This window comes from Macrobrachium nipponense, chromosome 15, assembly GCF_015104395.2.
Source record: "Macrobrachium nipponense isolate FS-2020 chromosome 15, ASM1510439v2, whole genome shotgun sequence".
Taxonomy (NCBI): domain Eukaryota; kingdom Metazoa; phylum Arthropoda; class Malacostraca; order Decapoda; family Palaemonidae; genus Macrobrachium; species Macrobrachium nipponense.
This window is the reverse complement of record NC_087208.1, coordinates 18,472,169-18,541,875: the sequence shown is the minus strand read 5'-3', so window position 1 is coordinate 18,541,875 and position 69,707 is coordinate 18,472,169. Positions and strand designations below refer to the sequence as shown.

At 38.8% G+C, this 69,707-nt stretch overlaps 1 protein-coding gene across 1 annotated transcript; it reads left to right on the top strand.

The window, feature by feature from the left end:
* Positions 1-33,265: 33,265 nt before the first annotated feature.
* On the top strand, positions 33,266-34,507 carry LOC135226633 (uncharacterized; the record flags this gene model as incomplete). Its single annotated transcript, XM_064266348.1, has 3 exons — positions 33,266-33,388; positions 34,126-34,230; positions 34,448-34,507. Coding segments are annotated over 3 exons (288 nt in total), but the record flags the coding sequence as incomplete, so codon positions are not given.
* Between the last annotated feature and the right edge of the window lie 35,200 nt (positions 34,508-69,707).

Sequence of the window (69,707 nt, the reverse complement as noted above, 5' to 3'; positions counted from 1 at the left end):
ATATTGGAATGTTGATCGAAGTCGTCATACTGTTGCAGGAAAGATTGTATCCGGGCGGGATTTTCCCGTTGTATCACCAGGCCATCCATTCTGGCTTTCTTACGAGCATTTCGACGATCGTTACCCACTAATAGGAGAGCTCCTCTTTCAGGCTCTTTCGTTGGCATCTCATAACGAAACATGACGTAGACGCCGCCTCATAATTCTGGTGCTTTAGTACGGCCATTATTCTGCTCGCGTCACTGGTTTTTGAGGGACATTTTCCCGATAAGCTTTTCGGGAAATACATGAACACACATACTATATGTAAATCATATACATATATTTATTTATGTATACATAGTACATATATAAATATATTTATGAATATATATTCATTCGTATATAAATATATTTATATGTGTGTATATATATATATATATATATAGATATATATATATATATATATATATATATATATATATATATATATATACAATATAGATATACAGATATAGATATATATATATATATATATATAGTATACATATATATATATATATATATATATATATATATAGTCATATATACTATTATTCATATGTATATATATATATATATATATATATATATATATATATATATATATATATATTATATATATTTATTATATGTATATATATATATATATATATATATATGTATATGTATATATGCATATATATATACTATTATATATATATCTTATATATCATATATACTATCTATGTATCTATATATATATAGATATAGATCATATATATACACACACACATATATATATACATATATATATATACTATATATATATATAATGTGTGTGTATGTGTCTGGCAGTCTGTCTGTCTGTATATATGTCTATCTGTATGTATGTATGTATGTATGTATGTGTGTGTGCGTTATATAGATAATGACTGCCAGTCACATTCCCTCTTTATTACATCATGCCTAGACTTTAATATGTTAATGAGGAGGGCTTCGTAATTAGTAATTAGCAATTAGACGCCTAAGCAGGAAATTACATTTCCCGGAATTGTATCCCAGACATTTGGAATAAACCTCTTATGGCATATTATTATATCAAAGACTAAAGTGAAATCACTTGGTAATCATGTAATGGAATGCCACAAAAGACCGATGTTATAATTGTCAATTGTCATGACGCATCTTTGGAAGATATTTCTGCAGAAATCAATAGACTTTGGATTATTTTTGTTTAAATCTTTTCATGGTCTTCATTTTAACCTTCTTCCGTTTCTCTTTTGAAGGCTGGTTTCGGAAGAACTATTCCAGGATCAATTCAGTCTGATAATCTTTTTTTTTTATTAGTTTTCTGTAAAAGGAAACTATTGAGATGGCTTTGACTGTCCGTCCGCACTTTAGTCTGTCCGCCCTCAGATCTTAGAAACCACAGAGGCTAGAGGGATGCAAATTGGTATGTTGTTCATCCATCCTCCAATCATCAAACAGTCCAAATTTCAGCTCTCTAGTCCCAGTAGTTTTTATGATTTTAAAGGTTACAATTAGCCGAAAAAGCACAGGCCACCACATCCCGGCTGAGAGTTTCATGGGCCGTGGCTGAGAGTTGCGTCGAAGAAACTTCGGCGAATATTTTACATGTTTTTATGGTATAAGATGAAAGGAGTCTTTTCGGGCGAAATGAACTGAAGATAATATCGCACTTAAGATGGCTTAAAGGATGTTATTATACTGAGTCTAACTTTTCGGTTTCCACACGGTTACAAATGCTACGCAATTACAAGAGGGAGTTATGATTTATGAATTCTGTTATAATAATAATAATAATAATAATAATAATAATAATAATAATAATAATAATAATAATTATTATTATTATTATTATTATTATTATTATTATTATTATTATTATTATTATTATTATTATCATTTTCGGTAATGAAAAAAATTATTTTTGTACCAAAGCGAATCGACTCCTCTTAAACACTTGTGTTTTGGTCGGGTAGTCCTCCTCTTTCAGGAGACCTCGTGACACCCGTCAGCTCACCTTTTCTCACTTTTTGTATGCGGAGATTTGTCAGTATCCCTTTACACAGTCCAGTGTCTTCTTTCCCTTTACTGCCTCAATCCAGGAATCTTCCCCTTCCTCCATATTTCCAGACTTTTATTACGGACTATGAGTCTTCGGGGCAGGACTAAACGAGGACGATAGAATGCGTGTTCCACTGGCTTTCGCTTTTCAAAGACATATGTAAACTTTCATATTCTTTAGGCGAATCATTGTATGCAAATCATTTGGCGTTACAATTACTAGGGTTACTGATATAGTTTCTGGCGATTAGCTTTTCTTTGGTTGAGGACATAATTTAAAATTTCATGACAATCCCCGTCCTCTCTCTCTCTCTCTCTCTCTCTCTCTCTCTCTCTCTCTCTCTCTCAGTCCTACCAGTAATTTTATTCTCCTCGAGTAAATACTTTTATAGCTATTTCATTAAAAACACCGAAACCAAATTGGACAACATGCATAACCTAACATGAGCGTTTAGTACGTTTAGTTGTTCAAGGTATGAAGTCTCAATGTTATGAAAGTATGTCTTCGGATCACTTTGTAACTAGATAATAATCGAAGATGTCAGAGAAGGAGAGGAATGAGTGAATCCCGAATGTGACCAGAATTAGAAATGAAAAAAACAGAAAAATGATAGAGTTGACTCAGAAGGAGACACCGACACTGAAATTACCACCAGGTTCGAGGCATTCTATTGGCGCTTAAGCGTTAAACCACTGTTTGCAGAGGGTTTAATAAGCGACACGAGACGCATCGAGGAGCGCGTCCGAGGATCTAGATCTAGATCTTGGAGCGTCCAACCATAATCATTCAGAGGCGGGATTACGGGCGAGATTCGAGGAATTATCTCACGCCAGATCATCAAGAGGTTGGCGAGAAGAGTCGTACGTAATTGGATTAAGTTGTCGCGGAGAGGGAGAGAGCTTCGAGTTAAAAAAGAAAATTCATTTTTCGTACATCACTTTCACCAGATGAGCCCTTTCTCTCTCTCTCTCTCTCTCTCTCTCTGAGCAAGCATCTTCACTACTCCTTCCGGTGACTGATCATTTCTGGCAGTATCACAAAATACAGCTGACCTATGAAGACAAACATATTTACAGAAAAATGCACATGTTGGAAGTTTGTGCGTACTTTCAGTATTTAATTCATTTCTCTCTCTCTCTCTCTCTTTCTCTCTCTCTCTCTCTCACATACATACAAACAGACAGACTCACATACACGCACGCACACACGCATATATATATATATATATATATATATATATATATATATATATATATATATATATATATATAGAGAGAGAGAGAGAGAGAGAGAGAGAGAGAGAGAGAGAGAGAGAGAGAGAGAGAGAGAGTAAAGAATCAGGAGATAAATGACAGGAAAAAATTCCAGTTCCACCGTGCTTGTGAATAAATCATTCGCAATAAAGTATGGCATTCAAGAGTAGAGTATTGATGATAACGGTCAATCACAGTTGCTTCATTAATTTCCTAAAAATTAGAATGTGCAGTCGCCTCGAAGTGAATTCCTCGAGATCAGTGACGCAAGAGGCCTCCAGGCCCTGATAAGCCTCTCGAGGCGCTGATGACCCTTAGCTTTGCGACGTGGTCGGAATACCAACATTCGACCCCGGAGAGGTGAAAAATACGAGTCACACTCCAGATCTCCTAATCAGGACCCCATGAATATTTGATGAGGTTAGTTAAGATTTCGGGTGAAAGAGCATGGGGGGGGAGACGCTCTCCAGTTTTACTTCAGATGAAACGGCCAGCCTCCGATTTTTGCTCTGTTACTCATAAACGAATACATTGACTTTTACAGATGCATCAGACATCTGGAAATGTAAACTATATAAATATTCCCAGAGTATTTTTTTCACTGCCTCTTGGTTTGCACTTTTCTAATTATGACGCTTTTAAATTCTACGGTATTGACGTGTGTCGAAATCTGGACGTGTAAAGGCAGACATTCTTGTAGTTGCCGCGGGGGAGGGATTAGGCCAATCATCGACTCGTACCTCCATCTGCTTGACGGCGAATAGTGAATGGCTCTGCAATATAAACTAAGATAATATTTCAATCTATGAAAATATTAATTGATCTCATATTCAAAGCACATTATGACGGATCCCTCAACCCTTCTTCCGTCTGTCGATACATTAAATAAGACGTAATTAAAAAAAAAAAAAAAAGCTGTCAGTTGTCGTCTAGCTGACGGAAAAATGCTGACGCAGATCTTTTTTCCAGCTTGAGGAAGCAGATTAATGGATGTTGACCTGAGGGACAAAAGAAATAGGGGAGCTCATAGGGGAAGGGGAAGTTGAAGAAGTGAGCAGCTTTATTGTCTTGCTACATTGAATAAAAATTGAGGGAACCAGATGACTGGCGATTTTCTCCAGCCATTAACGATATAAATGATTCTGATACTAAAATCAAAAGAGCATAAAAATACAGATAGACAGATAGATAGATGTGTCCGATGGTATAGTGGCTAGTGTCGTGGTATGTCACTCACATGTCGCAGGTCTGCGTCTCCCCCAGAACGATGAATGATCACTGGCTTTGTACCATGATCAGTTGTTGCTTCAGTGTGGCGTCTGCGGTGGGACGTTGAAACCAACATTCTTAAGAAGCTTGAATTTCCAGTCAATGGCGTTTGTGTGCTTATTCTATGAGAATAGCTATCATCCACTTGAATAATAATAATAATAATAATAATAATAATAATAATAATAATAATAATATCATCAAAACAATTTAACCAGACCATCGAGCTGAATATGGCTCTCATAGGCCTGAAATAATAATAATAATAAGTAGATAGATATAAGATTTCTACTCATAATTATTCAATCACATTATCGCTGATAAGACTCGTTTTCTATGGGTCCTGTCACTAGCCTACCAACCTGCGTGGGGCGGCAGCCTCGTAAACAGAGAGTCTCCGAAAGCTTGGAAAATGACGGTCATTATCATCTGGCCAAGGGAGGTCTCCGGGTTCGGGTTAAACCCTCTCTTATCCCGCCTCCCAATCTTTTTTTCTCTCTCTCTCTCTCTCTCTCTCTCTCTCTATCCTTTTTTTCATCGTTCTAATGGTGACATTTGTATGGTTGAAAACGTTCGGTTTCTTGAAGCATATAGCTGTCAACTTGGCTGTATTTTTCATCCTTTTATTACACAGATTTAAACAGAATTATTTTTACTTTTGAGAATGTTGACATTTATGTAAAGCAATTTCAAGTGAACAGATAATTGTTCTTGAAATTTAAACATAAATTCATTTCAATGATACGTTATAACAGAACTGAAATTGGAGGATACACACGCGCGCACACACACACACACACACACACACGCGCGTATTGCATCTAGTAAAGGGTGAGGTTTGCTAGACCTCACACTTTCCTTCATATATATATATATATATATTTTAAATATATATATATAGATATATATATATATATATGTGTGTGTATATATTATATATATATATATATATTATGTGTGTATAATATATATATATATATATATATATATATATATATGTATATATATATATATGTTTGTGATTGTGTGGGTATGTGTATGCAAGAGAGAGAGAGAGAGAGAGAGAGAGAGAGAGAGAGCCGGTGTAAAATACAGGGCAATACGATTAAAAAAAAAGGGGGGCAAGGCCGAAGCAGCAGGACATGCTTATGGGCGTCATATATTGGACAGCGCCTTCGCAGCGTTGAAAGCGGGTAAAAAAGTGCTCTGGCTTTTCTTGCTCATAACTAATTCGAAGATGCCTCCTCTCGTCTCATCGTAAATGAGATCAGATCTCTCTCTCTCTCTCTCTCTCTCTCTCTCTCTCTCTCTCTCTCTCGAGAGAGAGAGAGAGAGAGAGAGAGAGAGAGAGAGAGAGACGTGAGAGGATGAGAGAAATCATGATGATGCCGCTTCCGTTTATAGTTCCTTGCTTTTGTCGTTCCTTCATATTGTGTCCGTTTTGAATCACTTTTTACCTTCTAATATCTCAATGTTTTTGATAGTCTTCCGCTTTGGCTCTGAGTTTTAAATATTTACTGGATTCGTAAGCGAGTTATGCTCTTTCTTCCGTTTCGTTTGCCGCCTTTTTTGCTTTATCATTTTTGTAACTACTTCCGCCGACGATACATTTTTACAGCGGACGCTCTAGCGCTTCTTCAGTTTCGAAATCTTTAAACTTTTTCTGACTTACTCAGAGCTTTCTTTTCCTAGAGGTAATTTATTTTGGATATATTTATCACTATTACAGGTTTTTTTTTTTTTTCCTTGGGCTGATATTCAAATGCGAAATATTTCTGGCGTACTCCATTTTTAATTCAGTCCAAGGCCGACATTTTTATGTTCCCTTTCCTGTGGCATTTCTAAAAAACTGAATTGCTGACATAAACACACATTTCTTTCCATCCCTTCTGGTCATTTGCATACCTCACACGAGGTAGAGAGAGAGAGAGAGAGAGAGAGAGAGAGAGAGAGAGAGAGAGAGAGAGAGAGGTAAAAGAAACTGAAAAGATTAGAAAATACTGTATAAATGTTGAAACAAAATCTTACCAAGAAATGCTTCACTAAAAGGGATCTGTCAAAAGAGAAGGAGAGATCTTGAACAAACAAGCAGAGAGAGAGAGAGAGAGAGAGAGAGAGAGAGAGAGAGAGAGGTTAGATAAAGTGTTATTAGATTTTCCAGACAATAAAATTCTTGATTAGGTGACTCCAGGCTCTAACGGGATGTCTGGCCCTTTAAGAAAATCGCTGCTTAGAGCATAGAGAGATGTTTATGCCCTCAACTTCTTAACGGAGGAAGTAAGAAGAAGAAGAAGAAGAAGAGAAGAAGAAGAAGAAGAAGAGGAAACAGATTAATGGGATCTGATCTTTGGTTGGCTGCGATCTGCGAGAAAGCTACGACCGATATTTCCGCTCTCCCTCTCTCTCTCTCTCTCTCTCTCTCTCTCTCTCTCTCTCTCTCTCTCTCTCTCTCTCTCTCTCTCTCTCTCTCTCTCTCTCTCTCTCTCTCCTTTACCCATGTCATCAAACTGAATTTATTTGGGCGTTAAAAAACATGCAAATCATTTTCTAGACCATTAAGAGTCCTAAAAACACGCTACTAATATACGGACGTATACACAATGTAAACCCTTCAATGTGGTTAAACAGTCAGATCTCCATGTTAGCATATAACTTGAAAAGATACATTTTATTGTGCAACCATGCCTGTCAGAGTACACACACACACACACACACACACACACACACACACATACACACACACGTATAGTATATATGTATATATTTGTGTTTTGAATATGATCTGTACCTGGTAGACTAACACGTATAAATAAATATGGCTGCAACGTTCAAAATCCTGAAAACTTAAAACTCATTTGCGTAGCACTGGAATATAAATATATTTAATTATATATAACTGCCTGCTTTTGTCTTTGCCTTCTTTTGTTTGTTTGTCTGTCTGTTTGTCTTTCTTTGTGCATGTCTTCTGCCTGCGAGAGAGTTTCTCGCTTGCTCTTTCTGTCTCTCTCTGGACGCTCCATTCCTGATAGAGCGAGAGAAGAGAGAGAGAAGAGAGAGAGAGAGAGAGAGAGAGAAGGAAGAAGAGAGAGGAGAGAGAGAGAGAGAGAGAGAAGATTGTCCTTCAGAGGTGAAATTCTTATAGCACCTTTACGTCCCATGGTATGCTAGAAGTGAACTTTGTCCATTAAGTATATTATGAGAAACGAGATCGTTGAACAAGATTTCCCTCGGGCACAGAATTAAAGAACTTCTTCGATTATCATTGGCTCCGGAAAAGAAAATTTGAGAAACAAGACACAAACCCCTTTTTTCTTCATTCCCCCGAGAACCATTATTACGCTCCTCCTCCTCCTCCTCTCTCCCCGGCGTCGACGTAGCTTAATGATGCGCGTCTTTTTTTTCCAGTGAGTATGAAAAATATATTCCTATTACGCTTTGTCAGGGTTTTGCTCGATTTCCTCGGCTCTTACTAGGTAATCACGAGTTGCCCAAAAGATTTGGTACTCGACCTTGCCGTCAGCGGTCGGTTAAACAGAACCGAATCTTTGAATCTTTGGCTTCATCACAGTCTCAGCTGTATTTCTGTTTATATTCTCTTCACAGAAAAGAGGCAAGACTACGATAACAAATCATTTATTGACTGCTGAAGAATTCTTCTCTTCATTCACTGAAAATCTGACTCTCGATCCTAGACTCTTAGCTTTCTTATCAGAGAGTGAGTGCATATTTTGCAAGAAGGGAGGCAAGGTGGTTGCAGTATCAAAGTTATATGAGATAATGCCAAGTGATAGTTGTGTCGTTAATGGCTGCCTTGTGTTATCTTCAAAATACATTCTCAGTGTGATACAACGTTTTTTGGTCACGTTATTTGGGCACATTTTCCTAGTTCTTCTCTTGTGTTTCTAATAAGACGTCTTCTCATATGCTGAAAGCCAACTTTAAATAACACGTCCTTCAGTGAAATCAAATAGTTTTCTTCTCCCGGTGCCTTAGGCCGGAGTAGTAGTAGTAGTGTAGTAGTAGTAGTAGTAGTAGTAGTAGTAGTAGTAGTAGTAGTATGGATTTACCTTCGCAATCGCTTGTCTCAGCATCATATATATGATTGCAATGACACCTCATTTTCTTGTATTTTTTGTTCTTTTTATTTGATAATATTCATTTCTCTTCTTAGTGGTGCCCTCTCTAAACATTTTCCAACTACCTCACTTTTGTACTGTCCTGTATTTGGGAAAAATACAGGATTTTCACAGATATGACGGTGTTTGTTTGTGTGTTTAAGATCATTCATTGCCGTGTTTTTATTCTTGCTCTGAATAACAAGGTTATCGTTGTATTTTGTCTTTCCATTAAATTTACATTACTTATATATATATATATATCTTATTATATAGATATATATATATATAAAATATATATATATATATATATATATATAAAGCTAGATTTTCTTCGTTTTCTATCTCCTTTTATTGTTTTATCTCTCATGTCTCCTTAGGCCTTTCCTTTGCTTTCCTTATATTCGAATATAATCATTTCAGTGCTGATATCCATCATTGCTATATAATTACTCTTCATTGAAGGAAAGTGGAATCGGAGGAATTTATTTCTGGTGATTAGAAATTAATTTCTCCATACAATGGGGTTCGGATCCCACACTGGTTCCTAGCCACGTAAAATTAACTAATCCTTGGGGCCAGCCCCAGGAGAGCTGTTAATCAGCACAGTGTTCTGGTTAAAATAAGATATACTTATTAATATGTATTTGCCTATGGTAGCTATAAGCATTAAAAAGTGGAAAACTGTCGGTATTGCGGTGATAGCTACATTTATATTGAGTTCGACGCATGACGTCATACCAAAGCTGTCCTGAAATCATTCCGGACAAGGATCGTGAGATATCAGTAGAATTTAAGACTTCCTTCCGGGTTGACCCGAAAAGGCCATAACAATTAAACTGCCGTAGCATCGTCTTCAACCCCAACCCGACCCCCATCCGTAATTATCGGAAGCAAAGGCTTGAGCTGTGGCCCAAAGCAAGGTCTAGAGAATTCTTGAGACCTTGGAACAAAGGATACTAGTCTGAAGGCCAGACTGTATAAACTTGCTTGGTAGATAAAACAAGTGTGGCCAAGCAAAGCCTGTGAAAATATTAATTCTGATAGCTGTTGCGGGTAAACCGGCGTTTTCACATTTTGTTTTCAAGATCACAAACGTTACCGTATTGTCGTTTGTTAAAGCAAGATGGCAGATTTATTATCAGTAACTTCATAAAACATTTACGTCTTAATATTCGCTGCACGTGACAGATATACGCAATGAGTCGTTGTTCATGTATAGCGAAATATGAAATGAAACGTTTTTCACTTTTCGCGAAAAAAATTAAGATCTTTCTCAACTCCCGTCAACATAGAAAACGCAGATTATAAAAAAAACGGACTCTATGAAAAAAAAAAATAAGAGTTTAAAAATGAGCCTAAAAACTTTCAGGCGAAATCTTGGTGGGCCGGAGTTTCCAAAAGCGGTGAACCATGATGCATTTTAACAGTGAACATTTTTTTTTCTAATACGTGATTTGCAAAAGCAGAATGAAGACAGACAGGGCCTCCCTCCCCTTGCCCTCTCTTCCGGACGGGAGAAAGAAACCTCCAGACGCTTAAAAATGAAGACAAATTGGAAGCTGTGAAAGGTTGACAGTAAAAAGAATGCTTTGATGGAAGACGCGAAGGAAAGACTGGGGGTCAATCTGAGATAAGAGGAGCAGATTTAGAGGCAGATAGATAAATAAATAGATAGATAGAGGAGGGTGATAATCTTTTATCATTTCCACCTAAAGTTATGCATTTATAGTGTTATGTCCGTCTGCCTGTTAGCACACAAGGGATGTATAGTTTCCCTTTGGACGGGTGGATTTCGCGCTCGGCTACCAATCTGGTGGTCCGAGTTCGATTCTCGGCTCGGCCAACGCGAAATCAGAGGAATTCATTTCTCGATGTAATGTGGTTCGGATCCCACAATAAGCTGTAGGTCCCGTTGCTAGGTAATCAAATGGTTGGTTACCTAGCCAGGTAAAAATATCTAATCCTTGGGGCCAGCCCTAGGAGAGCTGTTAATCAGCTCAGTGGTCTGGTAAAACTAAAATATACTTACTTTTTCACACAAGGCATGTAAAAAAACCCACCGATCAACTTCAAAGCCATTATGTGCATGAGAGGGTTCCAGGTCATGAGGCTTGAATTTGATTTTATATGTCTCTGGTCAAGGATGAGAGAGAGAGATTAGATTAAGCCAGTTTTGTACTGGCACAGGCTCTTGCTTCTTAGCAGCCCGTAACTGGTGATGGATGAAGGATTTTTCGCTGCAACAAACCATTCGGCTCCAATTTAACAACTGGGTCAGAAAGGAAAGGTTTTAGTGACAAATAAAGTATATGGAAGCAAATCCCAGTAAGTAGGAGAGCTTGGGAAAGAAAGGATGAATTTAGAATTGAAGAAAAAGTTTGGGATTCAAAGTTCCCTCGAGATGTGATGAATGATGCAATGAATGGATGAATCTTACTTATACACAGGATGGCTGTGTGCCATCAGATATCCTCACTTGAGAGTGGCTAAGGTGTTTTGCTCTTCTCTGACTGCTCGTTAAGGTCTTGAGAAAAGGAACAGAAATGGGATGATTAAGTGGGGCAGCTGGTGTTTGGATCAAACATCAGGTGCTTAGGTTTAAAGGTTGGGATGACGTGGTGTTGTATGCGGTTTAGCAGTGTCTCTCTGTCTACAGGTTTCCCTGTGAGAAGTTCAAAGAAAATGAAGATTCCATCTATTGTCAAGGATGAGACCCCAAAACGGACTCGAGTCATTTGCAAGCAGAAGTCTGCGCTGTCGGATCGTTATGTAGCTTCATCTGGAAGTTCCATCGGATAAGAGAGATGAGGAACGACTCCTCACCGCAATCCCAGCAGACCTTTGAAGAAGAAGAAGAAGAAGAAGAAGAAGCGGCCATCATTCCCTCGCAGATCAGACGGAAAGCCCCAACTTCATCAGCCTGAAGAGTTTCATTTTGAGGCGGGTCCTTCGCCTCGTTTTTTCTCCCATTATTTTCCTACGTCTTCCATTTTATCAGGCTTCCATCATGGCCCCGACACGGCATTCGTCATCATTCCGAAATCCTTGCTTCTGCAGGAACGCCTCTCCCTCCATCTCGCTCCCGTCCTCCTGGTCGCCATATTTCTTCCTCCAAGGTTCTCCGGCCTTCTCCTAAACATCCTTCATTATTTCCCTTCGCGCCCCATAAATGTCGCCCCTGTTTTCCTTATGAAGGCGAAAAGGCCGCCTTCAGATATTTTCCTTTGGGATGGATATGGACGTACACACATACCTACATGCGTAGTCACATACATAGACACACATATACGTGTTCATACACACACACATATATATAGATCTATATATATATATATATATATATATATATATATATATATATATATATATATATATATATATATATATATATATATATGACCTGATTTTCGATCATACAAGGGTTCTACCAGTACAATGAACGCGTAGAGATAAAATTAACACATGTGGATTTTCCTTAATATTTACACAGGGCCATGTTGCTAATATTACGCTACTAATTATATGATTATTATGATAGTCGGAAGGTACTCTGAGGCGACACGCGCCGACCACTGTCTTTGAGAAGCGTCCCCACCCGTCGACCACTAATTCCCTAGTGACTCTTAACTTTTCAAACTGAACTTGTTTGGGTTACAGGTCTAAGCTGATTAGCCTCTTATAACTGAAAGGAACCAATAAGCGTCTTCGATTTATGGCACTCATTTGAATCACCCACGCCATGCCACCAACGATCATATGGGCATTCGATGAATCAGCGATATCTATCTGATCGTTTACTCTCTGATCATACATACGCACAACACATCTAGTAGATTTTCCGTTACGTCTCGCACATGAATTTTCTATGCAGGGCAAGTTCTATAAGATAGAGATAATATATAGAGTATATAATATTATAGATAGATATAATATAGATATCAGTATAGACCATATCGATATATATATATATATATACCTATATGATATATAAAATTATATATATATATATCTAATAATATTATATATTATATATATATATATGTATATATATATATATGCACGTATGCATGTAGAAAATATATACATAAACAGTTGCATATATATATAAATATGTATATATATTATATATATATATATATATATATATATATATATATATATAATATATATATATATATTTGTGTGTGTGTGTGTCGTGTGTGTGTGTGTGTGTGTGTGTGTGTGTGTGTGTGTGTGTACGCGCGCATGAAGCTACAAATGTCCTTTTAATATCCAATTCGTTCTACCTCGGAATTAATATATTTTCATATATGTTAACCGTAGGGGAATTTTTTAGTTGATGTACGTATATGAATCACGGTGATGTGATAAAAATTTATATATATATATATATATATATATATATATATATATATATATATATATATTTATATATATATATATATGAATGTATTTCTGTATTAAATATCTGCATATCTAGTTGCATATATATATATATATATATATATATATATATATATATATATATATATATATATATATATCTATATACTATATATATGTGTGTGTATGTATTTAAGTTATATATGTATTGTATGTACACGTAATGTGCACGTTTGTGTGAGTCCTTGCCTCATTCTAGAAGCATCACCTTCCTTCAATCCTATAAGCAGCAGCAGCACCTCGAGACATACAGTCATGGAATGAGGCAAACTGTGAACGCTCAGAGAACTCCTTCGGAGGACATGATTCCGGAGACGCTGATGAAGTCCCGACGAGACGAGCGAACTGACGTCGAAATTGCGGTAATAAGCGAGCGGGAAAACGTCCTTAAAAACAAGATTATTATAATTCCGTGCTTAATTACAGCCGTTGATTGCCAGTACTTCATTACGTTAATTGCCATTCAGAGCAAGTTAATTACCGCCGAGTAATTACCGGCGTAATTACTTCTGAATTATATAGGAAAGAAAGTACTTGGCCATTACCAAGGGGGGATTTTGCATTAATCTGCGTGAATTTATGTCACAGATTTCAAGGTTATTTTCAGACAGACTTTTTTTTTTTTTTATTTGCTGGAGAGAATCCTTTTTCATTTTGTCTTTTCTTCGATAATAATCATAGTCCTGTATTGATTTTGTGGCTAAATAATTGGTTAAGCAGTTTGCTTGTACAGATAGGCTCCCGGTGAGGTTCAGCAAGAATGGGTCTGGTCAGTTTTTGGCTGGTGACCACTTGGGAATGCCAAATGCAATCGGCCCATGACCTCTTTGAACATTCGCCACGCAATGCGTGGGCCTTGCAATGTCATCCTGGTACTTCCTCTCTTGGGAAATCTCTCTCTCCCTCTCTCTCTCTCTTTCTCTTTCTCTCCTATATATATATATATATATATATATATATATAGATATATATAATATATATATATATATATATATATAATATATATTACACAATACAATATATATATATTTATATATCTATATAATAAATATATAATATATATTATATATTATATATATATATATATATATTATATATATATATCTAGCTACGAAAGGTGAAGCATGGGTCTCAATGAGGCTGGAGGCAAGAACATCTGACTGTGAGAAGCACCTATGTAAATCGGATGGCCAATTTATTCATGGAGGTGGTGCAATGACAACTCGCCAGCCATGTTGGCCGTGAAGTTTATTAGCCAATAGGTCCTTGTTCTATTAACCACAATGCGCCTTTGGAGAACCCCATTACACCGAAGACAAGGGCAGTTTGCAATATATGCCCTCTGCCCGAATGGATGGCTGACGCTTCGGATTGCGTCGTTCTTTGCGAATGTGTTTCCCTATGGGCACCTCCCCGCCCCATTCATCATTTCTAATGCCCTCTTCCTCATCGGCATCTGTGACCTTGGCACCAGTGACGGTAGACATCTTTTGCCCAGTTTCTCGTGATTAATGACAGGGGCTGTGTTCATCGCTTTTCCTTCCTTGAATGAACATCTATCCTTCTAGTATTTCTTTTCATTACATCACGTGAAATATTCTGTTGTTAAAAAGCTTCACGTATTCAATTTGCGAATTTCTCGTTCCCATCCAAATGATTTTCATTATAGATATTAATATTGATATTATTAATAATTTCCTCTCTCGGCATCAATGAACAACGCTTCCCTTTGATTCAATTTCTATCGGCTTCGTTGCTATACGAGGTGATTTGCAGCATTATAAAAATCATGATAATAATTTTCTCACTTTATATAACCATGATCGAACCATCAAACAACTTACGTAACTTTGGCCTTCGTCAGCGCTTTCTTAGGTTACCACCGAGAAGGCCGAACTCCGCCACCATTAGAGAGTGACACCTTGAAAATCAGATGGGGGAGGGCCTGAGCCTTGCAACCTCATACTCAGATTCTTACTGGAGTTTGGAAGGTTGGCTTTTCTAGGGCCATATATATATACGTATATATATATATATATATATATATATATATATATATATATATATATAGAAAGATAGATAGATATGTATATAATAATGATAAGTTCATATGGACCAAGAACGAAAAAATGAGAGAGAGGAATAGAATATTTTCGGGCTGAGTCTAACTCTTTACTAGGCTGGTTTGGTTAAATGGGGAGGAGTGGTTGTGCTAGGTGATGTAAATGCAAAGGCTGTCGATGGAGATGTATTGACGAAGTTCTTGGCATAATACAAAATGAAGAGAACCTTTTAGAAATGTGTTTGGAACGGGGCTTGGTTTATGAGATATGTGCGTGGTTCCCACAACCAAATACTTATAAGTTCAGCTGGACAGGGTAAATAGCAACATTACGTGTTAATAAAGAGCAGATGGAAGACCAAGGCCGTAGAATTAATGCTAAGATGTGGAGTAGCCTAAAGAATATGCTGTTGTTGAACTGAAAGTTGAAACACATAAATTCAAACTCAGAGGAAGACGAAATGTGACCGTAAGTGTAATGAACACTAATGAGGTGAGAAAAATGAGTTGAGAAAAGTGTGTAGAGATAAATTCATACACAATATGGGTTAAAGTAGATAATGACAGGAACATGGAATGAGCTGAGAGTGGTATGTCAATTTCCGTGATGTAGATTTACTTCCAGGATTTTGCTCATCCAACTACTGTGTCAAAGCAAAACATAGCAAACATTTATTCGCCATTTTCTCCTTCCTAACACAGTCTCCTCCTCTCTCTCTCTCTCTCTCTCTCTCTCTCTCTCTCTCTCTCTATATATATATATATATATATATATATATATATATATATATATATATGTATATATATATATATATATATATATATATATATATATATATATATATATGTATATATATATATATATATATATATATATACATATATATTACATATATACATATATACACACATATGCATTTAATTTTTCGGTCACGACTTATACCTTGTTACGCAACTAAGAAGTAGCTTTAGGTAGAAGGGGAGAATGAGTGAGGGGAACGTCTGACTTTTCCTTGAAGATATCGAGCGTAGTATTGGCAGGGGACATTCCCCGTTACCCCCACAATTGACAGGTTGACACCATTTTTTAGAGGGGAAATGGGTAGGCTAAGAAATCGGCGTTTTTCCCTGCCCTTTTTATTTGAACCTGTTCCCTCCCGTCAACGTACTGACTTAGCGAAAAAGGACTAGACAGAATTCCTAATGATTTCACGTTGAAATAGAGTTTGGTTTTCATTTGTAGCCTCCTGTCTAAGTGCTGACCAGTGCCAACTCAAACGAAGACAATGTGAAAAAATAAAATCTTATTAGGATGGTTTTACTCCGGAGCAGCAATAAGACCTCTTGAAAGAGTAGAAAATTTGGAGTCGCTGGAAACTACAGATGAGAGGGTGGATTCCAAGGAGTCAACGAATCGAAAAATCTGAGCCGGGTGTTACATGGCTTCTTCAGGAACCAAGCGACTCTTTCCTTCAGCTCGAAAGCTCACAGGACAAATTTCGTCAGGTGGCTTCTGTAGCCGCCCAAAATGACTCAGTTTTGGACTTTCGTCGCAAACTTCGTCAGTAAGTTCGAAATGGAAGGAGTGTGATGCCAAAACACAGTAAGTTTTGGTGGGCGTCTTTCAGGCGCTCCGCTTTCCCGTGTAACCTAAAGGTGGTGTCACACGAGTGCGTTCTGGGTTCTCTTGGCAGACTTTGAACCAAGAAACCAATACTAACGGTGCACGGAACGGACTCGTTTCCAATTTTTCATTGGTGTACGAACTCATGACTTTCTTAAGCAGGCCATGATTATTATTATTATTATTATTATTATTATTATTATTATTATTATTATTATTATTAATATTCAGAAGATTAAACCTGGAACAATCTTACAGGGGCCATTGACTTGAAAGCTGAAATTCAAGCTTCCAAAGAATATGGTGTCCATAAGGATGATGTGAGACGAGAGATCTGGACGCTCTGCTCTTTGATAGCGTTCACTTTCGGTTGCCGGCCGGTCTTTTAACTCACTCAGTAACAAGGCAAGAAAAAAAAAATCCAGAAATGATGCCTGGCGTCATCAAGACGACTTTATAGCCCTGTAAGGAAAGTCTGTGTGTTTATTTACAGTCACTACGAGATAAATTCATTTTCCGTCCTATTAGTCAGGCAATAAATTTGCCTCTTAGTTGTCGTTTGGCGATATGGGCCAGTAGGATCCAGAAAAGGAATCTTACTTAAATCGTAGATGGGCTTTGCCCCTGAAGGACTCCTGAAAGGGCATTCAAAGAGGACCCAGATTTATCCCGTTGTCTACGAAGCCATAGAACTAACCCGAAGGGCAGAGCGTTAATAACGCCATGATTTGTATTGCGGAAAATTCAGAAAGAAATTGGAGGAGCATCTGGAGCCTCATCCCGAACTCAGTCTCTTCTGAGATATTTCTTTCTTTTGATGTTGAGCCCCGGGCGCTTCCTTCCCTTCCTTTGGAAACACATTTTCCATCAGTTTACTGAGACTCTCTCTCTCTCTCTCTCTCTCTCTCTCTCTCTTCTCTCTCTCTCTCTCTCTCTCCCCTGGATATCACACGGGGCAAAACCAATACCCTTTTAGATTGCTCTCTCATGTTGATACAAAAATAGTCGTCTTGGAAATCATAGAACAATAAGCGAGGATTTCACTGGAGTTTTGAAATTAAAATCGGAAAATAAGTACTGAGAAACATTACTGATGTTACAACTGAAAATGAAGAATCGTAAGGTAGCAGTAAAGTTGAATAAATAAGTAGTACCATATGACTGGAATATAGGCCTGTAGGTAGAAAGCAGCACTTATTCTATAAGGACATTCTGAGGTCCAAATTCCTCTCTCTCAATTTCCCATGGATACAATCTATGCAACAGAGGTAGTCTATAGACTTCTGGTGGGTCACGTGACGGCTTTCCTGGTGGTCCACAGGATGTTCATCGGAAAGTTTTGGATCCGAATCATTATTTGACTGGGCGAGGCTAATATCTACAGTCTACTAAGAGGATTTTCCCAGCCATTATGATTGGTGATGATTAAATGATTTCAGGATTCGTTAGCAACTGCATCAGTTTTACACCTTTGAAAATGGATTTATGCTGCATCTTTAAGCTCTATATTTTCAGGACTGCACTTTACTTCAGCTTGCATGTAATACATCACACGTAAGAACAATTATCATAAAGTGGAAAAAGTAAAAAAAAAAAATAATGAAAGAAAAATTGAAAATTCGTTCAATTACACACACACACACACACACACACACACACACACACACATATATAAATATATATATATATATATATATATATATATATATATATATATATATATATATATATATATATATATATATATATTTGTGTGTGTAGATAATACAATGCTCTCCAAGTACTTGAATCCTACCAAAAAAAAAAAAATTATTTCAAAACAAATGTATCATATTATATACAACATGATTATATGTCATGAATTCCACATCTTAATTTTCAGCAGCAATTTCTTCATGGCGGATTCATGTAAATTTATCATATACAAATTGCAATATTTTTTACTTTTAAACGATTTCCCATTCAAATACAATATTATAAAAGATAAGACTCTTATCAGAATATGATTGTGATATGATTAATGTGCATCAATCTGTTAATATATCATAAAATTATTTCCTATATGATTTAATGAGTTATATGCTGACACATAAATGCTGTTATGCTATTACAAACTATCTGTAAATATATCTGGGACAAATAAGAAAGGAAAAATTTCTTTCTCATATGTATATATATGTAATATATATATATATATATATATATATCTATATATATATATATGTATATATATAGTATATGTATATATATGTATATATATGCATATACATATATATGTATATATATATATATATATATATATATATATATATATATATATTCTAGTAATGTACCTTTAGTATAACGAAATTTATATGAATCGTTCAAATCCCTATGTGCTAAGTTCATGATCGTCATATCCTACGAATAGCTGCAGCAAACAAGTGATCAATTACCTCCACAATCTCCTATGGGCATACAGATTTGATCGCAAGTAGGTAGGTGGCTAAACAAGTGCCAGAATTGTCGCTTTTAATTAATTTGTTATGTACAAAGGTAATGTCCAGAGTTTCAAATATATATTTTTGGAGCTCACGTTTCATAGACAACGAAACTTCTAATATATACTTGCATCTCTGCAAAACTCGTAAAGATCAAGTGGCAACATAATTATGCGGACTAAGTATTCCTTCTTCCCAGATCGCCAATCCATTATCATGTCATCTATGACATTTCTGTAGAAGTAAAATTAGTAGTGCACATTATTCAATCTATAGTAGATTCACATCAGCCATGCATTTGATGTCTAAGTCAGTCCCTTATGACGCTCCTGATTGGCTGTTGATAAGCCAATGACAGGGCTGGAGCGTTCACATAGGCAGGATGTATGTTCCACTTCTCCTGAGGGATGCTTTTGAAAGACGTATCCCTCATGAGAGGTGGAACATACATCCTACCTATGTGAACTCTTGAGAGAGACTGAGAGTTTCCAGCCGCATGATTGGCTTAAAAACAGCCAATCAGGAGCATCGTAAGGGACTGGCCTAGACATCAGATGTACAGGTGATTTGAATTTACTATAGTAATATCTGTTTATATCATAATACATTTAAATTTATCTAAAATTATGTTTTCTTTATGCAATGAGAAGTTGAGCTTCTATTGTATTTGCACCAATATTTGATTCAGGAACCAGGACAGATTAAATTTTTTCCCTGTCATATGTCATCATTAGTTTGTTTTCAATAAGTAATCGAAAATAAGGATAAATCAGTCTCCTCCTCCCTTTCAACTGGAGAACACCCTATTTCTTTTTAATTGGTTGAACTTGAACGCCTACTGTTTCCGGTCCCACCCTTGGGCGAATCCTAGTGGGTGCCGTGATCCATCGTAACCACCCACTTGATGGGTCAAGGTTCAACACTTACAACTTGCCTCATCACATCTTGTTGTGTCGAAGGCGCTGGTTTTATGGGTCTCACTTTTCAAACATCCTATTTTGTGTTCAATTTTTACCTCTCTCTCTACCTCTCCTTTGCCTTCATCTACCATAACTCTACTAGTAGTTCTTAACAATGCGAGTTTGTATGATTATGAAATGTGCCAGCATTTTTTGTTTTTGTTTAGTTTAGTGCTCTCAAGACAAAATTAATTAGATAATTAAATATCTTAAATATGGATTATTGTGTCTCAATTGATGAAAACTACTGCACCAGTTAAAAAAAAGTGCTCTCAAGTTCAAAGCAAATGTAACTGTCGTTTCTCTCTCTCTCTGGTAGAGAAGACGGTTCAGTGTTATACTAAATAACAGGTACTGGAATTGTAGGCGGATGCATTCCATAGCGATAGAAATGATGTCCAATATAGGTAGGTAGGTTACTCGGTTGTATGAACATATACACAGGGTGTTTCGAAATTAAAGGCCCCCCCTCTACAGTATAAATTAAAATTGCTATGGACAAAAACAATTGTAATTCAGAACAGGTATTTATTTAAGTTTCTCTCTGAGTATTTGATATTTTGTGTGGCCTCCATCTGCCTATACTACAGCTTGCATTCTTGAGAGGTATGATTTCATTAATCGCAAAAAAGCTGAGACTCAAACTCCATTTCCCTGAGCACTTCGGTCACATCTCTTCGCAGGTCGTCAAGGCTTCAACACGATCCTTTAAGATACAACCAATGTTTTCACACACATTAAGGTCAGGGGAGCTACCTGGAAATTCACTTGACGAGAAGAAATCGATACTACTGTTTCGAAGCAGCTCCTGTGTCTGAAGAGTCTTGAAACATGGTGCCTTATAACGCAAAAATGTGACTTCTCCAACAGATAACACATTTTCAGAATCTTTGAGGAAAGGAAATACTCCACCAGTAAGCACAGTTTCTCTGAAGTATTCGTCATTCCATGACTGTCCTTTTTCTTTGATGATCCACATTAACCGTTTGGCTGTGAAACAGAGAAAAATCCCCAAACATCCAGGAAATTTCACAATTTGGTGATAGCGCACGTCATCGCTAATATCATCCAACTTTGCAGCCCAAATAATGTCATTTTTATGATTTGGCTTCCTGATTGTGTAAATGAAGAATTCCTCTGATGCAGCAACATGGATAAAGTCAGCTTCATCCCAATCTTTAAGAAATGAACCACAAACCCATGCACGGTCTTCTCTCTGTTGCTCAGTGATGTTGGGCTTGCTGATAACACGAAATGGCTTGATACCAGATTTTTTCAACTCATGATATACAGCACTATAACTTCTCTTCTTTCCCCTTTTTGTTACTAGTTCAAACGCCAATTTACATAAAGACTTTTTTGGTCTACTAATGCCTCAACTATGATGTCTTTTGACTCCTGAGAAAGGACTTCAGCCCTTACAAGATTCTCACTCTTTTCGCGATGACAGTCATATGGATTTTTGTTCCAGTGTCTTTTAACGAAGGATTCATCTCTTTTAATGTATTTAGCTATCCAGGAACGTGAAATGAAGGATGAGCCAGCATCCCTGTTCTCTCTGAAGATTATAGCCCGGATTCGGTCAATCCATCTGATTTCCTCCAAGTCGTTAGCCATGGCTGTATCTAACTCCGTCACTCGGTCTGAAAATACAAGAACTGTAAAATGAAAAATGAATTAATAGAAACTTAAGATAATATGTACTTTGAGATAGCCTATCGCAGAGAACTTCATAACTTTCCATTTGTTCTGTGGAGTTGGGGGGGGGGGGGGGGAGGGCTCTAATTCCGAAACACTCGGTAGTATACTACATGATTAATTAGTCAATGACTGAACACTTGAAAATGGAATTCAAATTTTCATCATCTCTATGAAATTTTCAGTTTTAAAACAATTTGATGATATAGTGTGGTTACACAGATCTGTAGGAGAGCTGCATATTTCATTGAAATACAACATTCTTTAAAACTACTGTAATTCAAATTGACCGTCCGTCACAGAATTGTACAAAGAATTTCCAGTAATAAACATGGATTCCCATGGAAATGACTTTGTGGTTAATCAAAGGTGGGTTTACTTTTGTTCTGTTACTGAATTGGGACTGAATTTAAATTCCAGGTGATTAATGGTCGCTGAACCGCATTCATTCAAAACAATTCTTATTATTTCTGTTCTCAAATAATAAGATAATTGTGAATTGCATATTTACATCCCATTTTTAATGTGTTACAAGGAGTCTCAAATATTTCCGACGTTCAGAAAGCTGCCTGCATATTATATTAAACATATACGCAACGTCTTACTAAGGTTGCGTTCACACCAAACGCGTCGCGTTGAGTCGCGCTAATTCATGGCTAGTATCATTTTCGCCTTAAATAGGAATAGGGATGTTAGTGCTTTCTACTTTGTTTTCATATTGCATTTCAGTTTACGAACGCGAGTTATGTTCTAATAAAATTGTACTCCTTAATATCTTGCTTTGCACTTTATGGTAGGGAACAAAAATGTAACTATAACTTTGTATATATTTCAGTTCATCTTTTCTTTGTATCCATATTATATACATTTAAAATCTTAAAACTTACCTATATTTTTTTAAAATGTTTATGGTTGATTAGTTAATTATTATAACATCTTATATATATATTATACATATATATATACTCTATAATATTATATATATATATATAGATATATATATTATATATATAAATATATCTATATATATCATAATATATATATATTAAATATATATACTATATATATATATATATATAATAATATATCTTTATATATATATATACTATATATTAGAATATAATATATACATCATCATAATAATTCTTATATCATATTATAGAATAGCATTATATATATATACTTATATAATATTAGATATAGCTTACTTATATTATACATATAATATATATTATTAATTTTAAAAACATATATAATATCTCTATAATATTTCTATTGATGTTTTGGCTAATTCGTTTAGAATTGTATCTTTTAATTAGTTATCCTGTAAAATTCAATGAAAATGAAACTTGCCTCAGAAAAATGGCCATTTTTCCCCTAAGTTGCAATTGCCCGCCTGTAGGTAGTATTGTTTTTCTTATAGACAAAAATGTAAATAAAGGAAAAACCCCAAATTTATTTTAACAGATAAGATTAACAAAAAATCCCGCATAGAGAGAGAGAGAGAGAGAGATCAGACAAAGAAGATACGTACTGCAAAAGATCCCTGAGAGTGAGAGAGAGGTTTCAGCACCAAGAGACAAGGCAGAGTTTAAAAAAATGCTCAGAATATTTCCTGCTCTATTTTGATAAATCGAAATATCTCTCGTGGAATATAGAAAATCAACGAAAAATCGAGAGAGAATGAGAGAAGAGTATGTGAGCTGGGTATGTAAAGATATTGTTCGAAAACTAGTGAGGTTCTTCCTGACTACTGTTGATGGAGTTGAACAGCCCAAGGAGAAGGAAATGAAGGAGAGAATTGCAGCTTGGCAAGACACCATTCGGTGCCAGAGAGAGCAGCAGGTAACATGGACAGGATAATTCTTCAGCTACAACAAAGGCTCGACAACAATGAAGAGATTCAGAAGGCGGGCGGAAGGGAAGAACACACTCGTGTCATCCAGATCACTCAGGATGTGTTGCAACAGCAGGCCTGGCAAGAAAGGGCCTACTCGCTCGAAGCTGACACGTTCTTCCTGAAGAGGGAGAACGACCAAGAAAAGAGGGAAAATCGGCAGCTGGAAGACAAGATCCTCATGATCACAGATGAAAATCAGCAGCTGATGGAAGACAAAGGAAATTGGGGAGAGAAACGATGCCCTATGTGAGAGGTAGTAAGAACTAACAGTGCGGTTGGCAGGAGGCAAACAGCCAGGTTGAGAGGCAAGAGGAACTCGAACGACAGAAGGAGAAAGACCCGCAGTTAAAAAGCGAAGAAGCGGCGCGGATGGCGAGGCTCATCCAGGAACAAAAGGACGCGACCGAAAAGCACGAATCCGGCAGGAAAGACGTCGAAGTCAGGTTCAAGCGCCTACAGAAGGAAGTGGAAGACCTCAGGAAGGAAAAGTGTGGACTCCAGTGTGAAGTTGAGGCTGCCTTCTAGAGAAAGGAAATCGTGGCTGGAGAGGAAGACCGGTGTCCAGGGCGAACAGAACGAAAAGCTGGAAGATGATGTTGGACAGCTGCGAGGAGCAAAGGAGAAATTGGTCTGCAACCTGAAGAACCTTCAGGGGAAAAACAGAAGCCTGGAGAAAGACAACTGGAAACTGAAGGCAGCTGTTCGTCTTCAAGGAATGGCGCTGGCCTCACAAAGACGGATGAGATGTGAAAAATTTGAGGATAATGTTTGTCGTATGGAAAGTTTAATGTTTATTTGTAATAAGATTGCTTTGTTGATCCTTGAAGAAAGTTGAAGTTGCAGGGAAATAAATATGCTAAAATGTTTTTTTAAGAGTTTATTGATTCCTGAAAGGGAAAGGAAGATGGGAGGATTGAAGAAAGCATGAGGAAAATGACAGGATTGGTGGAGTGCCAGGGGAATAAGCATAGGATTCAGAGAAGCCCCAGGAGAACTGAAAGAATTCAGAGAACCCCCAGGAGAACCCCCCTGGAAAGGTAAGTCAGAGAAGCCCCAGGAGAAACTGGAAAGGCTTCAGAGAAGCCCCAGGAGAACTGAAAGGATTCAGAGAACACCCAGGAACTGAAATGAGTCAGATAAGCCCCAGGAGGAAACCTGAAAGAATTCGCCAGAGAACGCCCCCAGGAGAACTGAAAGGAATTCAGAGAGCCCCAGGGAACTGAAAGAATTCCCAGGAGAAACCCCCAGGAGAATGAAAGAATTCAGAGAAGCCCCATGGAGAACTGTAAACGGAATTCATGGAGAAGCCCCCAATGGAGGGAACTGAAAGGAATTCAGAAGAGCAACCCCCAGGTAGGAACTGAAAGGAATCAGAGAAGCCCCGAGGAGAACTGAAAGGAAGCAGAGAAGCCCCAGGATAACTGGAAAGAATCAGATGAAGCCCCAAAGGAGAACTGAAAGGAATCAGAAAGCCCCAGGAGGCACTGAAAGGAATACAGAGAAGCCCAGGAGCACTGAAAGAATGGGTCAAGAAGCCAATTCGAGGAAGACCCCTGGAAAGGATTCAGAAAGGAAGCTCAGGAGAAACTGAAAAGATTTCAAGGCCCCAAGGCCTCAGCGAACCTGAAGGAATCAGAAGAAGCCCCAGGAGAAACTGAAAGGAATTCAGAGAAGCCTCCCCCAGAGGAAACTGAAACGGCAATTCAGGAGAAATCCATCCATGGAGAACTGAAAGGATTCAGAAGCCTCAGGAGACTTGAAAGGAATTCGAGAAGCCTCAGTTAGAACTGAAAGAAATTCAGAGAACCTCAGGAGAACTTGAAAGAATTCAGAAAGAATTCCCCAAAAAAAAAGAAAAAGAAATCATGGAGAACTGAAAGGATTCAGAGGAGAACCTGAAAGGAATCAAGAGAAGCCTCAGGAGAACTGAATTCAGAGACGCCTCAGGAGAAACTGAAAAGGATTCCAGAGGAAGGCCTCAGGAGAACTGAAAGAATTCAGAGAAAATCCTCAGGAAGAACCTGAAATAATTCAGCGGTAAGCCCCCGGAAACTGAAAGAATTCAGAGAAGCCTCAGGGAACTGAAAGGATTCAATACCCCAGGAGAACTGAAAGGATTCAAGAACCCCCAGGGGAACTGAAAGGATTCAGTAGAATCCGCAGAAACTGAAGGATTCAGAGAACCCCGAGAACTGAAGATTCAGATAAGCCTCAGGAGAACTGAAAGGAGTTCAGAGAACCCCCAGGAGAACTGAAGGATTCAGAGAAGCCTAAGAGAACTGGAAAGGATTCAGAGAACCCCAGGTAGGAATGAAAGAATTTCAGAGAACACCCAAGGAGAACTGAAAGAATCAGAGAAGCCTCAAGGAGAACTGAAAGGATTCAGAGAACCCCCAGGAGAACTGAAAGGATTCAGAGAACCCCCAGGAGAACTGAAAGGATTCAGAGAACCCCCAGGAGAACTGAAAGGATTCAGAGAACCCCCAGGAGAACTGAAAGGAATCAAGAAACCCCCGAGGGAACTGACAATGATCAGAGAAGGCCTCAGGAGAACTGAAAGGATTCAGAGAACCCCCAGGAGAACTGAAATGATTCAGAGAAGCCTCAGGAGAAATGAAAGGATTCAGAGAAGCCTCAGGGAACGAAAGATTCAGAGAACCCCCAGGAGACTGAAAGGATTCAGAAAGCCTCAGGAGAACTGAAAAGGAATCAAGAACCCCCAGGAGAACTGAAAGGAAGCAGAGAACCCCCGGAGAACTGAAAAGGATTCAAGAACCCCCAGAGAAACTGAAAGGATTCAGAGAAGCCTCAGGAGAACTGAAAGGAATCAGAGAACCCCCAGGAGAACTGAAAGGATTCAGAGAACCCCCAGGAGAACTGAAAGGATTCAGAGAAGCCTCAGGAGAACTGAAAGGAATCAGAGAACCCCCAGGAGAACTGAAAGGATTCAGAGAAGCCTCAGGAGAACTGAAAGGATTCAGAGAACCCCCAGGAGAACTGAAAGGATTCAGAGAAGCCTCAGAGAACTGAAAGGTTCAGAGAAGCCTCGGAGAACTGAAAGGATCAGAGAACCCCCAGGAAGAACTGAAAGGATTCAGGAACCCCAGGAGAACTGGAAAGGATTCAGAGAGCCTCAGAGAACTGAAAGGAGTCAGAGGAAGCTCAGAGAACTGAAAGGAATCAGAGCACCCCCAGGAGAGACTGAAAGATTCAGGAGAAGCCTCAGGAGAACTGAAAGGATTCAGAGAAGCCTCAGGAGAACTGAAAGGAATCAGAGAACCCCCAGGAGAACTGAAAGGATTCAGAGAACCCCCAGGAGAACTGAAAGGATTCAGAGAACCCCCAGGAGAACTGAAAGGATTCAGAGAAGCCTCAGGAGAACTGAAAGGAATCAGAGAACCCCCATGGAGAACTGAAAGGATTCAGAGAAGCATCAGGAGAACGAAAGGATTCGAGAAGCCTCAGGAGAACTGAAGGAATCATAGAACCCCCAGGAGGAACTGAAAGATTCAGAGAACCCCCAGGAGACTGCAAGGTCAGGAACCCCCAGGGAACTGAAAGGAATCAGAGAAGCCTCAGGAGAACTGAAAGGATTCAGAGAACCCCCAGGAGAACTGAAAGGATTCAGAGAACCCCCAGGAGAACTGAAAGGAATCAGAGAAGCCTCAGGAGAACTGAAAGAATTCAGAGAACCACCAGGAACTGAAAGGACATCAGAGAACCCCCAGGAGAAAACTGAAAGGATTCAGAGAAGCCTCAGGAAACTGAAAAGGAATCAGAGAACCCCCAGGAGACTGAAAGGATTCCTAGACCCCCAGGAGAACTGAAGGATTCAGAGAAGCCTCGGAGAACTGAAAAGGAATCAGAGAACTCCCCAGAGACTGAAAGATTTCAGAGAACCCCCAGGAGAACTGACAGGATCAGAGAAGCTCAGGAGAACTGAAGGATTCAGATAACCCCCAGGAGAACTAAAGTTCAGAGAACCCCCAGGATAACTTAAGGAATCAAGAAGCCTCAGAGAACTGAAAGGATTCAGAGAACCCCCCAGGAGAACTGAAAGGAATCAGAGAAGCCTCAGAGAACTGGAAGGTTTCAGATACCCGTCCAGGGGAAGAACTGAAGGATTCAGAGAACCCCCAAGGAGAACTGAAAGGACTCAGAGAAGCCCTCAGGGAGACTGAAAGGAATCAGAGAAGCCTCAGGAGAACTGAAGGATCAGAGACCCAAGAAACTGAAAGGATTCAGAGAACCCCAAGGAGAACTGAAGGATCAGAGTAAGCTCAGGAGAACTGAAAGGATTCAGAGAACCCCTCAGGAGAACTGAAAGGATTCAGAGAACCCCAGAGAACTGAAAGAATCAAGACCTCAGGAGAACTGAAAGGATTCAGAGAAGCCCCAGGAGAAACTGACAGGAATCAGAGAAGGCCGTCAGGAGAACTGAAAGGATTCAGAGAACCCCCAGGAGAACTGAAAGAATTCAGAGAACCCCCAGGAGAACTGAAAGAATTCAGAGAACCCCCAGGAGAACTGAAAGGATTCAGAGAACCCCCAGGAGAACTGAAAGGAATCAGATAATTCCTCAAGAGACTGAAAGGATTCAGAGAACCCCCAGGAGAACTGAAAGGAATCAGAGAAGGCCTCAGAGAACTGAAAGGATTCAGAGAACACCCAGGAGAACTGAAAGGATTCAGAGAACCCCCCAGGAGAACTGCTAAGGAATCAGAGAGCCTCAGGAGAACTGAAAGGATCAGAGAAGCCTCAGAGAACTTGAAAGGATTCAGAGAACCCCCAGGAGAACTGAAAGGAATCAGAGAACCCCCAGGAGAACTGAAAGGATTCAGAGAACCCCCAGGAGAACTGAAAGGAATCAGAGAACCCCCAGGAGAACTGAAAGGATTCAGAGAACCCCCAGGAGAAACTGAAGAATCAAGAGCCTCCAGGAGAACTGAAGGATTCAGAGAAGCCCCAGGAGAACTGAAAATGATCAGAGAAGCCTCAGGAGAACTGAAAGGATTCAGAGAACCCCCAGGAGAACTGAAAGGATTCCAGAACCGCCAGGCAGAACTGAAAGGAATCAGACAGAAGCCTCAGGAGACCTGAAAGGAAATCAGAGAAGCCTCAGGAGAACTGAAAGGATTCAGAGAACCCCAGTGAGAAACTGAAAGGATCGAGAAGCTCAGAGAACTGAAAGGATTCAGAGAGCCTCAGGAGAACTGAAAGGATGCAGAGAAACCCCCAGGAGAACTGAAAGGAATCAGAGAAGCCTCAGGAGAACTGAAAGAATCAGAGAAGCCTCAGGGAACTGAACGGATTCATAGAACCCCCAGGAGAACTGAAAGAAATCAAGACGCCTCAGGAGAACTGAAAGGATTCAGAGAACCCCCAGGAGAACTGAAAGGAATCAGAGAACCCCCAGGAGAACTGAAAGGAATCAGAGAACCCCCAGGAGAACTGAAAGGATTCAGAGAACCCCCAGGAGAACTGAAAGGAATCAGAGAACCCCCAGGAGAACTGAAAGGAATCAGAGACCCCAGGAAACTTAAAGGATTCAAGAAGCTCAGATAATAAGGATTCAGGAGAAGCCCCAGGAGAACTGAAAGGAATCAGAGAAGCCCTCAGGAGAACTGAAAGGATTCAGAGAACCCCCAGGAGAAACTGAAAGGATCAGAACCCCCAGGAGAACTGAAAGGAATCAGAGAACCCCCAGGAGAACTGAAAAGGAATCGGAGAACCCCAGGAGAACTGAAAGGATTCAGAGAACCCCCAGGAGAACTGAAAGGAACAGAGAACCCTCCAGGAGACTGAAGGAATCAGAGAACCCCTGGAAGTAACGGATTCAGAAGAAGCCTCAGAAGAACTGACCGGATTCAGAGAAGCCTCAGGAGAACTGAAGGATTCCAAGAACCCCCAGGCGACTGAAAGGCTTCCAAGGGAGAACCCCTCAGGAGAACTGAAGAAATCAGAGGAAGCCCTCAGGAGAACTGAAAGGATTCAGAGAAGCCTCAGGAGAACTGAAAGGGATTTCAAGAACCCCCAGGAGAACCTGAAAGGAAGTCCAGAGAAGCCTCAGAGAACTGAAGGATTCAGAGAACCCGCCCAGGAGAACTGAAAGGTATTCAGAGAACCCCAGGAAACTGAAGGATTCAGAGCACCCCCATGAAACTGAAGAAATCAGAGAGCCTCATGAGAACGGAAAGGATTCAGAGAAGCTCAGGAGAACTGAAAGGATTCAGAGAAGCATCAGGAGAACTGAAAGGATTCAGAGACTCCCAGGAGAACTGAAGGATTCAGAGAACCCCCAGGAGAATGGAAAGAAATCAGAGTAAGCCTCAGGAGACTGAAAGGATTCAGAGAAGCCTCAGGAGAACTGAAAGGAATCAGTAGAAACCCCCAGGAGAACTGAGGAATCAGAGAAGCCTCCGGATAACTGAAAGGAATCAGAGAAGCCTAGAGAACTGAAAAGGAAGTCAAGAGAAACCCCAGGAGAACTGAAAGGATCAGAGAGCCCCCAGGAGAACTGAAAGGATTCCGAGAACCCACAGAGAAACTGAAAGAAATCAGAGAGCCTCAGGAGAACTGAAAGGATTCATAAAGCCTCAGGAGAACTGAAAGGATCAGAGAACCCCCAGGAAGAACTGAAAGGAATCAGAGAACCCCCATAGAACTGAAAGGGATTGCAGAGAAGCCTCAGGAGAACTGAAAGGATTCAGAGAACACACCCAGGAGAAACTGAAAGGAATCAGAGAAGCCCCTTCCCCCGAGAACTGAAAAGTAATCAGAGAAGCCTCAGGAGAAACTGAAAGGAATCAGAGAAGCCTCAGGAGAACTGAAAGGATTCAGAGAAGCCATCAGGAAGACCTGAAAGGAATCAGAGAATCCCAGGAGAACTGAAAGGATTCAGAGAACCCCCAGGAGAACTGAAAGGAATCAGAGAACCCCCAGGAGAACTGAAAGGAATCAGAGAACCCCCAGGAGAACTGAAAGGAATCAGAGAACCCCCAGGAGAACTGAAAGGATTCCGATCAAGCCTCAGGAAACGAAAGGAATCAGGAAAGCCTCAGGAGAACTGAAGGATTCCAGAGAACCCCAGGAGAACTGAAAGGAATCATAGACCCCCCAGGAGAACTGAAAGGATTCAGAGAGCTTCCGGAGAACTGAAAGAATTCAGAGAAGCCCCAGGAGAACTGAAAGGATTCAGAGAACCCCCAGGAGAACTGAAAGGAATCAGAGAACCCCCAGGAGAACTGAAAGGATTCAGAGAACCCCCAGGAGAACTGAAAGGAATCAGAGAACCCCCAGGAGAACTGAAAGGATTCAGAGAAGCCCAAAGCACTGAAAGAATCAGGAGAAGCTCAGGAGAACTGAAAGAATTCAGAGAACCCCCAGGAGAACTGAAAGGAATCAGAGAAGCCCCAGGAGAACTGAAAGGAATCAGAGAACCCCCAGGAGAAACTGAAAGAATCAGATAATGCCTCAGGAGAACTGAAGAGAGGATTCAGAATAACCCCCAGGAGATTGAAGGATTCATAGAACCCCCAGGAGAACTGAAAAGGAATCGAGAACGACCCCAGGAGAACTGAGGATTCAGAGAAGCCTCAGGAGAAACGAAAGATCAGTAGAACGCCCCAGGAGAACTGAAAGGATTCAGAGAACCCCCAGGAGAACTGAAAGGAATCAGAGAACCCCCAGGAGAACTGAAAGGATTCAGAGAACCCCCAGGAGAACTGAAAGGATTCAGAGAACCCCAAGATAACTGAAAGGATTCAGAGAACTCCACAGAGAACTGAAGGAATCAGAGAAACCCCCAGGACTGAAAGTATTCAAGACCCCCAGAGAACTGAAAGGATTCAGAGAACCCCCAGGAGAACTGAAAGGATTCAGAGAACCCCCAGGAGAACTGAAAGGAATCAGAGAACCCCCAGGAGAACTGAAAGGAATCAGAGAAGCCCCAGGAGAACTGAAAGGAATCAGAGAACCCCCAGGAGAACTGAAAGGAAGCAGAGAAAGCCCCCGGAGAACTGAAATTGGGAATCAGAGAACCCCAGGAGAATCTGAAAGGAATCATAGAATCCTCAGGAGACTGAAAAGGATTCAGAGAAGCCCCAGGAGAACTGAAAGGACTAAGAAGCCTCAGGAGACTGAAGGATTCAGAGAAGCCCCCAGGAAACTGAAAGGAATCAGAGAACCCCCAGGAGAACTGAAAGGATTCAGAGAACCCCCAGGAGAACTGAAAGGAATCAGAGAACCCCCAGGAGAACTGAAAGGATTCAGAGAACCCCCAGGAGAACTGAAAGGAATCAGAGAAGCCTCAGGAGAACTGAAAGGAATCAGAGAAGCCTCAGGAGAACTGAAAGGATTCAGAGAACCCCCAGGAGACACTGAAAGAATTCAGAGAACCTCCAGGGAACTGAACGAAGGGATTCAGAGAAGCCTCAGGAGAACTGAAGGATTCAGGAGCCTCGGAGAAACTGAAGCAATTCAGCGAAGCCTCAGGAGAACTGAAAGGATTCAGAGAAGCCTCAGGAGAACTGAAAGAATTTTCCAGAGAACTCAGGAAAACTGAAAGGATTCAGAGAAGCCTCAGGAGGAACTGAGAATTCAGAGAGCCTCAGGAGAACTGAAAGGATTCGAGAAGCCTCAGGAGAACTGAAAGAATTCAGAGAAGCCTCAGTAGAACTGAAGGATTCAGAGAGCCTCATGAGAACTGAAATGATCAGAGAAGCCTCAGGAAACTTAAGAAATTCAGAGAAGCCTCAGAGAACTGAAAGAATTCAGAGAGCCCTCCGTAGAACTGAAAGAATTCAGAGAAGCCTCAGGAGAAACTGAAGGATTCAGAGAAGCCTACAGAGAACTGGAAAGGATTCAGAGAAGCCTCATGAGAAACTGAAAAATTCAGAGAAGCCTCAGGAAACTGAAAGGATTCAGAGAAAACCCCCCGGAGAACTGAGAATTCAGAGAAGCCTCAGGAGAACTGAAGAATTCAGAGAAGCCCTCAGGAGAACTGAAAGGATTAGAGAACCCCATGAGAACTGAAGGTTTCAGAGAAGCCTCAGGAGAACTGAAAGATTCAGAGAGCTCAGAGAACTGAAAGGATTTCAGAAGAAGCCTCAGGAGAACTGAAAGAATTCAGAGAAGCCTCAGGAGAACTGAAGATTCGAGAACCCCCAGGAGAACTTAAAGAATTCAGGAGAAGCCTCTAGGAGAATCTGAAAGATTCAGAGAAGCCTCAGGAGAACTGAAAGGATGCAGAGAAAGCCTCGGAGAACTGAAAGAATTCAGAGAAGCCTCAGGAGAACTGAAAGGATTCAGAGAACCCCCAGGAGAACTGAAAGGATTCAGAGAACCCCCAGGAGAACTGAAAGGATTCAGAGAACCCCCAGGAGAACTGAAAGAATTCAGAGAAGCCCCAGGAGAACTGAAAGGATTCAGAGAACCCCCAGGAGAACTGAAAGGATTCAGAGAACCCCCAGGAGAACTGAAAGAATTCAGAGAAGCCCCAGAGAACTGAAGGATTCAGAGAACCCTCCAGGAGTACTGAAGGATTCAGGAAGCCCCAGGAGACTGAAAGAATTCGAGAACCCCCAAGGAGAACTGAAAGGATTCAGAAAGCCCCAGGAAAACTGAAAGGATTCAGAGAACCCCCAGGCGAACTGAAAGGATTCAGAGAATCTCAGAGAATGAAAGAATTCAGAGAACCCCCCAGGAGAACGAAAGAATTCAGAGAACCCCAGGAGAACTGAAGGATTCAGAGAACCTCAGGAGAACTGAAAGGATTCCAGAGAAGCCTCAGGAGAACTGAAAGAATTCAGAAGAACCCACCTGAGAACTGAAAGAATTCATAGAAGCCCAGGAGAACTGAAGGATTCAGAAGAACCCCCCAGGAGAACTGAAACTAAAAGGATTCAGAGGAGCCTCAGATAACTGAAAGGATTCAGAGACCCCCAGGAGAACCTGAAGAATTCAGAGAAGCCCAGAGAACTGAACGAATTCAGAGAAGCCCCAGGAGAACCGTGAAAGAATTCAGAGAACCCCAGGCGAACTGAAAGAATTCGGAAAAGCCCCAGAGAACTTAAAGGATTCGAGAACCCCCAGGGACTGAAAGAATTCCGAGAAGCCCCAGGAGAACTGAAAGAATTCAGAGAACCCCCAGGAGAACTGAAAGAATTCAGAGAAGCCTCAGGAGAACTGAAAGGATTCAGAGAAGCCCCAGGAGAACTGAAAGGATTCAGAGAACCCCCAGGAGAACTGAAAGAATTCAGAGAACCCCCAGGAGAACTGAAAGGATTCAGAGAACCCCCAGGAGAACTGAAAGGATTCAGAGAACCACCCCAGGAAGAACTTAAAGGATTCAGAGAACCCCGCAGGAGAAACTGAAAGAATTTCATAGAAGCCCAGGAGAACTGAAGGATTCAGAAGAACCCCCATGAGAACTGAAAGAAATATCAGAGAAGCCCCAGGAGAACTGAAAGGGAAAAATTTTTTTTCCCCAGAGAAAAAGCCCTAGGAGAACTGAAGGATTCAGAGAAGCCTCAGGAACTGAAAAGGATTCAGAGAACCCCCAGGAGAACTGAAAGGATTCAGAGAAGCCTCAGGAGAACTGAAAGGATTCAGAGAACCCCCAGGAGAACTGAAAGGATTCAGAGAACCCCCAGGAGAACTGAAAGGATTCAGAGAACCCCCAGGAGAACTGAAAGAATTCAGAGAAGCCCCAGGAGAACTGAAAGGATTCAGAGAACCCCCAGGATAATGAAAGAATTCAGAGAAGCCCCAGGAGAGCTGAATGATTCAGAGAGCCCCAGGAGAACTGAAGGATCAGAGAAGCCTCAGGAGAACTGAAAGATTCCAGAGAACCCCCAGAGAAATGAAGATTCAGGAGGGAAGCCCCAGGAAACTGAAGCATTCGAGAAGCCCACAGGAGAACTGAAAGAATTCAGAGAAGCCTCAGGAGAACTGAAAGGATTCAGAGAACCCCCAGGAGAACTGAAAGAATTCAGAGAAGCCCCAGGAGAACTGAAAGAATTCAGAGAAGCCCCAGGAGAACTGAAAGAATTCAGAGAAGCCTCAGGAGAACTGAAAGGATTCAGAGAAGCCTCAGGAGAACTGAAAGGATTCAGAGAACCCCCAGGAGAACTGAAAGGATTCAGAGACACCCCAGAGACTGAAAGGATCAGAGAACCCCCCATGAGAACTGAAAGGATTCAGAGAAGCCCTCAGGAGAACTGAAAGGATTTAGAGAAGCCCCAAGAGAACTGAAGGTATTCAGAAACTCCCAGAGAACTGAAAGGATTCAGAGAAGCCTCAGGAGAAAACTTGGAGGGAGTCAGTGGCATATTCTGATTCTAAGACTAAGCAAAGGTGTTGTCTATGATGGGAAAGGCGGGCGAGGCCTGACACGCGTCCTGGGACGGGCGGGCGGGGCTCGCCACCTGACCCGGGACAGGGGGCCGGGGCCCGCCTTGCATCCCGGGACGGGCGGGCGGGGCCCGCCATGCATCCCGGGATGGAACGGGCGGGGCTCACCAAGTGTTCCAGGACAGGCGGGCAAGGCCCGCCACGTGTCCTTGGACGGGCGGGTGTGGCCCGCCATGTTGTCCCGAGACGTGTGGGCAGGGCCCGCCATGTGTCCCCGGGACGTGCAGGCAGGGCCCGCCACGCGTCTCTGGACGGGCGGGCGAAGCCTGCCACACGTCCCGTGACGGGCAGGTGAGGTCCGCCACGTGTCTCGGGACGGGCGCCCGCCACGTGTCCCGGGATGGGTGGGCGGCGCCCGCCACGTGTCCTGGGACAGGTGGGCGAGACCTGCTACGTGTCCCTGGACGGGCGGGTGGGGCCCGCCACGCGTCCCAGGACAGGCGGGCAGGGCCCGCCACGCATCCGTGCGAATTGCATTTCCAAATACGTAATACGAATTGCTCTACTCACTTTGGATTTATTTTACGAAGTGACACATATTTATTACGTCCCTTCAAACCATTATAATGCATTCACATCTGACGTGCTTTAGTCATGTCTTCAATGGATGACAGTGCTAAGGGGACGGCATGTCTGCTGTTCCGTGCGAATTGCATTTCCAAATAATGCGAAGATTTCTAAGCACTTTGGATTTATTTTCACTAAATGATACATATTTATTATGTCCCCTCCAAACTATAATGCATTCACGTCTGATGGGACATCAGTCATGTCTTTTTTAATGAATGGATGACGTGCTAGAGGCACGGCGTGACGTCACCCGGGAAAGTGGAAACAAAACAAGATCCTCCACCTCGGTATCAGTGTTGCCGAAGTGCGGAATTTTCGTCAGCTATCCAAGTTTGTACTATACCGATGCGGATTCCACATCTTAATTTTCAGCAGCAATTTCTTCATGGAGCATTCATGCAAATTTATCATATACAAATTGCAATATTTTTTACTTTTAAACAATTTCCCATTCAAATACAATATTATAAAAGATAAGACTCTTATCAGAATATGATGGTGATATGATTAATGTGCATCAATCTGTTAATATATTATAAAATTATTTCCCATATGATTTAATGAGTTATATACTGATACATAAATGCTGTAATGCTGTTATAACAAAACTTATTTCTGTAAATGAGATCTGTGACAAATTGAGTAAAGGCAAAAATAATACTTCTCTTATGTATATATAGTGTAAATATCGTTACATAGGTTATATGTATATGTATGTATGTATATATATATATATATATATATATATATATATATATATATATACATACATATATATATATATATATATATATATATATATATATATATATATATATATACAGTGCATGTATATAAATATGTATATATAGATAGATATATGCAAAACTCGTAAAGATCAAGTGGCAAACATAATTATGCGGACTAAGTATTCTATCTTCCCAGATCGCCAATCCATTATCATGCATATGAGTTTTCATTGTTTTATCCCGTTCGATACTTTATAGTGACCATATACAGCAGATGGCCTATAAATGAAGAAAACATGAGCGGCCGCAAATCGCGTCAGTAGATATCGAATTTTTTCCCCCAGAAAACTGTTATTTTCCAAAGAAGAAACTGAAGTTGAAATTTGTGAAACTCAGGACGACAATGAATTGTCTTTTTTTTTCTGAAGATTACTCATCTTCAGACGAAGCTGATGATGGAAAAAAAAAAAAAAGTGAAAATGAGTAAGACAATAGTATTATATTATGTGACACTGCCGAGGAGTTAAGCGTTGCCAGAGTGTTGTGTAGTTTTCACACGTTTAGTGATCGTCGATTCGTCGGGATTAGTTATTTGTCTATGTTGGTAAAGTTTGTTGTGTATCATAGTGTTGAGGTTTTTATGCTGGTATTATTATTCATTCAGAAGAATATTTTTCCAATTCGTAGGTTGTGTTACTAATCCATTTCAATCTTTTTTCCATGACTTGGGCGAAGTGGAGGATCCTTGCAGTGATTCAACTTGGATTGGTAAAGTATAAATAGGATGACGGTAAATGTTACATTTGGAAGCTAATCCTCTCCCGCCAGGGGCGGGGCCCCTGACGTGGGGAGGATGTCCCTTCTGACATACGATATAAGATACCGTATGTCAGGAGGGGGCTGCACATCTTGTAAATCTAGTGAATCAAAACTGATTGAATTTGGAAAGCTTTGGTCATTAGTCTTGGTAGTTTTGCTACGAAAATAAAACTTGGAAGTAAATATTCTGGAGTTTGTCATTTTTTATTGTTCGCGTTCACTTGGCTTTATAAACTTTGTTACTCAAATTTGATCAATGACTTGCCAGTATGGAAAAAATTTAAAAGATAATTATCGTAGTTGAGGCTTTCCAAACTTAATGTTAGGTTGAGTACGTCAACAGGTTTTTAATATTTGTTTTCATAACAGGCCTAGTGGCAGAGGGGAACGGTAAGCTGGCTATTCAAAGAAGCTTGCCAACACACTACATGAATTGTAAGCCGGGATGAATTGCACTGGCTTACAGGGGGACCTGAGCCTTTGGCACCCTACGGTGTTGTACGGTACTTCAGAAACTAGAGATGACTAAACAAGAGATATCTGAACTAGATTCTCTCAATCATGCCCATGACTTAAAAGTTTGGCACTAGTGAGTGACGGTATTGTATATTTGGAAAAACGTTGTTGGTCTTAATAAATATGAAATGGAGGTTGTGAATGTTTTTAAAGCATCCTAAACTTAATTTCTCACGTGTAAAAATTCCTGACATTATCCAAAAGGTTTGTTTGTTGACGCTTAATATTTTGACCTGCACTACGCAGATCCTTGATTGCTTGTCCTTAGTCTTGCTGCCCTACCTCTAAAAGCTCTTATAAGTGAAGCCGGGGGGAGGCGGTGTTCGAGGTATTCATTCTGGATCAGCAACGCAGGCACTCCTATTCGTTGTCCTGAGCACTGAATGGCCGAAAGTTCCTTGGGCTTGGTTTGGCTACCAAATTTCATGAACCTACGCAGCTAGGATTTTGTATAACATAAAAGGGTATATTCCTTCGTATGGTTGCTTAATGTTTCCCCCCAAAATAGCTGTCTCGATTTGTAGCTGAAGGAACAGTGATGTTTAACGATTTTATATGGGATATAATTGCACTCAAATTGCTAAAGGCATGAGTAGTACTTTATACAATATTAATCTTGAAGTATGTTATTCGAAAGTTATGCAATAATAATTACAGGAAGTACAAAGAGTTTATATGAAAGCTATAATGTAATTGATGTTTGGGTGCTCAAGTGTAAGGTGTTACAGCAAATGCACGGAAATAAGCAGTTTATCTCTTAATAGCAATCGTCTAGAAGGGCTAGTTCAGCCGTTTGAGTAACCAGTGAAATAGTAAGCGAAAACTTTAGTTTCGTATGGGCGGGTAAAAAGACTTCACATGACTTATGTATGGAATAACGTGGAAAAGAAAGACTATAGATAGCCATTACAAGGGTGTAATGAGGCCTTTGTTGGACTGAAAAATGCATGGTCCCTTGGTTTCGTTTTATCTGATGCTACTGTCAGGAATAAGCGAAATCGCTTGAGTAAGTTGGTCATAACTTAAATATTTACTAAAGGAAATTTCTGTCAAAAGAATTTAGTTCAGTGACCTGAAATATGGAAAAATTGGTAAAACATAGGAACTACTGAAGGTAATTTGGATGATTGATGTCTGCGTTAATAGGAATTTGGGTTATTACTTTGGCGAGAACAAACAATTTGGAGTTCTTTTGGAAATTTTTTCTGCATCTTGAATGCTGTGGTTTAGTTGGGGTGACTCATCTTTTCGTAAAACGCTTGTGTATCAACTGTGTGTGAGAAGGCAGCATGATTCCACCTTGAGATTTGAGCTTCGTTCTTATTTTACATGTACGGGCTTTGGGAACTTGGCGGTGCGATAGTACCCAAGCGTAGTTATGCCAATGGAATAACCCAGATTGCCACGAGCTTGTTGGGTAAACCTTAACAGAACAGAATATCCGTTAGTGAAGACGGGAGAACATTGCAGAAGCAAAAATATTTATAACAGGCGCATAAACACCGAACAACGCCTAAACTTAATCTGCAGGGGTTAGTTCTGGCAGTGCACCGTTTGTCTTCGGTCCCTATCTGCAATCCCTCTAGTTCCTGTCACCGGACCTCCGTTCACGTTCTCTCTTCCACCTTTCTTTCCACCTTCACGGCTTCACCTAACAGTTGCTTCATAGCGCAACTGCGAGGTTTTCCTCCTATTACACATTTAAAATCGTTTTAAGCGCCTCAGTGGCGCGGTCGGCTTGGTGTTGGCCTAGCACGTCGGTGGCCACAAGTTCGATTCTCGGCCATTCCATTGAGGCGTCAGAGATGTCTTTCTGGTGATAGAAGTTCACTCTCGACGTGGTTCGAAAGTCACGTAAAGCCGTTGGTTGCTGAATAACCACTGGTTCCATGCTACGTCAAAACACCATACAAACAAGCAAAATTGTTTACTCTCAATTCCGTTTCAGCACTGAATGACCTCTGAGGCCCAAGCGCTGGGAATTTGGCCTCAATTTTATATTCCATTCCACCATCTAGACATTTGAAATCCGTAGGGAGGAAGTGCCGTCAGTGGACCTCATGCGGTACACTGTAGCCATTACTTAAGGTTCTTTGCAGCGTGGATTTCGTTCCTTTTACTGTACCTCCTTTCATATTCTCTTTGTTCATCTTTCTTTCCACCCTCTCCTAACAATTGTTTCATAGTGCAACTGCTTTGAGGTTTTCCTCCTGTTACACCTTTCAAACCTTTCACTGCGGTGTGTCTTAGGCCACGTCCACACGGTCGAGCTTTGGTCGATGAACTTCGTCCGATGTGACGTCAGAAGCGGAGAAACAGCGAGAAAAGTCAGAACTTTGCAGCAGTTTCTCTGCTTCTGACGTCACATCGAACAAAGTTCGTCGAGCTTTGGATGGGCCTTTAGAGTCCTCAGTGCTTTTCCTTTCAGTGACGTCAGTAATCCCGTCTTTATAATTTCCAATAAGGCTGGTATTACCGTGTACTTCAAAGCCACTACTTCAAACAATGCTTGAGCGTATTTTACAGTGTTGCATTTATGAGGGGATACAAACGTTTTTCACCCTAGATGTCAGACACAAGGCTATTACCAATGCTTAATATTTTCATCTCCATGATTAGAGAGAGTATTCTTTTCAACTTAATCTTTAGTCGGGGTCACTGTTGTAATGAACCTTTTCCAACGGCTTACTTTAGCAGATGTATAACGGGCGGATTCCATTCCTGAATCCAATCCTCCTTATTCATCCGGGTTTGAGAAAGATCCGAGAGATTTTTTTTTTTTAAATTGCTAACTGTTGAGCGACTCCTTGATTTAATTGCCACCATTAAGTTTCTTTCATTGCCCGTAAAAGATCACTTTGATTTGATGTGACTCCCACCGAGGCTATGGAAAGCTCGGTCTAGCGAAGACGACTTTGGGCATGTGGAAGATTACCTCAAAACTTTGCACCATTCTGCTCAAGAAATGCAGCGATCACATTCAACTCCCGACGAGAGTCTGCGACTCTGTGTTCTCGGGACAGCCGCAGCCCCGTAAGGGGTAGTGCCGTCAAAGCATCTCAGGGGTGCACTGTAGGCATTACTTGAGGGTCTTTGATGTGTCCCTTCTGCCCATAGATGCAACCCAATCATTCCGTTCACTGTACTTATGTTCATTTTTTCTTTCATCCATCTGACTTTCCACCCTCCGTAACAATTGTTTCTTTGTGCAACTGCGAGGTTTTCCTCGTGTTATACCTTTCAAAAAACTTTCTTGCTGTCAATTTGCCTTGCCGGACAGAATGACCTCGTAGGTCCCAGTGCTTGGCCTTTGGCCTAAATTCTACTCTATTCCACCTCCACAGCAAACACGCACTAATGCAATTTTGCCGCAGTTTGCAAAACTATTGACTGCGCGGTGCGAAGTTAGCGAGAAAGATGCTAATAAAAGATGCATAACAACTTATTCGTGTGACGACGCCGTCTTAACTGAGCGTAGATATTTTGGTAAACACTGTTTAATTTGCTGTTTACTGAAGGGTTTCTTTTATGTAGCGTGAAAAAATGTTGCTGAATTGTGTTTCTGTCACTGAGGCTGTTGGTGTTCTAGTAAGGTTATTTATTTTCTAGTTCAATGCATGTGTGATACCACATTTCATTCTCTGCTTTCTAATAAGAGCAAATCGAGATTAGAATCTTTATTTTTCAGAAATCCATTACAATGTTTTCAGACTTAGGATGACATGAAGGCCGTGAAATTGTTGTCATATCTAAATCGCTCCTAGTTTTTTTTTTTATCTTTGATTTTTGTTGTTGTAACAAAATATGATCGGATAGACTCAAAAAACTTTATTAAGAAAAATGGTATGATTGACACTACATATGTTTCTCTCACGGGAAGCTGTGATGGACAAAATCTTGAAATATTTAGTAATAATGATGAGATGAGAGACGAGGAGCAAAAGCTGAACTTAAGGATTCATGGCAGGTGACCAACGCCATCGTAAGTTTCCCCAATCTCCAGCCCCACCCCTAACCCCCACCCTCTCTCTCTCTGCAGGTAAAACTAATTGCCGCACGCTGTCCCTATCAACCGAACACACAAAATCACTTATTGATCAGGGAGAGACGTTGTTACCACTTTCCTCCACATTCTTTCGTGCTATTTCCTGACACGCTACCGGGACTGAGGTCTGAGGAAAGAGAAGTGTGTAGTTATAGCGGTTGGTGGCAGAGATTAGGCCGAGACACGCCAACCAGTTAACAGCCCAACTCTCTCTGTTTAAATAGGAGAGAATCGGTCAAAAGAAGATCCCAGCAGAGAATATGGATGGTGGCGGTTATAATTGACTGGGTACTTCATATGACGGATGGAGGAGGGTGCAGATTACCTCGAATGATAATGGAAGGTATTGGGATGGAGGAATACCAGTGGGCAGATCCACAAAACAAGACTAAGACAGTCAACCGGAGTCGACAGGCACCGGATATTGCAGATCCACCTGGCTGGATTGAAATGACACTGTTATTGACACAAAACAAAGCGGTGGTCGGAGACCGATGCAAGCTGAACGGGTCACAATGCGACCTGTGAGCTACCAGATTAAGTGAGAATGATAACTGACGGTAGAAATAAGGTGGAGAGGCGGGTGGGAGAATTTTGTTGATATTGAGCAGAGAAAGGCAGTGGACAAAATCAAATGCATTAAAATTTGCCGAATCATGACAAGAGTATTGTGACATGGATTATTGTCGTATGGTGATTTATTATTATTATTATTATTATTTTTTTTTTTTTTTTTGTTTTTTTTTTTTTTGCTCTATCACAGTCCTCCAATTCGACTGGGTGGTATTTATAGTGTGGGGTTCCGGGTTGCATCCTGCCTCCTTAGGAGTCCATCACTCTTCTTACTATGTGTGCCGTTTCTAGGATCACACTCTTCTGCATGAGTCCTGGAGCTACTTCAGCCTCTAGTTTTTCTAGATTCCTTTTCAGGGATTTTGGGATCGTGCCTAGTGCTCCTATGATTATGGGTACGATTTCCACTGGCATATCCCATATCCTTCTTATTTCTATTTTCAGATCTTGATACTTATCCAATTTTTCCCTCTCTTTCTCTTCAACTCTGGTGTCCCATGGTATTGCGACATCAATGAGTGATACTTTCTTCTTGACCTTGTCAATCAACGTCACGTCTGGTCTGTTTGCACGTATCACCCTATCCGTTCTGATACCATAGTCCCAGAGGATCTTTGCCTGATCGTTTTCTATCACTCCTTCAGGTTGGTGCTCGTACCACTTATTACTGCAAGGTAGCTGATGTTTCTTGCACAGGCTCCAGTGGAGGGCTTTTGCTACTGAATCATGCCTCTTTTTGTACTGGTTCTGTGCAAGTGCCGGGCATTCACTTGCTATGTGGTTTATGGTTTCACTTTTCGTATTGCACTTCCTACATATGGGAGAGATGTTATTTCCGTCTATCGTACTTTGAACATATCTGGTTCTTAGGGCCTGATCTTGTGCCGCTGTTATCATTCCTTCAGTTTCCTTCTTTAGCTCTCCCCTCTGTAGCCATTGCCAATTGTCATCGCTGGCTAGTTCTTTAGTCTGTCTCATGTATTGTCCATGCATTGGTTTGTTGTGCCAGTCCTCTGTTCTTTCTGTCTTTCTCCTGTCTCTGTATATTTCTGGGTCTTCGTCTGCTTTTATTAGTCCTTCTTCCCATGCACTCTTTAGCCACTCGTCTTCACTGGTTTTCAGATATTGCCCCAGTGCTCTGTTTTCGATGTTGACGCAGTCCTCTATACTTAGTAGTCCTCTCCCTCCTTCCTTTCGTGTTATGTATAGTCTGTCCGTATTTGCTCTTGGGTGTAGTGCTTTGTGTATTGTCATATGTTTCCTGGTTTTCTGATCTATGCTGCGGAGTTCTGCCTTCGTCCATTCCACTATTCCTGCGCTGTATCTGATTACTGGCACTGCCCATGTGTTTATGGCTTTTATCATATCATATTTCCGGCGTTGAGTTTTGACTTGAGTATCGCCTTGAGTCTCTGCATATATTCTTTTCATGATCGTGTCCTTCATCTCTTGGTGTTTTATATCTCCTCCTTCCATTATTCCCAGGTATTTGTATCCTGTCTCATCTATGTGTTTGATGTTGTTCCCATCTGGTAGCTTTATCCCTTCAGTTCTCGTTACTTTGCCTTTTTGTATGTTGACTAAGGCGCATTTTCTATTCCAAACTCCATCCTGATGTCCTCAGATACAATCCTTACAGTCTGGATTAGGGTATCTATTTCCTTGATGCTCTTACCATACAGCTTGATGTCGTCCATGAACATCAGATGGTTGATTCTGTTGCCTCTTTTCTTGAGTTGGTACCCGACATCCATCTTCTGTAGTACTTTTGTCATGGGAATCATGGCTACTACGAAGAGTAGTGGGGACAGTGAGTCGCCCTGGAAGATCCCTCATTATTATTATTATTATTATTATTATTATTATTATTATTATTATTATTATTATTATTATTATTATTATTATTATTATTATATTAAGAAGATAAACCATATTATGGAACAAGCATACAGGAGCCATTGACTTGACATTCAAGCTTCCGAATATTATGGCTCATTTGAAAGAGATTGCAGAGGATATTAGTAAATACAGAAAGAAGAGAAAATGTTCTCGGGTAGCAATGCATTGCATCTCCGCTTGATCTTTTGAGCTTCTGAACGCGCGTCCATAGGGAGACTCTTCCACAGGTCAACGGTGAAAGGAATAAAAACCTCAGAAACTGAGACGTTCGCTGTTGAGACGTTCGACAGCGAAGATTTACAACGACTGATGATTATTCTTTAAAACGTGTAGTTATTCAGATTAATAGCGAAAGAATCTGCTTTTCTGGTATCAAAATTTTCTTTTTCTTTAGCAATCCAAATACATTACAGTTTTCTAGATAAAAAAAAAAGGATTGTCACGCATGCGCAGTGAACAATCAATCCCGTGAGCGCCTGACTCCCAAGTTGTTATGGTAATCCAACTGCGAGAAGACTGACGGAGCATTAACATGTCATTCGAGAGGACTATTACATGAATGGATCTAATGTATTCCTTCATTAAACAGGCATTAAGAGCTGCTTGGGGTCTGCGCCTCAGCAAGAATGATAACGAGAGAGAGAGAGAGAGAGCTTCCGGAATGGAGCAATTCCGCCAGGGAACGCCTCCGCAAAGTTGGGACATTCACGGTTGGGATAATAGGTGCCACAGATGTCAGGTACGAAGCCCTGAATTAAAGGGTCTCGTTTGTTTCGAAGGCTGGAATGAAAAGGGCTTTGTTTGTTTCGTAGCATTTGTTTAACGCGCATTGTTTGTTTCAAAGCACTGAATTCAGGGGTCGTGTTTTAACATTGTGTTTGATTTGATTAAGGCGCATTGTTTTTAAAAGCAATGAATTCAGGGGTCATGTTTTTACATTGTATTTGATTGGATTAAGGCGCATTGTTATTAAAAGCAATGAATTCAGGGGTCGTGTTTTAACATTGTATTTGATTGGATTAAGGCGCATTGTTTTTTAAAAGCAATGAATTCAGGGGTCATGTTTTAACATTGTATTTAATTTGATTAACGCCCATTTTTTGTTTCAAAGCACTGAATTCAGGGGCCGTGTTTTAACACTGTATTTAATTAAGGATCTGCTTTTGTTCAAATCACAAAGCATAAGTACTTGCTTACTACAAAGCAGCAAATTAAAGAATACGACTGTTTTGAAGACTCAAATTAATGAGGCTTTTTTGTCGCAAAGATACAAATGAAAGGTTCATCTTCGCTTCGAAACCTCCAATGAAAGGCCCTTGTATGTTCCAGCTAAATTATATTGTTATTTTGAAGTATCAAAGCGTCTAATTTATTTAGAAGCCTCCGAGGAATGGATATTGTTTCCCTTCAAAGGGTGATTAAATGGGCTGTTTGTTTCAAAGATTCGAATCAGACGTCTTGGTTAGTTTATTAAAAGCCTAAAATCAAATCGCAGTTTTGTTCTGAAGCCTTAACGTACAGCGCTGCTTCTTTTGAGCCTCGGATTAACAGCACCTTTATTAAATTCGAATTTAGGAATTTTTTCAATTAGAATTAAGCAAATTTTTAGTGCTGAAGCCTCTGGCGACATCATCCAGTTTTTTTTATGAAGTCCGGAACATCGTAGTTTCGTGTATAATGCAGCTCATATTATGTTTCATTCCTCAGTTTAAACGGAATTTATAGTAAATAGCTTTAACACTGAGTTACTCAGCCTAGTATCCCATTGACTACCTTAACAAATTTGTTGTCCTCTTTAGCAGCTATTTCATTTCATTTCTGAACACATCAGTTTTGGAATTGCATGTTCAGCACGTCTTAATATCATCTTTTCTTATTCCAGAACATTGCCTAAACAGGAGCAGGTAACCAGACAATAAACATCAAAGTTCTCTAGAAATGCTATCAACAATGACTTGCTACTGGTAACATAAACTGTGATGGGCGATACACAGTATAGCTCTTAACTATAAGGTTCGGATAGTAATGTGTTTTGATTTATTATTTTGAACATGCATGGCTCTATATCCATTACTGAAGTTTCCCTCAGCTGTAACTACAGTATAACTATTGTCAAACAGCCGGAAGGTTTCATTATTGTATGTGGGCAAACAGCTGGTTAATAGTGCGTAAGATTTCTTAATGGTAGGTCGGCCAGGCACGATTACAAAACCTCCTGACTCGTTGGTGGCGGCTAAAGTTTAAGAGTAAAGTCTAGGATACGGTCAAAGACCTTCCCTTTACCAGTTTATCTCTCCTCGTTCCATGGTGGCTTCTCTTTGCTACAGGTGTTATTTCGGCCATTGTTCAGTAAAAGATCACGGGGCGAGTTCCTAGTCGTAACAGGCAGCCTCGTAATACCCGTCTGGCCACCTCATCTCCATGAACTCTAGAAAAGAGTTTTTTTTCCATCATCCAACACTTGCATTCTCTTCGTGCCTCCATTTTCCTATCCCTCGGTCTTTGGCTGGAGAAGGGAACTAGTTTCCCTGTCCCATTGGCCTCTCTGTATTAGAAAATAAAGATTTAGCATCCTACCTTTGCCACAAGTCCTTACTAAATTCATTCGGCTTTTGATCCAATTAAAAAAAATGATCTCATTATACTTTACTCGTTAACAGTGTCGCAATCTCCTCATACTCGGAAAGTTACCCGTGAAATATTTATGCGATGTAGTCCCTTTGTTTTGTTTTATCTCTCTCTCTCTCTCTCTCTCTCTCTCTCTCTCTCTCTCTGTATATATATATATATATATGTGTGTAAATATATATATATATATATATATATATATATATATATATATATATATATATATATATATATATATATATATGTGTGTGATATGTGTACGTATATATAGACGTATATATATGTATATATAAATGTATATATATATATATATATATATATATATATATATATATATATATATGCGAATGAGTGTTTGTTTGATCATGTATGTATGCAAGCATGTATCAGCTTTTCAAGATTAGTTGCCTATGATCAAAGTAATTTCTTTACCTCACAAATTCCGCCAGCTTTAGCGAAGCTTTTCATCCAAGTTCAAAAGAATGTACACAAAGAACCGAGGATGAAGTCGCGTCCGGAGTAGTTTTAGAAAATTTTTGCCCTCGCTACTTTTTTGGCTTTATATTTCGCTCAACACTTAATTGGCTCGTAAGGGATCCCACAGTCCTGGGGTTTCTGCTTCAGGTAAGGAGGGAGAAGTCGAGTGCCGTGGAGGTCAATGGTGTAGGATCCACGGAGCTGAGAAATCCGCAGTGCACTGAGGGCATTACTTACGTTCTTTGCAGCGTCCCTTCGGCCCTTAACTGCAACCTCTTTCATTCCTTTTACTGTACCTCCGTCCATATCTCTTTCTTCCATCTTGCTATCGACCCTCTCTTAACAATTGTTTCGTAGAGCAGATGCGAAGTTTTCCTCCAGTCACACCTTGAAAGCATTCCTTACTCTAGATTTTCCTTTCAGCTCTGAATGACCTCACAGGTCCCTGTGCTTGGACTTTGGCCTCAATTCTGTACTCCTACTCCTACCCAAGGCCGAATGAAAGAGGAAGGCTGAACTTGTCACAAACCTTAGTAAACTGTGTGGAAGCGGCAGTGGTTGGTAATGAGGCCCGAAACCTGCCACGGTTTGAATGTCGGGTCTCAAGCATTCTTAATTCTTTATAGATTAGATTTTTGAAATCGCAAGAAATTATATCCTTTTCATTCCCCGGCTCCCGTCCATTCACCTTTTCTATTTGCTTTCGTCGTTTCTTTTATAGCTTTTATGCTGTCAATCCTAAAATGTGTTTGTACTGAAAATAACTCACTGGACCAGCTAAATATATACCAGGGAGAAATCGCTCGGCGCGGCCTCCGGGCATTGCCCGAACAGAATTAAAATCATTTTTATGTCACTGCAGCGCACATCAACCTCATTAGTACTGAGCTACTTTGATGAGGGACTCGGAACGGTCATTCTCCCTAACGGTCATTTCGTTTTTCAACCGATGTATCTCACCGTTCATGTTAGCGCAATTTATCAAAATTATGTCAACGTAATCAGCTTTAGTCCCATAGTGGAATGGAGTTGAATACAGGATTTAGCCCAAAGGCCAAACGCTGGGACCTTTAAGGTCATTCAGCGCTGAAACGGAAATTGGAGTAGAAAGGTTTGAAAGGTGTAACAGGAGGAAAATCTCCCGGTTTCACTACGAAACAAATTTGAGGAGAGGTTGGATAGCAAGATGGAAGAAGGAGAATATGAATGGAGGAAGTACAGTAAAAGGAATAATAGAGGTTGCAGCTAGGGGCCAAAGCGACAGTGCTTGAAACTTAAGTCATGCCTACAGTGCACCGCGTGAGGTGCACTGACGGCACTACCTCCCTACTGGGTTGAGTCCTCAAATACTAGCAGGAAAGATTGTTATATTAATACATAAATTGTTTTTTGTATTTCTTATTGATCTTCCCACGCAATCTCTTTATCCTGTGCCCTCCATATTGCCACTTGTTTTTTTTTTCTTTATTTTTTGTGAAAGCAAGGGACATTTTCTTGGAACTGAATTTTTTTCACTAGGAGGGAGAAAGAAAGGAGACTGTTTAAGCTTTTGGGTTGGGAAGAGAAGAGGCAAAATCATTCATTTGCATCCTGAACTCGCAGGAGGCGTTCATGGTTAGAATCTCTCCGATAAAGATCGACAACTGGTGCCATGAACACCTTGACCTCGGAGGGTAGGGGGGTCAGTCATAGAGGATGTATTAAATTCCTTTTTGGGCTGATTTTCAGTCTTGTTTCACAGTTGACTGGTCTTACCTCTTTTATGTCGCTTCCTTATTTACATTTTTCTACTTATCTATTTTTTGTCATTTCCCTTTTTTAATATTTTCGTTACTGATTTATTTCATCGTCTCTACTGAGCTATAGGCATGAATGACTTAAGGTACTTTGCAGCGTACAGTCGGCCTCTAGCTGTAACCCCTTTCGTTCCTTTTACTGTACCTCCTTTCATAGTCTCTTTCTTCCATCTCACTATCCGCCGTCTCCTAACAAGTGATTTATAGCGCAACTGAGAAGTTTTTCTACTGTTACACCTTTCAAACCTTTTACTGTCAATTTATGTTTCAGAGCTGAATAACCTCATAGATCCCAGTACTCGGCCTTTGGACTAAATTCTTTATTCTATATTTAATCAATCATTTGAAGTCAAATTTGGATCAGGACTCATCCCATACACGAATCAAGTTTTCCTTGATTCTGTTCACCAGTGATTACATACATTAAACTCTCTCAGTAACACTATGATGTTTACTTGTTAGACGTCCATACAAAGATACCATGTATTCGAGCCAACACAAAATGTCTGCCAACTTCCTTGACGGAAATGACAAAATATTCATTGGTTTCATCTGATAAAGTTGCAGTCAGGATTTTGTTTCGCGCATAACTTTTCTGATGAGGAAACCATGATCTTCAAGTCGCATCGTCCCTCTCTCTCTCTCTCTCTCTCTCTCTCTCTCTCTCTCTCTCTCTCACATACATACATACAAACAATCTTTAAATATACATGACCAAAGCCGAAGACATTCGAGAACAACTTTCTCAAGTCGGCATTCTTGGCCGGGCTCCTACCGAGCCGTCATGCAGATTAATATTTCAGCGAATTTTACGTCGTGATCGACAGCCTAAATGCGGAGCTGAGGGCCGCGTCAGAATGGCTAAATGGGAGAGCGTCTCTCAAAGACCACTGCACAAAAGGTTACTGTCAATTAGGATTAACTTTACAAGTCTTCTGAATGACGCATCGCGTCCGAGATTTCTTGGTAAATAAATCTGATGGTGAATAAAGGCCTTTTATTTGTCGACGAAAGGTCTCCGGCCATCTCATGAATAAAACATGATTTCGTCTTGTATGGGTGGGACGCAGCACCCTCAAAGCTGATGCAGTATTAATGTACATGCGTATTAGTGTATGACTATATATATATACATATATATATATATATATATATATATATATATATATATATATATATGTGTGTGTGTGTGTGTGTGTGTGTGTGTGTATAATATATATATTAATACAGTCTCCAGTCGGCAAAGATAGCAGTACTTCAGGGGGCGCCATGATACATCTATTAAAAAGCCATAATCTATTATAAAAAACGTTTCGCACACAAACAAATCCCGTTGCATCATCAGTCTGTGAGCAATAGAAGTAATTGCATTACGAGCTAATTAAAAATTAATGGTTTAAAAAGCTAAGCAGAAATTAATAGTTAAAAAGTTTTAAATCATTGTAAGAAGAGAGAGAGAACCAGGTAATTGTCGTTACCTCGCGCTGATACCCTGACCGGAGATCGAGTCTTGGGTGGGCATCAGTATATCTTCATTTATCTTCGCTTGGCTGTGGCTTCGTAATGACAAGCGTTTCTAAAATACGAACAAATCAAGAGGTTCAGACAGCACTGAGGATACTAAAAAGTACTTACGATTCTGGTGAACAGTGACCACTAGATTCTATATACTAAACAGTAAACAGTGACCACTAAGTTCTATATAATATATAAATAGGTATATGTAGAATCTACTGGTCACTTTTTACCACATACATATGTAATTGTAATAGCCACAATATATTATGGCTATTACAATTACATATGTTTTTGGTAAAAAGTAGATTCCACATATTTATATATATAGGATGTAGTGGTCACTGTTTACCAGAATCGTATGCAGCATCTATTAGCCTCACTGATGTTTCAACCTCTTGATTTGTTCGTATTGTGGAAACGCTTGCCACTATGTGTATATATATATATATATATATGATATATATATCTATATATATATATATATATATATATGATATATGATATATATATAGATGTGTGTGTGTGTGTTATGTATGCACTTAGGGAAAGAGAGAGAGTGAGAGTCGAGATTGCCTTCCTCTATTCCCGGCTTTAGGTCACCACAGTGAACTAGCTGTCAGGAGCATGATTTACGGCCCAAGTTAGCAGAGATAAAACAGGTTTAACAGAACAGTCCTAAACAGCCCATTCTTCATCCGCGATTCGAGTTTGCTTTTTTTTTTGGTTTGTCAAGCAGTACCGTTACCGTTCATGGTTTTGTGTGTGTGTGAGTGTGTGTGTAATTGCATACATATACTATAATTATGTGTTCGCATGCGCATTCATGTATAAAGACAATTTTGTGCGAAAGCGTCAGCAAGCTGAAGAATATAATCTCCTGGCAGTATGGGTTGGGATGAATCGTGATGGTTACCCCTCGGCCTTAATCTCCCAGGGATTGACTGCAAATCCCCCTTTCTTATCTCATACGTTGCTTTGCAACTGGCGTGCATGAAGCAAGCTGGTGTTCGCTCGCTGAAGCTTTCACTGAGATTATTTTCGTATTCCCTGCGCTCGCTGATGCCAGGGGAAATATTGCATTAGGTATTACGGGGCGAGGCATCAAAATAATTAGTTTTTAAGAAAACTTCTCCAACGTTTTCATACAGCCTTTTTATTCGTTTTGTTTATTGAGATCATGAGGCTCCAAATATTTTCCGGGAAAGTTTATGACTGACTGACGGCAGTGGCGAGGCCTCTCTCAAGTCTTTTTAGAATTATTATTATTATTTGAGCATGAGTTACTACGCTGGTTTTCGTATGTATTTGCTTTGACTTTACTTTCAGCTGATCTTTTTCTTGTTGTTCGTATGTTGCTACTTCCCTACTGTCTTATTTATGATTCATTTTCTAGTACTAATCCTTTTCTTCTATACTTTTCTGTATTGCTTGTAGAGTATTCTTTGAATATGCACTAATTCTTCCACGTAAATCGGTGTCAAGGGCTGCTGTTGATTATTTTGTGATCCCTTATATCGCCCGTTCTTTAATACTTGAAAATGCGAGGCATTAGTAGTATTTAAGCAAAGATTCAAACCCGGCAAGATAAGAAATGGGGGCGGAGAAACACGTCAAGAGCAGGAGCAGCATTGCAAATAGTGGCATATAAGGTCCACGAAAGAAGACTCGAATAGCTGAGAAAAGAGGAAAAACCTGCTTGGAAATGGAAGCAATGGAGAGGAAATTTGCCTTCAATTCCCATTCTCTTCTTCTTTGTTTGTTTAAGGAAGCCGTCAAGTCCGTTGCTTTATTTGTCAGTTATTCCAGGATTTCTTCTAAATTTTGGTCCTCGTTGTAGTCGTTGTTTCTGACAATAGGTTTGCCTTCGTTTTTGTTTTTAAATGTGTCCCAGTCTCTGGGACAGATTATTGAAAGGCTGACGATGAAGTGTTTTCATGTGCTCAGTAGAGACGGCCTAGATCGATGTCATTTTCTGAGCTATTAGACTCAGTATCTTTTGATAAGTGAATATTATCTTTTTTCTCCCAAGAATTTGAGAGATAGATTTAGCCAAAAACGTCATTTTTTTCTCAGTTCATTTTGAACTATTTACTCTGCAGAATCAGTGTAAATGTTTGTGAACAGGTTAAGAGGTGAAAAGCATAATCTCTTACTTGTTTTGCAGTCATTATCAAATCGTAGTTAATGAGGTTAACATTGGCAGTGTCTGTGTATGTCCGCTCTCTTTTATTCGCGAACAGATATTTTATTATGTGGCTCTAGTTTGGCAGCGCTGGTCATTTTGCTTGTTTCATAAGATTGTTTGGTAATTAAGAACTATGAATAATAATAATAATAATAATAATAATAATAATAATAATAATAATAATAATAATAATAATAATAATAATAATAATAATGATGATGATGACAATAAATTTAGTAAAATAAATTTCATTTCAATCCATATTAATGGCATGGAAAGGCATAAATGCAAGTTTAATTACTCGGAAAGTCTGTCAGCGTAATGCGAGTTTAATAGGATTACTCTTTGGGTTTTCAAAATAAATATGACTGTGCAGATCTTCTTTGCAGGCTAACTGGATATGTAATTATTTCTTGATTAGATTGATGACTAAAGTGATATTTATTTCCAGACGTCCACGTGTATCACAAGTCACTTATTTTAGATAAATAAAATATGTTATATCCCATGAATGTATACTTATCAATTTTTCTTTTAATAAATCAACTATATTATTATAAGGGTTTTCAATCTTCCACAGGTAATTCACTAGTCACTTTGCTATTCGGTGGGATCAGACCTTCGTACCAGTCAGTTCGAGATCATGGAACTTCCAGACTTCGTATATTTCCCGAACCTCTTCCCCTTCACTTTTCAAAAAGGTAAGTTTATCCAGTGGCGCTTTACTGTCAGAGCGATCGATCTTTATTCAGTTGTCCCTTCCTATCTCTTTATTAAACCTGGTTTTCGTTACTGTATACAATGACATTTTCCACTATGCTCGTAAACGAATTCATCTGTTGCTTTACTTGCACAGAAAACAAGTGTGTTTTGCTCCACATGGTTCCCTGTGGTTCGCTGAACTTTATAGATGAACAAAGAGATGAAACCGTGCATAATGCTGTCAGCTTGTCGGGAACTGGAGAGACAGACAGAAGCTTCCAAATGTATGAACCACATTTAGAAATACTTGACAGGTTAGTGTCAGAGTTTGGTTTTGGAGTGAAAGATTTTCTAACTAATTTTTTCATATATTCGCTCGGATTTCAAACTCGATCATGTCCAATTATGTCCGGTTTCGCCTTTGATTCCTAAATTACCTTTATTTTAACTGGCTTTTACTCGCTAGATGAACCTCATTTTCCCGTGTGAATTTTTCATGGTGGATTTCACATTTTTCTGCTAGGATTTTTTTACAATTTTTATCTTCAATTTATCTATTTATTTTGCTGTTAGCACTGTTGATGTCTTTTAGAAAATAATAATATCGACCCTCGACCCCTTTAGCCTTACTTCGGGTAAAGAAGAGTAGATGAAGACTTTGTCGTTATTTTGCTCTGTCAAGAATCCGAAACGATAGGAACCTCAGCAAAGTTATGTCAGTCAGGCTACAAGATCTAGAGCTTAGAATCTGTCAACAGCTTTACCAAATATAGAGATATATCTCTAAACCTGTTAAAAAAAAGGGCCTTATTTTTCACAATAACAATAAGGACAATAGCCTGTGGCTTTAGCTAGTTAACGGACGACGTTACGATGAAAAAATACAGATTCATATTACAAGACAAACATGAAATGCTTACAAATGACGATGACAAGAAAACTGGAAAATTCAACGCATTGTTCAAAGTGACAAAAAGGAATTACATATCAATAAAGGATTGGAAATAATAAAAGGCAGACGACCCTGTTGCCACAAACAGCAGCACAAATACTCCAATTAATGAGTAATTCCTAATTGGACGGAGGGGACTTTCAGCTCTCCCAGGTTGGAACAAGTCGGAGGCAATTTCATTCAATGAGACTAATCAGATATGGCACGAAGGTCACAACCCCATGTGTCATCTCTCTCTCTCTCTCTCTCTCTCTCTCTCTCTCTCTCTCTCTCTTTCTTTCTTCATGTCCAGTGCCTTTATTGAAACTTCAAGTACAGAAAATTCTTATAACACAAGGGACAAAACACAGTTTACGCAGTCTAATTGCAAACAGAGAAATATTAGCTATGAAAGTAGAAGTAAAACTATAGTTAAAAAAAAAATTGGATATGGCATAGAGACATATCATGGTTATGAAGGTTCCATCTTCTTTTACGCAATTTCTCCATTGTATTTACAAGTAGTATGGGAAGTAGATAAAGAAAATGGAAAGGAGTCCACTGAATTTAATTAAACATGGATACCAAAATTCTTCTAAATAAAGACTTTTCAGGCTGGTCTCGAGGTTTTGTAATGTTTCGAGGGAATGTTTCACACACACAAACACACAACACAACACGCACACACGCATATATATGTGTGTGTGCATGTATATACATACATACATACATACAGCTGAGCTGAGACCACGAGAAACAAAGATGAAGCCGCAAATTTTTATTTCTTTTTCATGTCGACATCTTGTTAAGCCTTCCTCCGTTTCCATCAAATATCATTTTACTTTACGTGACATACATTTTCATATCATCATCATATTCTGACGGAAATATCAGAATTTAGTCACATAATACAGTCATTCTATGGGCGACTGCATTTTCTGATATCTGGAGGCTGTTCCCCCCACTCCCTCAGTGGCGGCAGGGAAGCCTTCCTTGGCTCTGCTACGCAGTGACTGACAACCCAAATCTGAAAGAGGGCTGGAGATCTCCTTTGATCAGAGGGACGTCAATCAAAGAGAAGATTCTTCCATATCCTTTTGCTTTCCCTTTTTTTCTGTTTCTTCCTTATTCAAGTTATAGGGGGCGCGTACACAAAAACATTTTCTGCCTAAATATGTAGTATTACATTTGTTTTATGATTTACCGAAACAAAAGGGTATTTGAAGATGTTTCGAATACCTTCAATGATTATAACGTTTTGATAATGAGTTTGTTACTTGTACAACATCATCTATTAGCATAAACTATATTTTGCTCTATTATTGTTCATTTTTTAATTCCAAAATAACCAAAGATAGAAAAGCAAATATACAGATTATAGACACTTCCTCCTTGAGATTCCTTTTTTTATGTAAACCCTTTAACTCTGAGTACAGCATGTAATACGAGTAACATGCATTGGTCTTTTAGGTCTTTTCCATGCAGTATGTCCGTATGTCTGTTGGCAGGATCACGAAAACGTTATGGGTCGATTTGGACGAAAATCTTAAAATTGTGACTGGTAACAAGTGAGAAGGTTTTGGGAGAGATAGGTATTTATATTTTCGGCGAAACGGACATTTCCGCAGAACGGTCTTGTTTATCATCATCGCTTCCAAGGTTGGCACGAACTGTAATGTCCACAAGTGAGACAGCAGAGCCAGTGGAAGGGAGGCATGGTAAAATTACTTGGAAAATAACGGATGATTAATGAGAAAGCAGTTGAATAGGCCAGTCATATTCACATAATAGCGTGATGGTTGGAGAGACCTAAGAAATTTCCAGAACCAGTGAGTTTATAGGATTTCTATGGAGGAGGAGATGACGGCAAGAGCCAGCGGGGTTTTCAAAGGTGCTCCAGAGGTAAAGAATTATGAAGAGCCTTCACTTGCGATGTAGATGCCATCTCAAGCCCTTCCACCTTCAGAACTGAGGCATTAAAGGAACTACGTTGAAAAAGAAAGCTCAGATCAGTTTCAGAAGGATATGGAGATAACGACTGTGACATTTTCTGAACACCGTCCAAAATGAAGAAGAAAATCGGATTAATCAGCGAATATGAAAGAAATGAGATCTCTGTGAAATCTTTAGGATCGAAGCACTGGAGATTCTCTGGATATGTTCATCACGAGCATTCAGAGGAGATGAATTTGTGGCCTCTCTTGAAGTGACACCCTTGACTAGTACTCGGTTCACTGACTACTTTTCTCTCCGTTGCTTAGCTTTGGAACTTTCAACCGGATATGATGTTCAGACGGTAATTACAACCTTCCCTCTGTAAAGAGCGTTTAACCGTCTCCTTCCAGTTTAGCCCCAAGGGTCTTCCTTCTCTTTAGCTCTCTCATTCGGGCACTATTGCTATTTCTATTTCAGTAGATGAAACCTATTCACAAAAACAAGCATACCAAAGGGGTCATTGACTTGAAGTTCAAGCTTCTATGGACAGTTTGTTTTAACCTCCCACCGCAGACCGCACGCTTGCAGCAGTTAACTGATCATGATGCAGAGCCAATGATTTTCCATGGCTCTGGGGCATCTAAGCGGCATGCCACGACATTAAACACATAGAAAACGCATAAAAAGATTTTTTTTTATTACTTGAAGAGCGTCCATCTCATTATATATTTTTTTTACTGCAGAAGAGGGAAGCAAGAGTAACGCAGGAGTCATAGACCAAAGAGAAAAGACGCACAGGCTGCGTATCATTCCCTGAAAAAAAAAAAAAAAAGTTTTAAATTATGCATTGCCCAGGAATTGAGTTTTCCTCCTTCCATCAACGAATAGTTATGGATTAATTTCTTACAAAGTTTGCCTGAATATCTAAGGGGAAAAATAATGGTGTGTCGGCCTGATCATTTCTGTATGCATGATTTTATACATGTATGTATATATGCCTGTATGTATGTATGTAAGTACGTATGCATATATATGTGTGTAAAATATGTAAAAGCGTATCATCAAACTCCCAGCCTTAACTCTGCACACTTATAATGAATCTGAATGTAAATATTTGTTGTGCATTGCGGTACTCTTCCTATATTATATATACTATATATATATATATATATATATATATATATATATATATAAATTTTCTTTAAGTAATGCGGGCTTTCTGCTGATAAAATTCGTAACAAATGTCTTAGGAAGCGAAAAGATTTCCGACTGGCAAGAGAGACCAGGCATACCATTTGAGTCTAGACGAAATAAGGATGAAGCATACAACATACAAGGGATTTTACTTATATTAAATACACTTTTTTTTCTTCTTACAGCTGACGGTTACCAAACGAACCAAATCGGGCGACTTCCAGGGGCAACAAGTCCTTCGTTTTCTGCTGTGATATGAAGCAAGACGCATCCAATTCGCACAGGGAGGTAATGGATGTCAGCAGAGCCAAAAACTCTCGAGATCAACATTTCAAACCGGTATTTACGGAGAAGGCTCTGAGCCTTAGCACCCTTGACTGGAGATGAAGTAAGTCTAACGCGAAAGTGTAAAAATGTCCTAAAGAAAACTGATAGTCCCAGTCTGAGAAAAGCTACGTGGAAACAGTTCTTATAGCAACGTCGGATAAATCTTTTGTAGCCGTCGGACAAGTCTTTTGTAGATCTGGAGGAGCTGCTCGGAGAGAACGAGCATGTGACAGTAGGAGGATGTTCCAGATTCGCTAAAGCAGGAAACAACTCTTAAAAACACTTGTAGATCTGTGTGGCCGATTTTCCGCGTTCTCGATCATAATTGGAAAGATCGGTTTTTATGTACTTATTCATAAATATTATTGCCCCCAAAGATCACGGCAGCTGGAAAAAAAATCCCAAGTTTGATTGTTAAAAGCGAGGAAAAAATATGTTTCATTGCATGACAGATCAAATCCATTCTGAATTTTGGGAACAAAACTAAACAAGTAAAAAATGCAACGAAAATAGAGCTACCTGTCGGTGGTCTGTATGAACCATGGCCAATGAAACTTTAACTACGGCAAGGTGGCGGCCTGTCTTATATCGTTGCCAGAAGCACGACTATGACTAACTTTATCCTTAAATAAAATCAAAACTGCCGAGGTTAGAGGGCTGCAATTTGGCATGTTTGATGATTACAGGGTGGATGATCAACATATATTTTGCAGCCCTCTAGCCTCACAAGTTTTGAAGATGTGAGGGCGGACAGACAAACAGCCATCGCAACAGTTGTCTTTTTAGAAAACTAAAACTGAAATAGAGATCTTTTATTACTAAACAGTGGAAAGATGTCAGATGCTGCGCCCAATTTATTGTGTTCGGCCCACTAGTGCATAAAATGTATCGATTATTGAATAAAAAAAAATCGGCTCGTCTCTGTCTACTATTGATTAATGCGACTTTTTTTCCAATAACGAAAGTATCTTCTGCGCATGCGCGTACTCTCCTGGTCGACGTAAGGATTCCTTGGTATCACGAGGACAAGATTAGTTGTAGACCGTTCGTCACTGAGATCTCTGCCTCTGCCCAGGTCATCTACACTCTCATCTGTAAGTTCAAAGTCCTTGGTGGTCATTCGCTTTTATTATCATTATATATTATGTCCATATTGAAAGAAGAGTTCAGGCTGGCAATTCCTGATTAATAGTTACAGTTTTTGAGCATTACTCTAATGCATATAAACTGATTGAATTCATTTATAGATATTGAGGGTATCCATTTGTATGTATATTAATATACATATATAAACAAACATACACAGACACATACAATACATACATATATACTAATATATAATATATATATATACTATATATATATATATATATATATATATAGATATATATATATACGTATATATATATATATCTATATAATATATATATATATATATATGTAGCTAAAGCCATAGAAAATAACAGAAAGGAGTAGGAAGTACCAAGCGCTTTCGTGTTATTTCCAACACATGTTAGAGGTACTTCATGCTAAAACCACCGAGAGTAACTAAGAAAGTAAACATTAAAGTTGGAAAAATGGCAACAAAAATAATGAAAATCGTGGAAACAGGTTAAAACCAGTATTGCAACAGGGACAGACACAGCTCCACAGGTAATTAAAAAAAACGATCTTAAAAATCTCTTTGACAACAAATGCGTCTAGTTTGTGCATAATCTGCTTACAGTCAGGGAGTCACAGTGATATTTAATCAAAGCAGATTTTTGTTTCACATTTCTGCGAATTATATTGTTATAATACGAAACCACTTTTGCCCTTCCCGATGAATCATGGGATTAAGTGGATTAATATGTAAATATGAAGCATTCGACATGTGACCTGTTCTCACACTATATTGTTTAATTCTTGCTTGCAGTCCGTTGCTTGATTGTCCTATCTAAAAACACTTGCAATTGCGGCAAGGAACCTGAGAAATGCAGCCCTGAGAGAATCTGGGGAGATTTCTTTTTGGTATGTTTTTCAAGGTATTTGAAAATGTAACAATATTAATACTAAAATTCTTGCAAAAACTTGGAACCCTGCGTAGAAGATCACTAATATGGTAAAATAAGCACATTTTGATATTGAAACGCCGGTCCAGTAGTTACCGAATAAAAAGTTCTTGCTTTCTGCAAAGTGCTTTCTCAAAATATTTAGGGTATTTAAATCTCTGGGGTATCCTAAAAATATTTTCAAATTTTTCCTGAAGAAATTCAGGGCTGCAGATACGTAAAGCTCTTAAAATCACAGAAGAATAAGTAGACTTCTTTGCTTCCTACTAAAGGTGAAAGATTCTTAACCAGCCATTTGACAACCTTTAAGTAAATGACCCAGCAGAGCTGGTGTAAGTGTTTTGAGAACCCCATAAAACCAAAGTAAGGTAGGAAATACAATCATGAACTGCTTAATCAAATCTTGATTATTTTTAATATACTTTTGATTTTATTAAAACGAGAAAACACACGTTCAGGTGGATCAATCAGCAGTAAGTATTATTTTTCTTCGTAATCTTGCTGGTTTCGAATAACCGTTGCATTAGACTTATCAACTCTTGTAAAATGAAGGTCGTCATTGTTTTTCAGCTTTTCGTGCACCTTCAAGAATCTCATTGGAATATTTGAATTAGAAGGAAATGAATTTACCCGTTATAAAACCTTTAAGATTAAGAATGCCATCAGATATATTACGACATTTTCCTTAATTGTAAAAGACTCCAAATATATTGACATGGTCAGGAAATATTGTGGGTGTCAAAGATCGTGCTTCTTTTACCATACAGTGATCTCCTGCATGTGGGCTACAAGTTTTTGCAAGAATTTTAGTATTGTTTTTGTTACATTTCCAAATGCCTTGAAGACTTACTCATAAGGAATTCTCAAGTTTCTCATGGCTGCATTTCTAAGGTTCATTGCATGCATTGAAAGTGTGTTTATGTAAGACAATCTAGCAAGGGACTGGAAACAAGAACTACAGTAAAAAAAACAAAGATATAGCGTGAGAACGGGACATATGTCGGTTGCTTTATTTTCACACATTAATCATTTTTATCACATAAATCGGGAGGGTGCAAAAGCGCTTATATATTGTAAAAATATAACTCGCAGAAATGTAAAAGAAAACATAATCGGCTTTGATTAAATACCTCAGTGACTTACTGACTGTATGCAGGATATGTACAAACTAGACTCATTTGTTGTTCAAGAGATTTTTAATTGTTTCTTTTCAGTAATTTGTTGAGATGTATCTGTCCCTACTGACTGGTTTGAACCTAATCCCGCGATTTTGAATATTTTTGTCGCCATCTTATCAGTTTTCATGGTGTTTGAAGCAGCATGATATCGCTTGGTACTCCTTTTCTCCACTTTTCCTGTGTAGTTAGCTGAATATATTGTCACAAGCTATTAAATGACATACTAGTATGTATATACGTGTGTGTGTGTGTGTGAGTACGTGTGTATAGATTTTATATATAAATATTATATATGATATATATATATATATATATAATATATATATATATACATATATATAAATATATATGTATATATATATATTATTAAAATGTTGTAAAGCGTATAAACAGGGTTATGGATATAAAAGGTATTATTTGGCAAAGAGCTTCCACATCCATTTAGACGACCCTTCCGAGCACGCTGAGGCACCATCTGTTGAGCTGTGGAAATTACGTGAAAAACTGTGCAATTATCTTGCACTTCCTTACATTCGCTTTTTTCTCGGCGATTGTAGTCGTTCCAGTAGGAGAGTGATCGGTAACATGAAAGCCCATTTTTGAATCTATAACAGTACATTTTGGGAGTACACACTCGTAAACTTGATCACAATAACTACATACACACACACACACACACACACACACACACACACACACACACATATATATATATATATATATATATATATATATATATATATATATATATATATATACACAAACAGTTTATATAGCTGTTAGCTACATAGTAGCTTCAAAGGGGCATCCAGGAAAAGGCAATACGTATCTCACAACAGTTTATTTGCCAGACGGCGTTTCGCAATACCTCATTGCATCTTCAAGGCATCTTCAATTTGCACAATAAAAATCACTTGAAATCTTATAAAAAGTTAAAAAATAGACATTAATTTAAATTTCACTATAAGGACGGACATGACCTACCTAAACTGAGTAAAAAAAAGAAACTACAACATCTAAAAAGAGGCAGAGGCCAAGTAAAAGTTGAAGGGCAAACCAAATACAGTATGTCATGTCTTTCCTTATAGTGAATTTAAAAGTATTATTAGTCGTTTTCGCTTTTTATATGATTTTAAGTGATTTTTATTGCGTAAATTATACAGTCTTGAAGATGCAATAAGGTATTGCGAAACGCCGTCGGATAATAAACTTGAGATAGGTTATTGCCTTCTCCTGGATGCCTCCTTGATATATATATATATATATATATATATATATATAGATATATATATCATTTTATATATATATATATATAATATATATATATATATATATAAGTTGTAATCTACAAGGACAAGAAGAAATAATTATGTAAAATCAACATACATGAGGACGAAGGAAGGTCTGAAGAAAATCGTAGTTTTGTTTAGAGCTGATTGTCGAGGGCAATTTATTTGTAAGCTGCTTACAAAGTACTGAAGAAAAATAGCGATTGTTAAGACAAATTCAACAAACAACGCTTAGAATAAGATTGCTAGTTAAAAGTTTGTTCAACGATTGGAAATATCGAAATAAATACTGCCAATAACGGTCAGTCTCAAAAATCTATCATGTACTCAATATTGTAATGTAAATAATTAAATTTATCTATCTAAAAATAATACTTAAATAATTAAATTTATCTTTCTGAAAATAATATATATATATAATTTTTTCCTTAATAACGTTTGTTTGCCTGGTTTTCGTTTCAATTCCTTTGTGAAAACTAGCATAAGCCTGAAGAAGGGGCTAAGTTGATGGCAGTTCAACACAACACACACACACACACACACACACACACACACTATATATATATATATATCATAATCTATATATATAATATTATAATATAATATATATATATATATATAATTATATATATAATATATTATATTTATTAATATATAGTATATATTAATCTATATATATATATATATATATTATATATATATATCAAAAAAATACAGCCTGGCCATTAAACTCACTCTTTAAAATTGAATTAAAATAATAAAAAAAAGATTACCAGGGAAAATTTTCGAAGGAGCTTGTGAAGACTGGACTCTCAGACTCCATCAAATAGTTACCAAAAATCATCCGAATAATTTCTGCCTCCTTTATGCAGGTGGGGCCGTTGTCGTGCTTCCTTTCCTATATCACTGGGGTATCCATTCCTCGCTCGTTCCAGTTCTACCTGGACAGCTTTTCCTGGTACGGCAGTTACAAAAGGCCGTTCCAATGTAGGTGCCAATGTCAGACCTTTTATACGACATCCCCGTAGGGGATTAGTGCCGTCAGTGCACCTCATTCGGTACAATGTAGGCGTTACTTAAGGTTTTCTGCAGCTTCACTCGGCCCCTAGCTGCAACTACTTTCATTCCTTTTACTGTACCTCCTTTCATATTCTCTTTCTTCCATCTTGCTGTCCCACCTTCTCCTAACAATTGTTTCATAGTGCAAGTGCGAGGTTTTCCTCCTGTTATACCTTTGTAACCTTTTACTCTCAATTTCCTTTTCAGCGCTGAATGGCCTTAGTTGCCCCAGTGCTTGGCATAATGACAAAAATATGTAATTATAAATGACATAAGACGCTATCCCTTGACATAAAGGTAGTTGCCTTGATTTGCAGCTTTTCTTGACAAGAATATCAAGAAAAGTGTCTTCTCTTTGATAATCTCAACTGTAAAAGTTGAAAATCGAATCAGTTCTCAAGACATTTGATAGTTTTTACGCTTCATTTAATCCTCTAGTGGTGAAGAAGATATTATTTACATATCTGGCATAAATTCTTGGTTTGTAGTTGCTGCTGAAGGTACAGTCTTCGACAGTAGACATGTACGTATGCGGAAAGGTTCTTTTCTTTGTGAGTGGGAATGGGCCTCCACCGTACACGCCATTATTATCTCTTTTAATCATTTTCCAGGGATATGGAGTGGGTCCCTACCGAAAAAGCAGACAATAATTAAGATATCTATGGTCTCCCGTAACGGAACATAATTAAATAGACTGTCCACCTGATCTGATTAGGCTATGTCTTTGTCAGGCTCAGAGGTTTTAGGAATGTCAACGAATTTAAAAGAGGACTACGGAGAGTAGCCTGTAGAGTTGTAGGGACTTAGGATTTTGTTTAGTGCATTAGTGCCAGGTTTATGGGTTTTGACGGTCCCATAATAATATCCCGATCCGTAGTCGACAACCATCTAAGGAAATTCAACTTCATTATATTCGCTGTGTGTTTTTTTTCTACTATCTCTATACTATATATTTACCGATACTTCTACTTCAATGTTATTTTACAATGTCTTCAAATATTACTCTCTTTTATGCCAGATATTTACATCTCATTGTTAATTTCCTTCGGATGATTGTGCTTTGTGAAAAGGTTCAGTAACTTCGATCCCTTCCTCGCCTCAATTGTCTTTTCGTCCCTCACAGTTTAGCATATTCGTAAATCGAAGAACTTTGGCTTCCCTTCATGCCGTCTTTCCCAGCAAATGTCAGCAATACTCAGTCGGCCTCTCTGGTCTCGTTTATTCACCAATGTACCCTTGATTAATTGGCATGCCATCGAATATGGTGTTCACTCCTATTTAATTTTATGATATGAAACAGTTCCACTTATGCAGCCGTAAGTCAGACTAAATTTAATTCCTTTCAAAATACGGTCATCGAATAATTGCACACCTTTGCCCCATCATATATTTATACTTTTACCACGTAATTCTGAACTAAGTTCCGTTCCTTGCAAAAGACCTTTGTACCACGAGTAAAACTTTGTCATTTTTATTTGAAACATATCTCGTGTCAGTAAGATAAGTTACGTAGTTCCATAATTGCATCTGAATCCAGGATCGCGTAGCTTCCCTGGCAAAGAGGAACGTGAGGTTCACAAAACCGTCGGGTACTAAAATAGCTGACGAGAATGTTAAGAAAGGAGAAAGTGTGATTACAGTGATAATCAATAACTGGTAAATAAGTCACGTGAATCTAAACAAATTTATTCTATCTACCACAGTGCCAATTCATGTCTAATATTCGTCTTGATTTATACCCCTCCAGTATTCACTATTGAATTAATGGTTGCACTTTATTAAGATCTGTTAATCAGGGGCGATTTCGAGGGGATAACGGTTTCAGTCCTTTCAGGTAATGAGTCAGTTATTACTATTATAATTCTCGGAAAGGGTCACGATTTACATTACAGTCCCTCATTTCAAAACCATTGCGGTCGCTTAAGTAACAACGATACCTGGCTTCGTGTTAGTTTATATTTCATTCTTTTTTTTTTTTTTAAAGGTAGAGGGCCGAGAACCACTGATATAGTAATTACACTTCATATCAATACGAGTCGGTAACTTTGATTATACCTAATCCTCGACAAGAGGTGCAGAATGATGCTGGTGTGAAATATCCCAGAAAAACTGTGGTCGTTCCAATATCAACAATTCCTTCTTTAGAAACATATGAATATGTAAGGCTGTCGAAATCTTTGTCTTAAAAATCATCGTTGAAAATAGAACCGCTAAGATTACATGGTGTGAATGATTACTTATGGTTTCTCAAAATCTTAAAATAACTTAAAACATTATAACCCAATGACTGAATTTTTCTTAAATGTTTTTCAGCCATTATGTATTCTGGAATATATTTAATTTTTGTCTATTTGAATTCTTGTGTTCCTTTCATTACCTTTTACTATATATATCTTCCTGTACTGTGGAATCTTGCCTAGCAAGTTACGAAGTTCAGTTGTGGTGTGAGTGTTTGCCGAAGCCATAAGATCTTTGGCGTATAGTTTTATGGATTTATGTCAAATCCCTGACGTGATGATTTTCAATTAATTCCGAATAAACACTTGTTAGGAAAAAAATTACCACCAAGATCACATAACATACGCATACTTTATCTTTTATTATTAATTTTGAAAACATGTTCAGCCCAGACAATTTTCATAAACTATTAAAATTAAGTTATCATATATTATCATCTGAAATGTTTACTGAATTTCATTCCATCATCTCCTAATATTTCCTTTTTCAGTTCATCGAAATACAAGTTTTGGGTAGGCGGCCTAAAGAAGAGTCGCGTCCTTTGTAACACCAACAACAGTTATAGGTAGGATGTGAGTGTGAGTGTTATTTTAAATTACTTGTTTCTCAGTAGGAACGACTGATAATTTCGTAATGATTAAATACAAAGAAACGTACATGTTCTTGTTTGGTAAATCGCGCGGAGTTATTAAAACGCACCCTATACTGATAGTCTTTTTGTTTCGCAGTTCATATAATTCATTCATGCGTTATTACAAATACTTTTATTTTATGTACTTATTTATACATATATCACTACAAAGAAGCATAATTAAGCCGTATAATATTGTAAACGATGCATAAATTTAATTTTGTTATCAGATGTGGCCATTCATATCAACATATAAGTTACCCCTAAAAGCAATAAAGCTTTTACATTTTCTAAGACACAGTTATCTTCGTGTTAAAGAAAACTTATAATCTTGACTAGTAACGAAGGAAAAAGAAGACTTCTCTAGTGACTACATAATGAAGGATCTACAACAATTTGTCTCCTAAAGTCCTAATAGCAAAGCTTCTGATAACAAGACTATAACAACCCCATAAATATTATTTATAGAGCTGTGAATTAAAATTTCAAAGCACTATAGATATCTATTTGGATACTAAGTTGCTTAAATATATTGTTAACTAAAGCTCAATGTTTCGAAGTCAATGTAGTTACCTGCGAATCCCACAATTTTGGCTTGCTCTGAACAAATAAATGCACTTTTGATGATAATAATAACAATTACTCAATAGGATTATTTCCCGTAGTATTATTTTAAGGATTCATTTGTCGTCATGTTTTTTCCTTATGGCTAGAGATTCTCTGTTCCCAAAGACGTTGATGCTGAATTCTACCATCTAGACTTCATATTCGATGGGAAAAATCGACAAGTGTTCCTTTGTTTATTTATTTATTCATTCATTCTTTTATCTTATCTTATCTTGTGTTAATTTTAACATTATCCTGATTGCGTCCTCTGTATAATAAGACGAAATTTTTTTCTATGAGGAAAAAAGTTTAGTTACTGGTAATGAACTCGTTAGACTATGGAGGAGCTGGAGCGAAATTTCAGCTACTTATTCACAAATGGGTCGACTAGTGGCTGTAGGCCGACGGGAACTACTTATTTGATTATAGAAAGCTCAATAAGTCACTAATTAGCCAAAATATTTGCACGGATAAACACATACATATAGATTATAGTAAAAGTACATTATGCATGCATGTATGTATGTATGTATGTATGTATGTATGTATGTATGTATGTATGTATGTATGTATGTATGATGTATGTATGTATGTAATGTATTATGGATTTATTTTTAGAATAAGAAATACCTCTGGAAAGTATAATTTCAGTACTAAACCGTTTTACATTTATCCATGCGTTGTCGAAGCTTAAATGAGACAGGATTTAGAGGGATGTAAAAGAAAGAAAGAAAGAAAAAAAAGGCACAGAAACTTTCAAATAAAAAATTAGTTAGCACTAAAAACTACGGAAAGGTAACAGTGATTATCCCGGATTTTATGTTGCCTTACTACCTTTCGACGATACTATCATTGGTAACAGCATCTATGTAACTATATCATAGATTTATGTTGTTATCAACGTAATTCTGAACTAAGCTTCCCTCTCTGTCATGAAGTATCTGCAGCACCAGTAAACCTTTGGCAACGCTGCAGGAAGCATTAGCTTTTCGGTGTCAGCAAGAAGAGAGAGAGAAAAAAATTATATAATTCCGTAAAATGACCTAAACCAGGGTTTTTGTAGGCAAAATCTAGTATAAACAGAGTGGTGCTAACTGTTATACTACCATATCGTGTATCAAATTAATCTTAATTCATAAGCCATCTATAGTCACTGTTATATTAATGTTTGTTTGTATGGTGTTTTTGCGTTGCATGGAACCAGTGGTTATTCAGCAACGGGACCAACGGCTTTACGTGACTTCCGAACCACGTCGAGAGTGAACTTCTATCACCAGAAATACCCCTCAGTAGAATGCCCGAGAATCGAACTCGCGGCCACCGAGGTGGCAGGCCAAGACCATACCCATCACGTCACTGAGGCGCTTGTTATATTAATGGCTGTAGAATATGTTTTCTTTTAAACGGGGAAGATTTCGAGGGGAAAACGTTTCCAATTCCTTTCACCACAATTATAATCCCCGGATGGTGTCGAGATTTATATTATAATTACTAGTTTCAAAACCATTGTGGTTGTTTGAATAACAACGATACCAGGCCCTTTATGAGTTGTTTATCGACATTTTGTTTTCTCCACACCCTGCAGTAATTACAAATTCCTCTCCGCATAAGTCAGAGATTGTGACTATAATCCTCGACAAGAAGCCAGGAATTATATCACGGTGAATGATTTCATAACATTGGTCGTTTTAATATCAACAATTCCTCGTCTTAGAAAAAATGTTTAATATTCATTTAAATTTCACGTATCTAATCTAAGGTTATGTGAATTCAGAGTCTATTTATCATCTCAACATCTTTAATTAAACAACTTAAAACATTATGACCTAATGACTGACTTAAAAAAAAAGTTTCTTCAGCAGCAATGTATTCTGGAGTTCATTTAATATTGGGTGTAGCTACTTGTATTAATTGTTGCTTCCATTGCCCTTTACTATGTTTCTCGAAGTGGCATTTTATCTTTATTGTTCAGAACTGCTTTCCATCTTGCGGAATCTTGTCCCGCAATTTAAGGGGTGATTGCTTGCTGAAGCCACAAGAAGTACACATCGTAACATAAGTAAAGATATTCAGCTTATAGCTGAAAGGATTTGCTTTGAATTCCCTACGTGATGCTTTTCAATTGATCCCTAATCACCGCATGGTCATGTAATGTAGGTTTCATTTTTCTTCTAAAGAAAATTTTTTAGCCGAAACAGTATTCCCTGATTCCATATTTAACTTGTGCAGTTATAATGTATGATCTGATATCGCAAGTTTTCTTTTTTCCTTTCATTAACAAAAGCATATGGGAAACAGCAAAAGAAAAGCATCGCATTCTTTGTAACAACCCCAACAACAGTTACAGATAGGAAGTCTTTTGTGTGTGTGTGCGCGCGTAAATGAAATATTGTCAGTATGAATGCCTGAAAATTTTGTGTTGATCCAATATAAAGAAAGATGCATGCTAGCTTTTGTTTCGTATATAACACAGAATGATCAGAATGTACTGATAAAGTCACTAGA